This window comes from Agelaius phoeniceus, chromosome 14 (assembly GCF_051311805.1).
Source record: "Agelaius phoeniceus isolate bAgePho1 chromosome 14, bAgePho1.hap1, whole genome shotgun sequence".
Taxonomy (NCBI): domain Eukaryota; kingdom Metazoa; phylum Chordata; class Aves; order Passeriformes; family Icteridae; genus Agelaius; species Agelaius phoeniceus.
Genome location: NC_135278.1, coordinates 19,446,059 through 19,518,147, shown reverse-complemented (window position 1 = coordinate 19,518,147; position 72,089 = coordinate 19,446,059). Strand labels below are relative to the sequence as shown.

Genomic DNA, 72,089 nt, shown 5'->3' with positions numbered 1-72,089 from the left:
TCCAGACCCAGAGAAACCCAGGACTGGGAGCCCCACACACACAGGCTGAGATTAGCAGGGCTAAACCAGCCATGAATTCACATGCAGCTGTCACATTTACAGCTCTACCTCACAGTTTGGGAAGAGCCAGAATGGTTTCCACCTACTACACCAGAAAAGTAATTCAATCGACTTCAATCCTTTTTACAAATTAGCCTTCAGCTGACAATTTTCACTGCAAAGCTATTTAACAATTTTCTAACTGATTCAGTTCAAGTAATAGCTATTCAATAACATTTTCCAAGGAAGAAGCACTCAGATTTGTCAGTTTGCATGTCTAGAAAGGTCTTTACAGGCTATTATTGTATTCCTTACTCTGTGTATGGATTGTGTGCCACAAAAAAAAAAAAAAAATCCACTTGCTTCGTTTGTTGAATCACAAACCACCATACACTGACAGCCAAAAACCTCCCCACAGCACCCAGAACTGAGGAAATATTGAGTCCCTAAAGAAGCACTCACCTCTCATTGGGAAAGAGGTAGACAGGATTTAAAACCAACTCTGGTGAAAGAAGGGTTAACCCCCAGTTCCCAAGTACAATAAAAGCCTTGAATGTTCCTCCTTTGACCAAAAGGACAAATCAGTCTTCTCACCCAAAAATATGCCAGCAATTCAGTGAGATCTGGTCATAAAGACAAATTATTGCAGGTTATTGCTTTGATATTTAATATAGGATAGAAAAACAGACCCAAACCAACCTGCTTCACCCTCTGTAATAATGAAATCACTCTCTCAGAGCCCTACAGAAAAGCCATAAATCTGCATGGAACCACAATTTACTAAAGATGCAAAATAAGAGTTAAACTGGAAAGCAAGAGAGTTCCAGTCCACTTAGGGAGCTGTGGACGCTCAGTGGCAGCTGCCCCTCCTCACTGGCTGCTCTGGTTGGCTCTAACAGAGAAGGATTTGGGGAAAAAAATCAAGGGAGTGGTAATTTCCATTCAGAATACATTAATCAATTTTTTTTTTTGTGCAATACAGGAGACCTAGATACTTCTTTCCTGTATTTTTGTGGTTGCTGTACAGCTTTGGTCTTCTTGTTAAAAGAAAATAGTTATAATGACTTAAGGGCATGAAACTTCTTGGTTCTCCTTTTATTAAAAACTTCTCGTCTATCATGAGAATTCTGCTCACATTCTCCTAATGTGCCTGAAACTTTTTTTTTTTTTTATTGGGTTCTTATTCCAGAGGTCTTGACTTGTTCTGGTAATTTGCAAATGCTGCCAATCCCTGGCAACGACTTTGTTGTAAAGTTGTGTATTTCTTTTATCACCAAGTTACATTACAGAAATTTAAAATACCACTCAGAACACGTGTTCAATACCTTTCAAAGGTACAACACTAACAATGGAGCTATGATTTTTTTAAATTCTTTTTTTAAATTTTAGCTGGTTAGAAAAAGTACACAAAACATTATCTAATTTGACAATGGCCATTTATCACTGACTTTATTTGAGAGCAGAAATAATGAATTTGTTATGTATTATACTAATTATTATTTTCTGTAAAAAAGGAAAAAGTAAAATATTTCTGTGAATTAAAGTACAGAACAGTGAAGCAATGTGATCAACAGCTCCAACTCCAAGAAATATGAATTAACAATTATCTAAAAATTTCTTAAGTAGCTGATCCAAAAAATCAGTTCCCAAGAGTTTCAGTTAAAAAATTCTCTGATTTCCAAATTAGATATATGTTCCATTAGGGGTTGCACTAAGCTCCCACAGCTTTTGGCTCTGCACATTTCACTGTAATGTAGAATAGAATAAATTATGTAGCAACCTGTTAGGAGCCAATGGTGGTAGAACTGTATTAAAAAAATAGATTAAGAAAAAGATTACTGTACAAGGGTTTGGCATAAAAGGAAGGAAAAAGCCAATGGCAATTACACAGATTGAAAAAGCTTCGAAAGGATGTGATTTTGTAGCAAAAGCCTTCTCCTGCTCTGAGGGGCTGTTTGGGGGTGGAGAAGGGGAGGGTTTGCTTTGAGGTTTGGGGGTTTTCGTTCTCTCCAGCCACAGGGGTGACCACAAATCAATGTGCAATGGAAACTGCGAATCCCCAGAAACAGCCAGAGCAATTCCCTCGAGCTGCAAGGCCCTTTTCTGTCATAAATAACAGATCTGTGGAGGCAGAGCTGGGAGCTGAGCTCAGGGACCCCTCTCCTGCTCACACCTGGGCAGGTGACACCAAGCAGGTGACAGGGAAGGCTCTGGCACGTGGCTCCTTTTCCCCTGGGCCTCTCCTGCCCTCAGCACGGGCAGAGCCAGGGCAGGAGCTGCTGCTCAGCCCTGGGCTCCCTTCAAACCCTGAAGCTGAAATTCTGTTTGTCAGGGGGACATCCACAAAATGCACCCTGAAGTTCATCCCCTTCCCCCAGCTCCTCAAAACTCTGCCTCACCAGCTTCCAGAGATTGTTTTGCTGCTCCTGCATAGCAAGGCAAATAGAACAGTCTAAAGGTCTTTTGAAGAACGGGGAAAGAAAGCCTTTTGAATATCTCTGCAGATAGCAGGAGATCTTTCTCTTCCCAAGAAAGTGCTGAATGTACAATTAAATGCTAAACAGCGCTACAGACATTGTTATATTCAGAACTGTTCCATAGAGAAAAATCATCTCTTTCACAGGTCTGACAACTCTAAAAACTCTACTTTTATACAAGAGCTCAACATCTTTGTTAATCAAAAGGACAGACTTGTAAGACACACATATTTATAAGTCTGAGTGAAACAGATCATGTTCCTATTCAGAGACCTTGGTACTACTGGCCCATGATACACCACAATTCCAAATGTGCCAATAAAGCACATGTTAAATGTGTTACATCAGCTGTGTTCCCTGATTTTCTGGTTTGTCTGGGTTGGAGTTGATCACAGAGTTCTCAGGTTCTGTCAGAAAAACCAAAACAGTTTGAGTGAGGCCAGTGCTGCCAGTGAATCTGATGTGGCAGCCCAGCTTCTGTTTTGTCCAAGAAGTCAGAGACAAGGAATCATAGGATGCATTGTGATTTTAGTTACTAATTTATTTTATAATTGGAAGTGGATGCAAGCCCTTTTCCCTTTCAAATTTTTTAAAATTGATTATTATTTTTTTTTAAACCAGATACATACAAGCACTTTAACTTGTAAGAACAGGAAACAAGGTCAAACCAAAGATCCCTCCAGTCCAATACTCCAGCAGATGCCTGAGGAAGCTTTGAGAACATGACAAGTACCAGGGACAGAGTGTACACAACATTCTGTGAGAATGTTCTACAATCCAAAGATTCAGGGGTCAAGAACCTCTTGAAGAGAAGCAATTTTTTTTTTAATACACAAAGCCTTAGTAATTTGAATTTGTTGCCTACATGTCCTATTGCTTTTGAACCCACACAGATTTTTATTATCTACACACAATGCATTGGATCAACAACTTCCACAGCTTAACTTCACGCTGTGTGAGGAACTGTTTGCTTTAATCATACTGAGCCAACCACTTGCTGAGCTTGATAGCTCTTAATTCTCATATGGAAGAGACAACTCCCTCCTGTTCTCTTTCTCCAGCTAATTCATACTTCCTCTCTGTTTTCTTTTCTCAGCTTCAAAGCTCCTATCATGGGTTACTCAAAAACAACAGTTCCATTCTGCTGATAATTGTGCAGCATTCTTTCCTAGATCTTCTGCAGTTTCACTGCACCCCGAGACAAAGATCAAACCCACAGACAACATGAAGGAGATAATCATGCCCTTTATTTTTCACTCTCCATCAATTTCCTAACATTCTGTCTGTCTTTCTGGATTTTAACCACTGCCATCCAATATTTCCATAAAACATGAGAAATATCAAGACCTTGTATCAGAAGCTGTGGTTTTGTTTTTAAATCTGGGGCTGTCCAGGATACCTGGAATGAAGGTGGGGGACACATTTTACTCAGCCACACACTTTTTACATCATTATCTATCAGACTTCAGACGTGCTCTGCCAGTGCATCTGCCAGCATTTCACAGCAAATACATTCTTCATACTTGGTCCTCCTGGAAGAGCAGCCCTGCTCTGGATGAAGCACAGGACTAACCAACAAGAGCAGCTTTGCCTCACTCCTGGTTTTACACCTGTGTGAGAATGGCTCCCCAGGCAGCAGAGCCAGCGCTGACCTGCACAAGATGAGAGAGGCAAAATCAGAGAGTGCTGCTGGCAGGGGCTGCACTGCAGCCTCTCCTCTGTGGGATCAGGCTGTCCCTCCCTAATGCACAGCCCCATTCCATAATAGACATGGATGCTTTGAATGCATGGCAAGTTGCTTAATCTTGAAAAGAAAATCAATAAAATAATGTCTAAGTTTTCTAAATTCAATCATTTGCAGTTTTGGACAGTCTTGAAGTCTTCCAAAACTTGCTTGAACCTTGGCAAGGTGGCTCTGCAGGGTTAATGACAGGCAATAAAATGAACTGTATTTTATATGCTGCATTATTGAAATGTACACTAATATTTAACATATAAAATAGATGTTGAAACATATTCGGGCCAATAACTGTATCAACCTCAATAGAATCCAATGCCAAATTTGATTGGCATCAGTTAACAATCCCCTGCTTTTCGGACAGAGAAAATGTCAACACATGCAAATGCTTTATTTTACTTTCACCCCATAAAAAGTCATTTTGTAGTGTCTATTAAGCATTAAAAGTAAACACAGTCACAACTCTGGAATTTCCAGAAACATGTAGAACTCATTTAGGCAGCTCCTGAGCAGAAAAAGTGCCATATTACTAAGCAGTTTACATTTTTATGTATTCTTTTGGGAATTTTCTGTACAGGCTTCTGATATCAGAGTGGCAATTCCCATCTTTTGTTTTGCCTCTAACAACCTGCCAGGATAATTAAACTCACAACTCAGCACGTCTCAGTGCCTGCAGAATCTTCTGGACAGACATCAGAAGACTGGCATGGAAGCAACTCGTGTCTCCCTAACGAGGAGGAGAAAATCTCCAGCAGCAGATGTCCAGTTAATCCAGCCTCAAAGGCAGGAACAAACGCCAGCCACAAAAAAATGAACCGAAGCTGAAAAGAGCACATGTCCCCCTGCCCCAGCAAAGGAGGAGGTCTGCTGAGCAGATCCATCTATTCTGTTTGACCTGACCCGGTGCCAAGTGCAAATCCTCCACAAAAATGCCAAACAAAGTCTCTGCAGCCTTCGCTCCAAGCCCCTTGCGCCTCCCAGGAGTGACCCCAGCTCGGGACAGAGATGCCCAGGCGGCCACACAGCTCCTGCAGATCTCCACTGCTACTTCACCACATTCCTACTGTCCCTCCCAACACAGCCCCTGCACAAACTCCAGAGCCTGAACCTCAAACCACCCTGGGCACTGGAACCTCCCACCAGCAGGGCCAGGTAACCATGAGCAGAACAGGATTCTCTGTCCCTTGAGGAGTCTCACAACCTCTCATCTGGCCTAAGCCCCGCTGTGCTCCCAGGCACAGGAGAACTCTTAAACCGTGGCTTCCTCCCTTGCAAGGCCCATTTTGTCAAATATTCTCAGAAAATGAAATTTTGGCTGGAGAAATGGAGTTTTATATAGATAATCAGCACAAGAGGAAGGAAACATTTGGGAGCTGTTTGGCCAGCATGTGTCTCTGTCTGTTCCACAGCCCCTTGAAGACACTCAGCAAAGAGGGGATCTATTTTCACTTCTTCTATCAGACTCATTTAAGGACGTGTTTTGACTCAGTTCTTTCACACTTAGGTCATTCTCTAGGAATAAATTGACTGGATTTTCAAGCTTTTTCTTGAAGAGACTTGCTCAAACTGCTTTGTTCTGCACAATTGCCCAGAGTCATCAGCTAAGAGTTGTCCCAGCTGACCCCCTGAGCTTCCCTTGGCACTGCAGAGTGCCTATTTCAGGTAGCTCCCACTCAGATTATATTGGCTTTCACAAATTACAAATGTGGAACTCAATATTTACTAGATATTTTATAGAAATACTGTTTCTTAATTCAAGACCAGGTATCCTTCTGGCACTAACCAATGGCACTACAACAATCAGGCAGATTTGTCATTCACTGCTAAAAACCAAGGACAGTGCAAAAAGATACTCAGGACATTTATGTTAAAAAGGTCCATTATAAGGGGAACAAACTTTAAAGCCAGAGAACTCACCCTTGTTACAGAGTCTGAACTAGATATTATGGAATTAAACAGAACACTATGGAGACTTTTTTGTGCATTTGGTTCTTCTTTGTTCAAACAGAAAAAGACTAAAGCCACGAAGAAGTTTGAGCAGCTAGATATTGATCAAAACTCTCATGCACGGTGATGAGAAAGTCTGTAAGATTATAATTTCCCATATTACTGCTGGAAACTTAAAAATACCTAACACATATGCTCGCTAGAACTCATGGAAGAAGGAGTGCTGGTGGAAATAGAAGGTCTGTTCAGGACAATCTCCTACTGCTTGACATTGCCCAGGACCATCAAAAAGTAGGCATAAATGAAGTTATTAAAAGCTCCATTTGCATCTGCTTCATTCTGGTATCCAAACATCCCACTAGAAACCACAGAATGTAAGTGGCTGTAAGATTCTTTCCAAACCAGGCATATCAGTTTGAATGGAACAGTAAAAATCAGTTCTGGGGCCCAGCTGGGGCATCCAGGCTGATCAAGAATGGGAATACCAGGGTGGGTCCCAGATATCCTCAATTAGTGCCTAATGACTTCTTCTGTAATGGACACGAGGAAGTCCCAGCGTCCTCAACAATTTCAGGAATGTTTTCCTCAAGAGGAAAAAAGGACTGCAGATTTTACACCCAGAAAAGGGGATGTGGCTCTTTTCTCTGAACTTCTACCAGGAGTGTGCCAGGAGATTCCTACTAAAAAGTTTTAAAAGCCAACAGATTCCTTATTTCAGTATTTCCAGCAAGGCATCATTATTCCTACTGTTCTCCAGGGTAAACCTCACTTAAGCTTGGCCCATTTAATATAATAGAAGAATAACCAGAAATCAAATAGAATTTTGTCTGTGACTTTCTCTACGGTGTTAAAGTGACTCAAGAAGTTTGAGTGCTTTGGTGGCAAATTGCCATCTGCCCTAAGCGTGTCCCAAAGGCTCTGGGAAGTGATTTGAACGCTGATTTTTCAGTGTTCTGAGCTCCTTTTAAAAGTCATTCATCCCTTATTTCACAAACAGTAGTGGGAGTCTGGAAAAGTCTCTTGCAAACAGTCAGAGCACCTGCATGTGTCACACATTGCCAGCACCTCCTCAGCCAGAACAGGACAAAAAGGAAATAAAATAACACGGAACCAACCCTCACTCCCAACAGGATGAAAGCTTCAGGGCAGGAGAAGGCCAATCCTGATTTCAAGGACTACAAACTAACTACACCTAAAATAAAAGTTAAACTAAAGTTCTCTTACAGTGCCCATTAAAGATACATGGGTCAGCATTTGTACAATTGTATTTTTAAAAATATTTCATGCTAAAATAATGACAATTTTTTTTTCCGCTTATCTTGAAGAGGTCTTTTGGAAGATCAAAGGATATGAAGTTAATTAATTTTGATAATCAGCTATGTTTGGTATTTTGCCAATTCAAACAAAATATTTTCCAAAAAACCCCCTCAGATTTTTATATAGGCAAGTATAAGAAAAGCAACATAAAAGGTGTTTTGGTTATGAAAAAAACAGAGGATAGGAAAAGTTTGGTTTTTTTGAGGGGCATTTCATTTTAAATATGGCCTTAAATTATTTAAATTTAAATAATTTCAGGGAAAGAGCTGTTCTTGAACACAAAGACTTCCCCTCATCTCTTAAAGCAGCCAGGAGACATTTCCTGAACACCTGGCAGGAATTGCTGCGGTTGCCCATTTGAAATCCTGCAGGTTTCTGCTGCACCCTTGCACAGGGACAATTCTGCAGCTCTAATTAGAACAAAGATGGCCTTGATTGAGTGGAGTGCTGAAGCCACCAAGTGATCATATTGTTAGATTTAACCTTTCCCACGAGATGCATCTTCTGGCAGCAAAACAGAAATGTAGCAGCATTTGTTATGTTCTATTCATTACTCAAACATACAGCACAAGAGTTTAGTTGATAAAACAGCAGAGGGGATAAAAAACCATCTTCAGCATCAGTCCCTTCATTAGTGCACAGCTCCATGCACTGCAGCAGCGAGGCATTGATGCCTCTCCTTTGGGTACAAAACCAACCAAAGGAGCTTTTTTCACACCAAAATATCCCACACTGAGCATGGGGGCAGCCCACAGTGTGGAGCTGCTACACACCAGCAGTTTAGGGAAAAAAACCAGTAAATAAGGACTTGCTGAAGCCAGTCTCAAGCACAGAACATCACTGCTTTACAAACATCCCTGCATTTCAGAATTCTAGAAGCCAAGTGTATTTACCAAACCCATCCATGAGTGTGTTCTCTTGCTGCCTCCTAACAGATTGGGCATTTTCATGTGCAGGGATTATTAACAGGAGCCTTCACCTGCAGAATACCTTGTACCAGACTGTGAGTGATATCCACTGCTGATAAAAATAATGGAGAATCATGTCCTGTTTGGCATTTTAATCTTGATTGAGTCTGAACAGTTCTGAAAACTCCACACATTGAAAAAAAAAATATAAAATTACTAGAAATTGCAGTGAAAGGTGAGTTCAGCTTTCTGAAAGCCAAACCCCTTGGCTTTGTCAGGATGTGCCACATTTGCTGCATTTTCAGCCATTCTCTCCCATCAAACACTGTAGCAGCACCCAAAGGGTTATTCTGTGATGGAATCCACAGCAAGTATCCCAACCCCACTTTTCTGATGAAGCAAATCTATTGAGATTGAATGCTCAGCACCAGACTGAACCAAAACCAGCAGCCACATTCCAGGCTGGTTCTTAATTTGCTCTCAGCTGGACTCTTCATCCAGAGCTATTTGACAGAACTGGGTGCCTTTCAAATGCATTCTTGCATCTTTGGAAATGTTTGGAAATGTTGAGTTTTGTGATGTTTGCCTGCATGCTTGTTCAGTGAGTATAATGACCATGGAGCTGCCTCTTGTACACTTTAAAGTCTGACTTTGCTTTCCAAAACAATTTGTAACTGTTGTCTCCATTGAAAGTTTTTAGGAGAGGAACACTCCACTACATAAGATCAGCTATCATTAATTTTGTTCTTTTGCATTTAGTTATTTTCATTTTTATTATCTTCAAAAAGCCAGATGATACAGCTTCACAGGCATTCCCATCCCAAAATGCCCATCTTATTTTCTCCAGCAATGCTACTTTCAGCTAACAAGTAAAGTGTAAATGAGATGAGCTCACAAACAAATGAAAAAAAGTTACTGCTGTGCTCAAAATATAAAAAACTTTATAGAAGGCAATAAAGGTCCTGCCAAAGCAAAAATATGCAATTCTGATAAATTTATTTGCAGAAAGTATCTCTCATATATATATATGTATATACACACACACAAAGATCTTGCCTTATATATATATATATATATATATATATATATAAGAAGCCACTTATATCCATTGTTAATTACAAAACTTACAGTGGAAAGCAAGGAATGGTATCTGGCTCATAAAAGTGCTTAGTAATTGTTAAGAATTAAGAAAAGGACTCATCTAATTTAAGATACATATCTCTCAATTAGTGTTGTGTTCTTTTTGTGCATTATGTTTACTGTGCAGAATTTCTCCACGAGGAATCAGATAACAGACATCAAGTTATCATTTTGCTTTGCTACATGTATGTGACAGAGTTACATTATGAAGGAACAAATAGATCCTTGCAGCTCCAGGGGAAAACAAGAACAATCAATTAAAAATAAAAATAAAGCAGGACAACATCAATTCAAAGAAGTCAATCTTTCTACTCCATTTTGACCTCATTCACAGGGATTTTGGTTTTGCTATCAAAAGTCCATAATTTCAACACAGCCCAAAACAAAAATAAAGTCAGGTACTTGTCATAAACTCATTTTTAACGTGGTCGTTAATGGTTGGATGAAACCTCAGTGAAGCTTGGGCTTCTGCAAATAGATAAAATCTGGTGTACAAACAGAACAATTATGAATTGCAGGATTCTAGCTCTTCAGTCACTTCTGTGAACTTGCACAGAAGATTTTCAGCTTTTATTAACAAGTAAAATTCCACAGCCATCTCCCCACTCTGCAGTGAGAGAGTAACATTTATATTCCCTTTCTGAAATCACAGCAGGTGAGCCACATAAAACAAGGTGAAGGCCAGTGAGAACTATTAACTGCCTGTGATTCAGGAAGTTAACTCACACTGGTAAGTGGATTAATGGAAAACAGCTCCAACATTTTCACCCTCAGCTGCCCACACTGCCCCTCTCCAGGATTATCCACCAGGAACAACAAACAAGGCCAGCTGGAGCACTCAGTTAATCCAACACATCACCATGAACCGAAGCTAGCACAGGCTGGCACTAACAGCCATGAACTATGCCCCAAATCCATTTACTTTCAAAACACTTCTTCAGAGAAGATTTCAAGAAGGAAACAAACATTGCAGCAACTCCCAACAGCCAAAGGACCAAACCAACTGCAGATCAGAGCACTTGCAGCCCCCCAGAAACCCACCCGGGACCCCTCAGGACGCAGCACCTCTAATCCCAGCTCCCAGGCTGGGCTGGGCTCCCCAGCAGGACCCTCCCTCCTCACCTGCACTGCAGCCAGGGTGCAGCAGCCCAGGGGCTCTGACACAGCCAGGGCAGGAGGCAGGAACTGGGAATGGGATGAAACCCTGAGCACAGAGTGCCTGGGCTGGGCTGGGCTGGGTTGGGTTGGGTTGGATTGGATGGGATGGGATTGGATTGGATTGGGCTGGATTGGGTTGGATGGGATTGAATTGGATTGGATTGGATTGAATTGGGCTGGGTTGGATTGGATTGGGCTGGATTGGATTGGATTGGACTGGATTGGATTGGGCTGGATTGGATTGGACTGGGTTGGATTGGACTGGATGGGATTGGATTGGGCTGGATTGGATTGGACTGGGTTGGATTGGACTGGATGGGATTGGATTGGGCTGGATTGGATTGGATTGGATTGGGCTGCATTGGATTGGATTGGGCTGGGCTGGATTGGGCTGGGTTGGATTGGATTGGGCTGGGCTGGATTGGATTGGACTGGATTGGATTGGGCTGGGTTGGATTGGATTGGGCTGGGTTGGATTGGTCTGGATGGGATTGGATTGGACTGGATTGGATTGGGCTGGATTGGATTGGACTGGATTGGATTGGGCTGGATTGGATTGGATTGGATTGGGCTGGGTTGGATTGGATTGGGCTGGGCTGGATTGGATTGGACTGGATTGGATTGGACTGGATTGGATTGGGCTGGATTGGATTGGACTGGATTGGATTGGGCTGGATTGGATTGGATTGGATTGGGCTGGGTTGGATTGGATTGGGCTGGGCTGGATTGGATTGGACTGGATTGGATTGGGCTGGATTGGATTGGACTGGATTGGATTGGGCTGGATTGGATTGGATTGGATTGGGCTGCGTTGGATTGGGCTGGATTGGGATAGGTTGGATTGGATTGGATTGAATTGGATTGGATTGAATTGGATGGGATTGGATGGGATTGGATTGGATTGGGCTGGATTGGATTGGATTGGATTGGGCAGCGTTGGATTGGGCTGGATTGGGATAGGTTGGATTGGATTGGATGGGATTGGATGGGATTGGATTGGATTGGATTGGGCTGGATTGAATTGGATGGGATTGGATTGGACTGGGCTGGATTGGGCTGGATTGGATTGGGTTGGATTGGATTGGGTTGGATTGGATTGGATTGGGCTGGATTGGATTGGATTGGGCTGGATTGGATTGGACTGGGCTGGATTGGATTGGATTGGGTTGGATTGGATTGGATGGGATTGGATTGGATTGGGCTGGATTGGATTGGGTTGGATTGGATTGGATGGGATGGGATTGGATTGGATTGGATTGGGCTGGATTGAATTGGATGGGATTGGATTGGATTGGGTTGGATTGGGTTGGATTGGATTGGACTGGGCTGGATTGGGCTGGGTTGGGTGGGGCAGGGATGCCAGTGCCCCCCTGGGGCAGGTCAGGGCTGCCAGCACTCACCAGGCTTTCACACCCTCAGAGGGATCCTTCATTCCCCATTTCATGCCCCAGTGCCCCTCAGCTCACACCCAGTCCCTGAGCAGCCCCGGTGCCACAGCAGCACACAACTGGCACAGCACTGCTGGAGGTTTGCCTTTGGTGGTGCCTGCAGCAAAACCCACCCTGGGAGGACAGGATTAGAGACCAAAATACACAATCCTTGTCAGAGCAGATAAAATAAAATAAAAATAATACTCTGTGGTCATGTCACAGCATTGAAAGCCAGGTGGAGATAAACATTACCAAGAAATTACAAAATGAGTCAGAAAATAGAAGCTGGAAAAGGGATTGATATTAGCCCTGGCATTCAATTAATTGGCTCTTCCCCCACCCACCAATAATATCCAGGTTGTACAGAATCAATTTACTCTCCTCAACGACCAATCTCAACCACATTTCTTAATAACAAAAGTAAGGGAAGGAGAAGAGGGAAGGAAGTAAAACCAAAATGATGCTACTTAAAAACAAGCAGTATGATTTTTTTTTTAATAATTCAGAATTAGAATTCCCTGTCTTAAAACTTAAGTTAAACCAAGAAATAAGGACAGTTCAAAAAAATAATTAGATGTTTCAAAGAATGAGACTATCTCCATAATTACATAATTTTTTTCCTTTATCTTAAAGAGGAGTGAGGATTGTATTACAAGGTATAGGTCAACAACTAATGAACAAGATGAAGGATAAATGTTTTTAGAGAGACTCGGGCAGCCATGTGCAGGAGGAGAAGAAAGGAAATGGCAAACCTCTTAACCTTTGCTGTTTTAGCTCACAATTAATCTGGTAGGAGATAAGAGGCCCATAATCCTTTTATGAGTTTTATCAGAAATAATAAGCCAACAAATTTACAAAATGCATATGCAAACCAGGGTATCCTAAGCTTATTAAGGATGAAGCAATCCCACAAAAGAAGGTCATAACTGCAACATCCTGTAACAGATGCTTAGAGAAAGGATGTGAGAAACAGGGCAAGTAAAGAACAGCCCCCTCCTTGTTCATCCCTCCCAGGCACAATCCATAATTTCAGAACTCCTGTGCTAGAGGTTGCATTCACAAAATTATTTTCAGCTGCTCCCTCTGGACCATTCTTCCATAAGGGCTCTGTATAATCCTTTTTTGAACCCATTTATAATTTGGCTTCTGCAATGCCCAGTGTGAAGTCCTCCATCATTTATTTGCACATTGTATGAAAAAAAAAAATACTTGTGTTTTCTTAAGCTTCCACATGACAGATTTATTGAGGTAGAGATTAGCTCTTAAAACAGAGGATAGTTTAAATGGCAAAAGTGCTAGGGACAAGAATACTTAGGAATAATCAATACCACCTGTGCCAAAAGAATAATTGAATTGCAGTAGTTTGCCTAAAGACAGAAAAATGAGACAACATTATAGCAGTCATCAGGAAAATAAAAGGCTGTTGCAAAGAGGAATGGAATTATCTGTTCCTCGTGGCCACAGTGAATAAGCAGTAGGTTTAAATGGCATAAGGAAGCTCAGAGCTGGATATTAGAGAAAAAACATCATCCTCATAATAGCAGGGCTAATGCAAAGGACTGCTCTGATAGTTTCTGTGGTGGCAAACTGGAGGAGAACCCTTCTGGCAGCACACAGATGTGTTCAGCTGGATTCACAGCAGAGCACCCAGGGAGCTCCTGTGGCCCTTCCAGGGCTGTTCTGCACATCCAGGGAGGGAACTCCCCACCCACCTGGCTCAGAGCTCGCTGCTCTCCCTCTCATTGTGCTCAGCTGCTGACTTTACCTAAATCACAATGAATTCTCGATTTTCAGAGCCACTCACACACACCCAGCACTGGGGGTACCTGAAACAAGCAGAATACAGCCAGGGGGGTGCCAGAATCCATGGTGGGCATTGCAGAGTTACATTATTTATTTGTTATCCATTCTGGAAGTGTTGCCTCTGCTTTTACACACAACTACTCCCTCTGTACTCTCTGAATTCCAAAGTTGAGTTTGAGAGCAGGAACCTGGCTTTCTGCAGCTGGGATACCTTTTCCTTCTGGACAGCATCCCACTGGTCATGATAAAAGCTACAGTTCTCAGGGGGAAAAACCATCTAAAACTGAAGACCCAGTGGCCATCTAAATCAAAATTCCACATTTTCCTGCAAGGAAAGGAGATTGCTGAAACCATGTCTGTTTAACAGAACATGCAGTAGGAATGGAGCTTTGGGGTTTAGCCTTTGTAGCTACACACAGTGAGGAGAATCAGATAATTCTGTGTAAAACAGTCTTCTGTTTAAATGGATAAATATAGGTAAAGCTGTTTGCTCCTAATAAAAGAATATGTTTAATCCAAACCCTTTGTTTTGTTGTTCATTCCTGACAATATTTCACATCGAGGTATCTCAGAGGGTAAAATTATTTACAGAGTTAGTTAACTGTAAATATCTTACCTTGTTGGTATAAATCAGGGATATAATGAAACATCAGCTGCTACTTAAAGTGCTTGGCAGGACAGTTCATCTCATATTTATGTGCAAGCATAAACTTTGTGTGTCCTGATATATAATTGCAGTAACAATTCTATTGAATTTATCACTGCAAAGCTGCAGGTAGAAGTGTGCAGCAAATCTCATCGTTTTCATCATAAATGTTTTATATGTTTTTCCAAATTGTTAGTATTTTGCAAAATCTTCCAAGCTTGGAAAATACATTTAAAAAATTATTATAAGAATCTTGAAGGGATTGTAATACAAGACGAAGAACTCAGAATAATCTGATTAACAAACCTTTAAATATAGACAGGACAGCTTGAGAACAGTTTTTCTTACCTGAGAGAGAGGAAAGAGATGCTCAGAGGCTGGAGCACCTCTGCTGTGACGAGAGGCTGAGAGGGGAGGTTGTGCTGCTGGGGAAGAGAAAAGCCCAGGGAGGGCTCAGAGCCCCTTGCAGTGCCCAGAGGAGCTCCAGGACAGCTGGGGAGGGACTGGGGACAGGGCAGGGGTGACAGCACACAGGGAATGGCTTCAGGCTGGAAAGGGGCAGGGTTAGACAGGGTCTGGGAGGAAAACCTTGGCTCTGGAGGCTGTGGGAGGCACTGGTGGCCCTGAGAGAGGAGCTGGGGTGTCTGAGATGGAGGGCACTGGGTAAGCTCAGAGAAGAGACGAAAGAGAGCTTGGAAAGGACAGTGAGGCCAGTTTCTAAAGCTGCTTCATGGTGCCTGTGCCAGAAACAATCCCACCTTGTCAGAGTGAGCTGCCTGTCCCTGCCCTGTCCCAGCCCTGTCCCAGCCCTGTCCCAGCCCTGTCCCTGCCAACAAGAATCGATGGGACATTCCCCTCCTGCCCAGTCCTGCACCAGGGAACAAATCCAGCTCAAAGGTGTCCCAAAAACCCCCATGCCTCCCTCCTGTCCCAGAAAAGCAGAGACTGATGCTCCTCAGAGCCATCCAGCCTGGCCCCCAGCAGGGCACAGGGAGAGAGAACAGCCCAGCCTGCACCAGGGAGAGAGATCCTGCAGAAATCATCCTTGTGCACCCCTAGAAACCTGAAACACACACACAGGGTGAGAACAACCCTGAAATCATCCTTGTGCACCCCAGAAACCTGAAATACACACACAGGGTTAGAATAACCAGGGAGAGAGATCCTGCAGAAATCATCCTTGTGCACCCCAGAAACCTGAAACACACACACACAGGGTGAGAACAACCCTGAAATCATCCTTGTGCACCCTCAGAAACCTGACACACACACATGGTGAGGACAGCCAGGGAGATCCTGCAGAAATGATCTTTGTGCACCCCCAGAAACCTGAAACACACCCAGGGTGAGAATAACCAGGGAGATCCTGCAGAAATCATCCTTGTGCACCCTCAGAAACCTGAAATACACACACAGGGTGAGAACAGCCAGGGAGATCCTGCAGAAATCATCCTTGTGCACCCTCAGAAACCTGACACACGCACACAGGGTGAGAATAACCAGGGAGATCCTGCAGAAATCATCCTTGTGCACCCTCAGAAACCTGACACACACGCACACAGGGTGAGGACAGCCCACCCTGCACCAGGGAGATCCTGGCAGACAGAAATTGTCCTTTGCACCCTCAGAAACCTCAAGTGCTGGCCCTGGGCACGGCTGCTGCACAAACAGCACCTCTGGGGCAATGGGTGTCCCTTCACTTCTGCAATGTCCTCAATATCTCCTTGTCTACCAGCTGGGTGTTTATTCATTCCACATTGCTTCATTTGTAATTTTCCTTTATTCCATTTCCTATTTCGGTCTCCTCATTAATTTTTATGCACTTTTATTTTCATTTGTATACTTTTCATCACTTCAATATCCTAATATTTCAGCAGTCCAATTAGCTGCTTCCATATCTTAATCACACCGAGACTCCTTATTCAGCTATAAATATAATTTTATTACTGCTGCTTTAATGACTAAGTGTTATAATAACTATTCTATATAAAACAATTTCTCTTAAAACTTTCCCCATTTCCTTCACTTGTCTATAATTCATTTCATCTCTCATCATGCTTTCCATTTTCCTCAGCAGATCCTATATCATCCCCAGATATTTCCTGTATTGGAAGCTCATTACCTGGGGAGCTGGTAAACTTTCACTGCTTCACCACAAACATAAGAGCAAACACTGAAACATTTCCCCACACTTATCAGGCTGTCCCAAAGCTGCTGAAGGAACCCAAGCCTGCAGACAGAGAGCATCTCCACATTAAGGGGAATTGTCTTTTAATTAACATGCAAGCACAGCCCAGATGGGCATGATGAATATAATCCGCAGCTCTGTTCTGAATATCAACATCATTAATAAAAAATGTCGTAGTGGTATATGAAGCCATCACTTCTGAAGTGAAAACCCAGCATTATTCTCAGCTTAATTTTCAGATAGACCATAAACTTGCAGTGAAATAGTTAATATTTATTATATTTATTAATTTAGTAACATTCCATCTTCTAAAATCCCCATTATTTCAGGCAGGTCATTAACTTCTGAGATGCTGATGCTTCTAACTATCAAATAAACCTCAATGAAAGTCTCCAAGTCAAACCATAAACATTTCTTCCATTCTAATTGTCCTCATTGTGTGAGCTGCAGGATTTGTCTGTGCCATGAATGTGCAGGGGAGAGCAAGGTCTGCAGGAAACACAACAGGAATGTTCATCCACGTCATCCTGGAGATGGAAACAAAGGGGATTTAGGTCATTTCAGAAGCAAAATCACCATTATTCAGTGTCAGTTTCTCCTGAACTGCTACACTTTGTGACTTTAATTGGGTTTTATGAGGGAAGAATTAAAAGCATTAAAGGAAGTACAAAGTTAGGCAGTTTTAAACAGTCTGCATCCAAGTAGCCACATTTATAAATAAAGCCCCATCCCACTGAACTCCTCCACAGGGGATTGCAGCACCTTTTTGTAATTTTTTAAAAATTTACATTGAAATTTAAATTTAAATTTATATTTAGATTCATTCCCTTCCCAGTCCACTGGTCCTGTGAGGTGGCTGTGGTTGGTCAGTGTCACACTTTCAGCAGTGTCACACTTTTATTCCCTGCAAGAGGTGGAACCCAAGCCCTTGTGGCTTCTGCACTGGTGCAACCTCCTGTCTCTGCTTATGAAACAAATCTTCCTGTGCAGGTCACTTCAGCTCCTCTTGACATTTTGTCATCTTTCATCAATAGCTCATCAATAGAGGCCTATTTTTGTAGGGGATGGTATTTTTACACATCTTATTGCCCAAAATGGAGATCTGTTATTGTAAAATACTATAATGCAATATTATTAATAATTATATAGCATTATAAAATTAATACATTAGTATGTTATTAATATAATAGAATTATAGAATGTATTATAATAAATATAATATACATTATTATTATTGTTTTATTATTATTACTATTATTATTTTTAAGACAAATTATTATTATTATTATTATTATTATTATTATTATTATTATTATTATTATTATTATTATTATTATTATTATTATTATTATTATTATTATTTTAAGACAAATACTATTATTATTATTATTATTATTTTTAAGACAGGCCAGGTGGACATTAGGCTTACTGATGCATTTTAGACCTGGAAGCATAACCTCTCAATAAACCAGGTGGAATTGTATTAATATCACTGTCAGTTTCTATCAGCTGAACATTTGATTTGTGTTTTACAAACCCAAAATTCAGTTGCCATCCCCAAAGGATCCCAGAAAAATGCTCTTGTCAAGTGTATGTTTCCTACAATCAAATTCAGTAAATCCTATCCCAGATTTAAGATTTAATTTGATAATGTAATAATCTCTATCTGATAGCTTGTGCAATAGATCACCTGCAGGTCTGTAGCCATGGAACTGTTCCCTTTCAGTGGCACAGGAAGTAACTGTGCCCACTGCTGAGACACTTTGATTCAATTTCACAGAAAAACACAAGCTCCTGCTTGTTTACACCATGTTAATTGGCATTTCCAATCACTACTGATGTCTACTTTTAAAAATGCTGAAGTGTACCATTAAATGTTTTCATTTAGAAATTCATGGTATGCAGGGTTTGCTGCCTATTGCAGCAAAATTTAGCACTAATACCAAGATATGATGCTCAAAAGTTGCTCAAATCTGTTTCAATAATAATTTTTAAAACAGCTGTTAGAAAGTGAGAGATGCTTTATTTTACAGATTTTTGCTTCACTTTGGTGGTCTTCCCATCCATCAGAAAAAAGTCTCCTCCTCCAGCCTTATTATAAAACTTTACTGTCTTAACCTAACTTATTATCAGCACAATAACATTTGTCTTGATTTGATACCTTCCATTTCTCTTGCATGTTTGGATAGGTCCTGTTTTTTAGCAATACACAATCCATTTCCTTCTGACTATCATCACTCTTCCTGTGTGCTCTAGAGACTTCTCTCATGTTTCAAATTCAAGTAGCTGGCAAGATGCTGTCAAAAACTGGATGTTTCAGTACTTTCTCAAAACCTTTTGAGACATAAAGATATGATTTTTTCATGCTGTTTTGAACTGTCGAGTATTACAAGTCAAAATTTAAAATTTCCTGAGTGAAATGTTTGTTCTGTTAATCGAAGTTTCTCTGGTTCAGTGTGGTCTCCTCATTTCAGAGTGCAAAAGGCAGAGCAGAGGGCAGCTGAGAAGAGAAACCTCTACCAAAAGGTCATCAAAGCCATTCAATAGGAGAATAAATTAACATTTTACAGTAGGTCACATCCACATTTGACATGCCAGGGTAGGAGACCATGTCCAGGAACATCTGAATGGCTGAAAGGCCTAATGCACCTCTGAAAAACCCCCAAAAAGGAACAATTTCAGTGGAGCTAAGTGATATTTTGGAATACTTTTCCTTCTTTTCCTGGAAACTCTGCAATTATTTACCCTTCAGATACATCTCACAAGGAAATTCCAACAGATATTCTGACCACACTCGTCAAACTGACTGATCACTGTTCCCCCACAAGGAGGGAGTGCCTGTGCCTGCATTTTGTCTCTGTTTCATGATTAGAGCTGTGCAATAATTGGTTGTACTTCCCTCCACACAGAGTTAGAACAATTATAATTATTTTGTTTTATAAATGGAGTTGGAAGAGGCTGCTCACTGCTTACAGAGCACCTTTGTCCCTCTGCACACGTTCCTCAGAGGATAATGAGGTTTAGGAGCTGAAAGCGTGTTTGTATTCCTGGGTCAACAGGAGCACAATGGGAACCTGAAGGAGTGGAAATGCATTAACCCTGATTCAGGATGAAACACTGGCAGTGCTGAGATATTCACTGAGGAAGGCAACGAGATGTTGGCAGCAATGAAAATTGATGCAAGTTTGCTGTAATTCCAAAGGCAATGAGCTTCACCTGCCCCCTAAATCTGCCACTCCACCAAACCCAAACACCTCCACATTTAGGATAACACAAGCAATGACAAAGACCATTCTTCTCATGCTCTCTATTATTTTTTTTTGCCATGGATTCCCTAAAGAACATCCCTGACTCTGCTCGTGGAGTGGGTGCCAGGCTCCAGACTGCAGGGCTGGCTCCTCTCAGCAGGAAACACTTGTCACAAACAATGAGAACAGAAAATACTCACAGCACTCCTGCTCCAGCAGGATCTTATTTCAGACTGCACAGAGTCATTTTCTCCACGAGATTGTCTTGCAGTGTTTACAAGATAACAGCCAATAACTGTTCAGTGCTGCTTAGGTGGAAAGAAAAGGGTTATAGAAATTTCAAGGCCAAGTCTAGGTAAATATGATCCTTGTATTTCCACTACAGACATCTAGACACTTCCAGCTGTTGAAAGTATTGCTAAATATATTTACAGTCTTTGTACAATAAAAAGCTTTATTACTTTTACTACAGGCAGAAGAAAAAAGCTTTAAATCTTTAGTTCTGAAGCAATATCTCCTGTCTTAAAGGCAATGAAGCCTTTCAAGGGGAAAAACCAGCAGACTTTAAAAAAGGTGGTTTATGATGTTGTATCTTTGTTGCAATTTTGGTTCATATATTTTTATTAAGTGTAACCTTTATATGTAAATGAAATGATTATCCAACACAAAGTATGTTTTCATAAAGTAAGAATAGGTTTTATGTCCTCAAAGATAAAGCAGCATAAAGCAGTCAGGCAGCTCAGCATGTACTTGATGGCTGTGAAATGAACTATTTGATTTCCCATTACAGCCTGCACTGTACCACAGCCCCAAACCCACACCATCAGCCAGCCAGCCTTTCATCAGGGAGCCCAGCAATATAAATCTGTATTTCTAATAGGCAGAACTCCTCATTTAAAAAGGCTTGGAAATAAACCCTACCTTGTGAAGTGCAGGGAGAGGGAAATGAGAGCCATGTCCTAAAACCCCAGGGAGAGATGAATGTCCTCAGCACAAACAAAAGGGCTCAGACCCTCTGTGCTCTTAATGTGCTGGAGTTTTTGTTCTCTCCGTTTCCAGCTGCAGCAGGGCCCCTGTGGCAGTGGGAGGAACCTTCAGCCCCTCTCCCAGCAGAGAAGCAGCCAGGGCTGTGCTGGCAGACGCACCTGGGACACCTCACCTGTGCTCCAGCACCCAGCACAGGGCTCCTGCACCCTCTCACTGTCCCTGGGAAGGCTGCAGGGCATCAAGGGAAGTACAGGGGTCAAGCTGCACATGTCAGCTCTGTGTACAGCTCATGTGCAGGGAAGAGCCAAAGCCATCAGTTCCACAGGGGCTCAAGCTGCACGTGTCAGCTCTGTGTACAGCTCATGTGCAGGGAAGGGAAGAGCCAAAGCCATCAGTTCCATCAGCAGCATTTCATTATTTTGAAGGAGAGAACAGGGTGGTTTTTAAGATCAATGTTTTCACCATAACAGAAAGCACAGCAAGCTTGGCCTGAGCCTTCCCCACTTCAATTGAGTTCAGGATAAAGGGTAAAGGCCACCAAGGAATGCTGGATGTCCAACCTGCTCTGGACAGGAACCTCACCAGCACTGGATTTACTGAGAGCTAGATACGAAGTTATAAGATCACAGATCTAACATCGTGCATGTCTTTATTTTTCTCTAAAATAAAACTCCTCTTTGGTTCAGAGGATAAAGTCAAACTCACCGTGGGATCACCTGGAAAGCCCAAGGATATGTCTCCTTTTAACAGGAGTGAAAGTGGCTAAAAGCCAAAGAATTCAGGGCACTCCAGTCCCAGATGGCAAATTAAACCCGTCACTGAACAGCTTTTTGGGTAAGCAGCTGTCATAAAAATATTTATTAATAAATTGATGAATAAAACTGTTCTGCTCCTAAGCAAGGTTGTTTATTCCTGAATCAACAACTCCACAAAGAGTTGCTACTTGTTACATAAATCTGGATCTTCACAGCCCATCTATTTATTAGCTCTTTATTTCCTTGTTCAGCAGGTGCACAGTGCTGAGCACAATGACTCCTCATTAGATCCTGTAAATGCTACAAGAACAAAAAAATAAAACTGCCACGCTGTTTAAAAACACCCTACTGGGTCAGTCCCAGCATTTTTTCTGATTTTACATTTTTGGGGTCTTGGGCATTCCTTCAATCTATCATCACAAGAGAATCTGTCAATAGAGAGAGTTATGAAAATAAGATAGGATTGGAGAAAAAAAAATAGATTTTTTTTACTTTGGGTGATTAAATTCTCACTGACATTAACATATGACAACCTGTTAGAACGATTTGTGAGTCTTCACAGTTTTATAAATAGCTTTATCTCTCCATTCCACACGAGGAAAAAGAGAAATATTATTTATTGTACCTTTCTACCTCCACAGCACGGAACGTTTCAAAGACTCATTTTAAGTTTTGTGGAAGTCTCTTGATATTAAGGGGCTGCAGATAGAAGATGATGAAACCTCCTTTCTCTCTGCTGGCCCCCCATTGCTCCTCAGTGCTCTGGGAGAGAACATTTCCCTTCCACTGGGGAGCAGCTGGAAAGCCAAAGCAAACCATCCCTATCCCATGGAATCCTGCTGAATTCCTCAGAAATGCTGAGGATGACTGGAAAAATGCAATGTTTGCTTTACAGATGGACGGAATATTTATAATATTTAGTTTACGTGGGGTTTTTTTTTTCCTCTTAGAGAATGGTTTTGTTCTCTTAGTGGAGCACATGGCAAATTATATTAATTAGTCTATTTACATGATTTCCTAACTTGGAGCAATGAAAGTTGCCTTTAGCTAGCAAATAATTGAAATTACAATTGCTGAAGATATCACAAGTTTGGGGTTTTTTAAATTATATCAAGCCCTATCAGCTCTGATAGGACATTAATAGCTTCTTCCCTTCCCTGCTGTTGTTTTTTGTCCCTACTAAGCCATTCCAGTGTACTCAACACCATAAAACAGAAATACATGACAAGAAACAGTAATCTTCCAATTTTATTCCCCAGATTCAGGTTTACTGGTACATCCCTCTGGGAACATAATGACAGAGCTTGGCTTTCATAAAGACACTGGAAATTGATTGCAGTCTAAAAGTTCTCATAAGATTTTGGGGAAGCAACCAGTTCTGTTAGAAACAAAAGAGAAGCACGAAAAAATACAGAAAAGCCAGCACAGCAGAAATATATTTTAGTACTGTAGGAAATTCTTGCCAACATGAATATTGTTCTTTTCTTTGCTTTTGGAAATCAGAGGGGAGGAAGAAGCTCATTAATTCAACATCTGATTTCTGAAATAGAGGGAAAACTCAAACACATCATAAGAGAACTGTAGAATATCTCTTATCAGGCAGACACAATCTGGGCTTCTATCAGGCTGGGCTTTAATTAAGTAATAGGCATTACAGATGTTTAATAAAGCTGAGAATAACATTCCTTCCTCCCAGTCCAACAGTGTTACTCCAAGAAGTTCAGACAAAGGACTCAGGAGCACCTTGCAGAGCTTTGGAGGGAGAACATGAACCTGGTTCAAATGGAACTTTATTTTCTCACTTCAGACTTAGCACACAAGGTCCCACCTTGACCCCATTTTTATTTTTCTTTTTGCACTGGCTGTAGATGAGGAGAGAGCACAGAAGAATAGCTGTGATGTCTGCATTTAAAAAGAGAGGCAGAGTTCAGCATTTTTTTCAGAGTGGATTGGGTTTTTTCCAACAAAATATTGTCAAGAAACTTCCCAAAACAACATTCAGCGGGTGTCTGTGAACAGTCTTTGAAACTCCCCAGATCCTGATGAATGCAGAGTTCCTGCTGAATGTTCAGGAGTTTTCTATCTCTCAGATGCCTGGCAGCTGTTTAAAACTTGACATCGGGCTGAACTAGTTCAGAAAATCCATGAAACATGAGAAAATCTGAGCAAAACTCCAGTAAACATTTTAAGGACTTCTGTTTGGTGAACTGAAAATTCAGTTAACCTCTCAGGAGTTAGTGTGCCAAATTTGGAGATTAAAGTCACTTAGAGAGCGAAATGGGCGTTTTTATTTCTGCTTGGAGTGCAAGATGCAGCACATTGCTGAAAATGAAGCTGTTTCCAAAGCCTCCATTCCAGTTTCAAGGAGAGAAATTATGGCTGAACTTTTGTGTGCTTGATGCCCATCAATAACGAGAGTGGCTCAGAATGAGGTGACAGAACAGGGCCCTGGGTATGGGGCAGGTCACCAAGCAAGAGGAGACACAGAGCCAGACACGTGAATGCACAGCAGCAAAACTCACTTTAGCCTCTCGAGCCCACAGTAAATCCATACCTGTCCATTTAGACACAATAAATCCCTCCTAAAGAGCAGAGCTTCATTTTCAACAACAGCCTATACAAATGGGAGTGCTCCAAACAGACACCGGGAGTGACTTTTTTTTCTGCTCCAGTAACACCAATGTTCTTTTTTCTCCCTGTGCTTTGACTCTTCTGCTCTGTGTCTCTGTCACTGTGCTGAGGAAAAGCAAAAGAGAGACTAAAAGGGAGTCCTGGAAGGCAGCTGACACCACAATCTTGAGCTGCAGAAGCGCTGCTGAGTGTGAGTGCAAATGCACAATTGAAGTTCCAGAAGGTCAATCCGTGGAGAGAGGGCTCTTCAGGCACTTTGCTGTAGACACCAGACATTTCTTATCATTCTGAGTTCATCAGCAATTGCTTTGTTTTTAAGGACTGCAGACACTGATTAACACAAGCCTCTGGATTTTCTCCAGCAGCCTGCCTGCAGAGCCACGAGAGCCTTAGCACAGAAATGTTTCTGTGGGACAGCATCACTGTCCCACAAGTGCAGCCTCACCAAGGCCAGAGCCCAGGAGGTGGGCCCAGCTTCCCACAAGTGGGGAAGCAGAAAATGCAGGGAAACGAGGCCTGAGCTCCTTGTTTCCAGCACAAAACAGGACTGTACACTACTGCTTACCTCTTCATCAAGAAAAGGAATTCTTTTTAAAGGTATTCTACATTATTGTATTATTTTATATTCTTTCAACTGGGAAATCAAAACTGAAAATGATACTTCTTCACTCATCTGCATGTTTCACCCTCATTAAGTGAACTCTGCTGTATTCTCTGCATTAATCCTGCATAAATTAGAGTATGAGCAGCTATGACCTTTGTTTCTCTTATCCTTGGGAGGAAAATCAATGTGCTTTCTGCCTGCATGCACACATGCATACATGCAAAGAAGTTCAGCACTGGGTGTTCTGATTTAGTCATTCCACCAGGAGCTGAAGGACTTGAATCAAGAGACCAATAATTTTGATAAATAAAATTGAGTGAAGAAATAAAGAAAACCCACATTCAATAAACAATTCAACGCCCATTGTAGGATATAAACACACAGAAGTCAGCAAAACACTCAGCATTTTTGTGAGGGTGACATTCCAGTTTGAAAATTTTACCCTGAACAAGCTGACTTAACAGCATGAAAAATTTAGAGACATGTAGCAGGAAACTTTTTGGACTCATTTCAGTAAAAACACCATCAACAAAGTAGAGGCAGAACTGAGCCCCAGGTAAGGGAATAACCAAGAACTATATTTGAATGATACTGGCCAAAAAAAAAAAAGAAAGTGTTTCAGTGGGGGCAGCAGTAAAAAAACCCAGAGTTTATAGGAGGGAAAAATACCTGAAACCTTCCCAATCTTACTGAAGAGTCTGCAGAAACTTGCAGGCACCACATTTCTGTGTGCCCCAAACCACATCTGGAAAACAAACACAGCCCTTCACAACCACAGGAAGGGAGCAGGTGGTGAATAAATGGTTCCAGCTTTAGGGGGACAGAAGAATAAGGAATGAACGAGCCAAAAGAGGGGAAAAAACCCCCAAACTCTGACTAGAAGTCGTAAGTATAACAATTTATAGCATGAGTAGGCAATAAAACATAGAGAGAAGGGATATATTAAATAAGGAGAGAAAGTTTATTTTGACTGGCATGTTCCTCTGCTCTAAGAAATAAATCTGGTTTCGTGAGGACTAATCCTGCTATCCTGTATTTTTTACCTCTACTGCCAGCCTGATGTTCCTTCCCTGATATAATTAAAGAGGTGTCACAGGACCTGCTTGCTTTCATACTGGGAATAAGGAATAACTGCTGATACAAGCTAACAGCTGGAAGCATGTAAAATAAACATAAGCTAAGCTGCTGAAATCACGGATCCTTTTCAAGAAAAATATCTGTCTGCCAATCACAATTTAAACTCACACACCACAGAGCCCTAAAATAGCACTTAGGAGGAATAATCAGGGCTCTAAGTTATTTTGGGAAGGTAATGGATTAGAAAGATGCATTGTTTTAAATCAGTCATCAGCTGAAGGAGTGGCAAATCTTTAATAATGCCAAGATTGGTTTTGTAAGTGAATAAACCAGCAAAAAGCTGGCTGGGTGCTAGTAATCTTCAAAGCTTGATTGCTTTTTCTGATAGCTTTAGAAAATTAGTGGATGAAAGCATGTGTAATATATCTGGTCTGAGTAAAACACTTGATGTAGTGTCTTACAAAATCTCTGCTCGCAAAATTAATTCAAATTGGCTTGGACATGGAGGACTGTCACTTGGATTTAAAAATGGCTGGCTGAGTGCAAATAAAGGGTAATGAAAAATGGCAATGTATCAAGCTGGTGGGAGGTGTCTGGTGGAGCTCTGCAGGGATCACTGTTTGGTCCTGTTTATTTAACATCTTCATTAACAGTCTGGAAGGGGGAGTGAAACAGCATGTTAATTAAAGTGACACATAATAATAAATCAGGAATTGCTCCTAATGCCAGCACTAATACTTCACAAAAGCACAGAGCACTGCCAGGGTTTCTGGGGAGGTGAAATGTGGCCGTGCAGAGGCTCAGCTAAGATGCTCTAATTGCACTCCACCTTTTAAAGAGAGTGGTCCAAAACACGCTCCAAGTGGGAGCCAGAGCCTGCTGGCAGGCCAGGAATTCAGAGCATGATTGCCCAGTGTATCCAAACTCAGGTAACTGGCAGGCCAGGAATTCAGAGCACGATTGCCATTGTACCCAAACTCAGGTAACTGGCAGGCCAGGCATTCAGAGCATGATTGCCCAGTGTACCCAAACTCGGGTAACTGGCAGGCCAGGAATTCAGAGCATGATTGCCCAGCATACCCAAACTCAGGTAACTGGCAGGCCAGGAATTCAGAGCATGATTGCCCAGTGTACCCAAACTCAGGTAACTGGCAGGCCAGGAATTCAGAGCACGATTGCCATTGTATCCAAACTCAGGTAACTGGCAGGCCAGGCATTCAGAGCATGATTGCCATTGTATCCAAACTCAGGTAACTGGCAGGCCAGGAATTCAGAGCACGATTGCCATTGTATCCAAACTCAGGTAACTGGCAGGCCAGGCATTCAGAGCATGATTGCCCAGAGTACCCAAACTCAGGTAACTGGCAGGCCAGGCATTCAGAGCATGATTGCCATTGTATCCAAACTCAGGTAACTGGCAGGCCAGGAATTCAGAGCATGATTGCCCAGCATACCCAAACTCAGGTAACTGGCAGGCCAGGCATTCAGAGCATGATTGCCCAGTGTACCCAAACTCAGGTAACTGGCAGGCCAGGCATTCAGAGCATGATTGCCCAGTGTACCCAAACTCAGGTAACTGGCAGGCCAGGCATTCAGAGCATGATTGCCCAGCATACCCAAACTCAGGTAACTGGCAGGCCAGGAATTCAGAGCATGATTGCCATTGTATCCAAACTCAGGTAACTGGCAGGCCAGGCATTCAGAGCATGATTGCCCAGCATACCCAAACTCAGGTAACTGGCAGGCCAGGAATTCAGAGCATGATTGCCCAGTGTACCCAAACTCAGGTAACTGGCAGGCCAGGAATTCAGAGCATGATTGCCCAGTGTACCCAAACTCAGGTAACTGGCAGGCCAGGAATTCAGAGCATGATTGCCCAGTGTACCCAAACTCAGGTAACTGGCAGGCCAGGAATTCAGAGCATGATTGCCCAGTGTACCCAAACTCAGGTAAACTGGCAGGCCAGGCATTCAGAGCATGATTGCCCAGCATACCCAAACTCAGGTAACTGGCAGGCCAGGAATTCAGAGCATGATTGCCCAGTGTACCCAAACTCAGGTAACTGGCAGGCCAGGCATTCAGAGCATGATTGCCCAGCGTACACAAACTCAGGGAACTGGAAACTTCCATGGGCAGACACGAGTTCCCTTCCCCCTGACACCTGCAGTGCATCACATTCAGTGGGAGAGATTAAACCAGTTCAGGTCACTCAGCTGAGGGAAAACCAGAGCTTGGGGGGAGTTGTAACATCAGCTTCCAGTTGTTTCTGTTTCATATTTTGCATGGCTGCTAAATATAATGTAATAGAGGAAAGAGAGGGACAAGGAGGAACTGGTGGCACGACTGCATCTTTTTGTGTCAGTTAAATTGGACCAGTTATAACATAAACCACCCCTTTATGCACATATTTATAGTTTCAGAAGACAAAATTCAGCATTTTAAAGTAGTGTTTCCACAATGGCAAATTCCACTAGTCTATTGCTCCAACATACTAGATTTACTTTAATTATAAATACTTTAAAAAAACCTCAGATAAGCAAACATGAAGTTGTTCACTGAACACCGGTAAAAACTGATCAAAGACTACATAAGTCACAGAAAAGACTTCCCAAAATAGGCTGGGATATTGGTGCTCCATCAGAGACACCTATTTCTGTTTTATAAACATACATAATATAAACCTGGATCTTAAATAGGAGTGTTATTATCTCCCTGCTATGAATGATTTATAGCAGCTTATCTGGGCTGGGCCTCGGGCTGCTGCACAGCACTGAATCATAAATGCAGACTCATTTTGAAAGGACAGTTTGATGCCACTTCCTAAAAGGTAAGAAAAAGGAAGGGGACTTTTAAGGCCTCCTTTACCACACTGAGTTTAAATTGCTCTGGGAACTTGTGAAGTCCCCAGAAAACACAGGAGCAGTTTAAAGCTGTGAGAGTCTCCCAGCCATGAAGAGAGCTCCTGCATCAGCAGGGAGGGACTGTGGAGCAATGACGGGAAGGAGAGGGAAGCTCTGCAGTCCCCACACTGAGTACTCTGTCCCTCAGCCTGTCGGTGCAGCAGAGCCCTGCAGGCAGGCAGGGATGGTGGGAGCCAAGCTCACTGTGCCCCCAGCTCTGCTGCTCTGGGGAGCTCTGGGAAACTCCTTGGATCCATCAGGCTTCTCCTTTAGAACAGCACAAACAGAGCTTTGGGGACAGCCAGAGCTGCTGCCCTGCTTTGGTGCCACATTCACTGGGTAACTTCTGTCCATGACTCTCAGTTTTCTGTGCTGAGATGACCCCCAGGTATTAAAAGTCTCCTTTTTCCCAGCCCCGCGACTGAAGAAGAAGTGGAGATTCCTTGGCTCTGCTTCTCAAGGTTGTTTATCTTCTCTTACCTGTTCCATTCTCTCTCTGGCCTGCTGAGGTCTGTCCAGCAGGTTGGGCTGTGGCACAGTCCCTGCCCTTGGGGTGGTGTTGGGTTTTTATACCATGAGCTACCTGTGCTTTATTTACAATAATTTTCCAATACCTATCCCCTATGTCAGACACTCTGTCTCTACTCTAAACCAATCCAGAAGTGTCACCATCACAGCAGAAGATGGAGGACAAGAAGAAGAAGGACAGGACATGCCCGGATTCCTCCATCTTGCCTCTTGAACCCCCATTCTAAATCCCCAAAATTCTACTTTTCCACCCTGTAAAAAATTCACCATCATTCTACTCAAACTCTTGTGGCTTGTAAATCCTCACACAAAGTTGGGAATTGTTTCCATGGGCTAAAATCCAAGGCACAGGTGGTTTTGACTCCATGGCAGGGTCTCAAATCACCCAGGGCAGCCAGAGCAATGTCCTGGGTACCCACACATGAGCTGAGCACTGCCCTGGTCCATGCAGAGGGTAAAGCCTGAACTGGCTGCACTCAGAGGTTCCAGAGAATCCCAAATCCATGGGTCAATATGGAATAAAATATAATGCAATATAAAGGCATTCAGTAGATGGGAACTCTCCTGGCAGCTGTTATGTAACACCCCCAAAGCCTCTTGTGAAAAACCACAGGGACATTAAGGCTTATTTGGGTGTCAGCTATTGTATTACACTTTTCTCCACTAATTTGACCTGATGGCACTAGGCTTGTTTAGTTTTATTCTTAATCCTCTCTTTTAAAAATCTCTTTTCTCTTGTTGTTTGGCTGGGTGTTGGTTTTTTTTTTAATTATTCCCTTATTTTTTGAACTCCAGTAATTTGTGAAGCAGCTGCATTGGTCATGAACTGCTTGCATTTTATTACACCTACAATGACTTTTAAACAGAAAGAATCTGCTCATGGGAACACTAATCCTTCCATTGTGGAAATAATTAAGCTCTTTTATTTGCAAGATGAAAATCTTTAGGGAACATATGAAAACTAGCAAAGAGCAATTTTTTTTTCTTTTTCTAAAGAGAAAAAAATGATGATACAAACAGACCTGCTAGTGTCTGTTAAACTGTGGCATATGGAAAGGCACACAAACTCTTAGAGAAATCTTTCTCAGTAATTCTTCCACTTGGCTCAGGAATAAAGGATATTCTACAGAACTTTCTGTACAAAACCACTACAGCACATTTTCAGGAGGTATTTTCCAAGGCTTTTCAATGGTGATCTGCTCCTGTTCTTTTATGATAAATGCAAACCTAAATATTGTTATTATTTTTCTATAATTATCTTTGGACTCTTCTGGTTTGCAAAACATACTCTTCCTAAGCAAAGAAAGCTATTTATATTAGATTTTTAGTTATTTATTTTAGGTTTTTTGCCGTGGTGCATTTGGCAGGGGCAGTTCCTGTTCCAACCCTCCTGTGTTATTTGGTGCTATATCCTGCACTGCATTTACACATTCAGGATTAGCACATTGCCACTCGAATATTTTTGCAAACTTACTGACGTAGAGCTGGCGTCCAATCAGCAGATTCTGGCTCAGAGAAGGAGACAAGAAATGAAGCAAGTCCAGATAAGATGATCAGAGAAGAAGAGAAGATTTTGTGATTAATAACACCATGCCAAAGGGCTTGGAAAACCTTGCTGAAGGTTTCTAAATAAAGTTGTTTGGGGTTCTAGGTTAACTTTTACTGTGGAGGAGGTTTGTACTGGGTCCTGTATTCAGAAAAAAATGGAAATAAAACTTTACTGAGTTACCAAATTTTCTGTTTCTCATCTAATGATGTTAATAAAATGAGATTTTATTGCAAGTTTGAGAAAGTGGCAATAAAATGTCAGCTACAATGTGATGTTGATAGACATAAAAACAATGCACAATGAGGGGGAAAAAAAAAATCTTAATTTGCATTTACAATGCTGGGCTCTGACCAAGCTGCATAGAAATATGTTGCTGGAATTATGATAGACAATTCTACAAAAACATCAGCTCAAAGGCAAACAGAAAGCAATTGAATTTTTAGAAAATGGAAAGAGAAGAAAATCGAAAACATCCTTGCTTTAGGACAGAAATCCATTCTGTGCTTTTCAATCCTTTGTGCATTACAGGTTATTCATATAGGAAAAGTAAAATAGTGATACAGAACAAGCAACAGTAGCATAGAAAAGTAAAAACGTGTGGAGTTATTTCCTTACAGCTAAACTTGAGAAGTTTTTATTTCTGGTGGGCACAAAATCCAGCAGGTTTTTATCAAAGCCTGTAAGCCATGAGTGGCATGGCCTCCATGACAGGGAGCGACAAAAATTGATAATTCTTCATTTGGCACCTGGCCCTCAACAAAACACAAACTTTAACAATGAAACTTGTTGCTTCCAGACTCGGGAATGTTAATATAGGGGGAGTTTCAGCACAGATTAGAGGAACCAGTCAAAATAAATCCACCAGCACAGTGAAACAGAGCCCTTCCTTTGCTTAGAGGATGGTAGAGCATCACTGCATTGCTAATAAATTTATTTATCCTCATACTTGCTACTGGCCTCGAAGCTAAGCACACCTTTGTTTTCAGGTGGGGTAGAGAGCCCCAATTCCTCTTGTTTCTATTTTTACAGAAGGAGAGGAAAATGGCATCCTTTGTTTTGGGGTTTTTTAAAAAAAGATAGAATGTGATGGAATAAAGTTCTTGTAATGAAATATTAATCTGTGTATGCTTCACTGGGGAAGTGTTTTAAGCTGTTAAATACCTAAAATGCAAAAAGGAAAAAAAAATTCTTTGGTAAACAAGAGCAACAACACTGGAAGTTTCATTGACAGCGTTTTCTGACAGCATATCTGATGCATTTTCTTGTCATGGTTAAAAACCAGAGAAGAGCAAAGATTAATCAAACTGATACCTGCTTTTTAGAAAGCTCTGGTTAAATTTGGGCTTAATTTTGCTCAGGGGCTGAGCGGCAGAGCTGCGGCTGGGAGGGTGCAGTTCGTGCTCAATCCTGCCATTGTTCTCTCCAGGGTTTGTTTGTGCTCTCACCACAGAGCCTCCAACACCTCGTTTCACTCGTGCTTATTAAACCCAATTATCTTCTGTCTGTTTAAGTCAGGCTTGCATGCAAACGTTGCTTTGGTCGCTGGAAACCAGGTTAAACTCCAGCATCCAGCTGAGCTCTCAGCTGGGAGTGAATGGGGTGGGACTCCACAGAAAGTGACCCAACAGCTCCTAATTCCTGGCCAGGAAGAGCCCCTGCTTCTGCTCCTGCAATTCCATCTACAGGCTGAGAAAAAAGTTAAAGAAAGGGAAAAAAAAAAAAAAAGGAATGAGAAAAAACCTTTCTGAAATCGCACTTTGAGGATATCATTTAGATCGACATTGAAATAGCTCATGGGTCAAATGAGCCTTTGACAGCCCATGCAGAGATTCCAGGCAGCCTCAGGGGTGCAGGGGTTCCATCCCTCACTCTGGAGTGCCCAAGGAGCACAAATTGATTTCAGTAGAGACCCAGAGCTGGCAGAGACCTGAGGAGCACCAGGAGCAGCACCCAGGGCCAGCAGGAGCCAGGGCCAGCAGCACCCAGGGCCAGCAGCACCCAGGGCCAGCAGCACCCAGGGCCAGCAGCACCCAGGGCCAGCAGGGGCCAGGGCCAGCAGGGGCCAGGGCCAGCAGGGGCCAGGGCCAGCAGCACCCAGGGCCAGCAGCACCCAGGGCCAGCAGGAGCCAGGGCCAGCAGCACCCAGGGCCAGCAGGAGCCAGGGCCAGCAGCACCCAGGGCCAGCAGGACCCAGGGCTGTGGTCTCGGGTGCTTCCTCAGCCAGAGGTGACTCCATCTCACCTGAGCTCCTGGGGCTCTGCAGGGCTCCCTCTCCTTACACAGCTTTGGCATTTTTGGGGGTTTTTAATTGGATTGACAACTTTGTCAGACACACATTGGACCACACCCCATATTTCACTCAAGCTATCATCCAACAAAAGTTCTACAACATCCCTGATTCCCACACCCATGAAGAAACCCAAAGTCCACAAACCTGCCATGAAGAAACCCAAAGTCCACAGTGTTCTGTGGGTGAAGCACGAGGGTTGGAATCTCTGTGCAGTCCACATCTGTGTGTCTTCTCTGCTTGTGGAGCAATCAGCATTTTGATGGAGTTTCACATTCTGCATTAAAGCCCACCTGGACTTTGTACCTGTTAAAACACAAACAATTCCAGGTCCCCGCAGGGACTGGAGGATTTTCTCAAAATCCTGGAGGTGAAGAACAGGTCCTGATGTGAAAATAAAACATTGATCAGTTCTGTTTTGCAAAATTGCATAGAGAAATATAAGATATCAACATAAGTTGCTATTTCTTACATTCTTTGGTTTTATGAGCAGGAGAAAACACCAAGAGCAAAGCAATGCATGTAGTGAAGAAGGAACTAACAGCAATTAGGCAATAACAGCATGGTGATGAGCACAGGCAGGATGCACACAAACCCTGCAGCCCTGTCTGGGGTGGATCTGGGGCTCACAAACACGGGGGTTTCTGATTGCTCAGCCTGCCAGAGCAGCTCCCAGTGAACAAGCAGGGATCACACCAGATCAGCGATTTTGCAGCAGGATTTTCTGTGCCTTAACTGACTTCCAGCACACAAAGATGATTTTATCAGACTTGAAATGCAGATGAGAGTTTCAAAGGGATCTCCAGAGAAGGGATAGAGCTGCTGTATTTCCATCAAGAGCTTAACACTGTCCTGGCTGTTTTAAAGAGCTCTTCCACATCCTGACACCACTCAAGAAGCAGAAACAAAAAATCCTGGAATTCCTTCCTTTCCTTCAATATTCAGCGATCTCCCTGCAGTTCTTGAGAAGAATTAACAGAGGAAATTAAAAACAATGACAACAATGGAACTATTTGGAAGGTGTGTACCGTTGTGGCTTTCGATGTGAGGATCGTTACACGTGCACATGAATGGATCCTCAAATGTTTCTCCTGATTCTTAAACATCATTTGAATTCTAAAGATTTTGCAGGTATATGTAGTTGTTCATCACATGCTGGTGGTTTCTTAATGAGCACCCATTGTCCAGCAGCCTCTGTCCTACTCCAGGAGGTTTTTATTCCATCCCTTGCTCAGAAATGTCAGATTAGCATGCATATCCTAACATTTGGAGGAGCAGCACAATTTATCTTTTAACTTTTGTGCCCTGCAAACTCCCCAGATAATATTTTTAAATGATTGCAAGCCTGAGCAGCTATTTCAGGAACCAGAGAAGACAGTATTTCCACACCACTTTGTGAGAGAAAGGTATTAAAGCCCTTTTAATCTTGCCATAAAAAGGTCTAAAGTAATATCAGTGTCACAATTTTAAGGATTATACATTGCTATCATGGGCCTGTCTGAAAATTCTGGAATTGCTTCTTTTAGCTAAATAACTGTGATGGAATTACAATAGAAGTTCAGCTCAACTATTGAGTTTTTAAATGGCTGAGAGCTACTCTGGGAAAAAAAATGCATCTGCAACTGCCTTGGCTGCTCAACAATCTGTGAGTTTATTACTTTGGGCTAAGAAATATTGCAGACTACTTGGACAAATTAATCATTTGATAATTAAAGAAAGGACAATATATCCCCTAACCTTTATAAATATTATTTAAGGAGAAAAACAGCAAATGAAAGCACAGAATTTATTTTTCCCCTCTTAAAATCGTGAATTGAAATATTTTTCTGGGAAAAAAATCTGCATTTGGACTCATCATAATGCTTTTCCAACAGAACTACGGCAAATGCTCTTAGGCAGCAGCTAAAAAATAAAAATCAGATTGCAAATGTGATTTCAGTTGTGTTTAAAGGGAATTGATTACTACTCAATTCCTGAGACTGAAAAAATCATTGGTTTGCAATTCCAGTCTCCTTTGCCTTTTGCTTATCTGAACCATGGACTGGAATGCCTTTTAAAGTATTGAGCAGCCTTTATATCAAAGTCTCTGGAAAGTCACTATCTTTATTCATTCTCTGATATAATTCAAATTAGGAGGCTAAATTTTCAAAAATGATAGGTTTGATTCTTATTTTCTTTTTCCCCTCAAGCTTGTTTTAATCAGCTTTAATATATTTGAGTGATAGAGTACCTTCCGGTTCAAGTAGGAATTCAGGCTCTTAGTATTTTTTTAAAAATAAAATTTAACATCAGTAGAAACAGAAAGTATTTTGATTCTTATCAAGGAAATGAACTGGAGTGAAAAAAAAAAAATCCAGGTAACTAAAGGCCTGAGGTTCAATAAAATTAGTGTTTTTGAAACAGCCACAAAATCAGAAAAGGCAAATTCTGTGCTTATGGGCTTAATTAAAATGAGACATTTATACAAATAGCAAGATGGAATGAGGGAATAACAGCATTCCAGAGATCCAGAGGGATGCAAAGAGCGGGAATAATTCTCATTTATTCTGAAAATCTCTGGCAGTGGGAAAGGGCCACTTTTCTGCTTTAACCTGTGCACTTGGAGATTGCTTCATTTTGTCTGAGGGGATAAAGTTAAGGAGCTGAGGATGAAAATGTAACCTTCACAAAATTTTATTTTGATAAACACCTCAGTTTATCTTTCTATGGCAGGCTGATAAGGAAAATTAACATAGTTCAGCAGAGTGCAGGTCAGTGAATGAGCTCATGCAGTGAAAAATGAAAGAGTTTCCTCACAAAGTCTCTGCTTTCCCAGGGCTAGTGCCAAGAATAAAAATAATAATAAATTCTTCAGTCTGAGAATTTAATTAAGGAAAAAGGTTACATTTATCTGGAAAGCACCTAGGTAAAGAAAAAGCATAAAAACTTTTGTATTAATAGCAAAGGAACAGGGGGGCATCGTGGCCAGCAGAATATGCAACAGTAACTTGGATTTGGGATGGAGAGTTTCCAGAAGGAAGTTAATAATTGTATTAATATTGGAACAGTAAATTCAATTTCAGGCATTCTGAAGCAGCAATGAATTTATGCTACATTTAATATTAATAAAAGCAATAGGCAAGAAAGAGGACAAATATAACTCCAAAAGAAAATACTGGAAACATTTTAGCTCCACAGCTGAAGGCGGCAGACATTAGGTCACAGAGAAAAGGAAGAGTCCATCCAGTGACATCACATCTGGAGAAATATGGGAATTCAGGCGATTGTCCAGACAAAAAACCTGCATTACTCCCAGCAGAGAGATAATTTCATTTGTTTGGTTCCCAAGATGCAGCAGAAAATGTTCAAAGCAACAGAAGTCTGTTATGTTTGTAAAATACCCAAATTCTGCCGTGCAGCCAAACCCAACCGGGCTCCACATCCTCTGAGAAAATTCTGGATTCCACAGCAAATTGTGAATATTCACAGACTGTGAATATCACACAAAATTCTGAAAATAACTTCAGTTTCTTACCTGATTTTTCTGTCCTCTCACGCACAAAGGAGGAAGATCAAATATTGCATTTATTTTCATCAGGACTGGAGTATCTTTTGAGATCCATTTACAGGAATTTAAATGGTTCTGAGGGAAGATATGCTGCATTTCCTGATTAAAAATAGTGGCCAAATTCTGCTGGCTGGTGGAATTCCATTGGAATTCCATTGTACTTCAGGATCTTACCCAGATTTTCTGTCTAGAAGAAGAGATTTTGACCAAACCTTGCACAGCAGCCATAAAAAGGCCCTTACAAGTCTCTCTTCAACTTTTGTACCACTGAGAAACCCAAACAAACAAAAATCCCCAAACATTCCCCCTCCAAAAGAGAAAGGAACCAACAAAACAAAAGCAACCACAACCAAACCAAACCCTCTGAAGTTTTATACTTGCAACTGTGCTTGTGCTGGGGAATTCCTGTGGATGGTACAGACAGAAGATTAAAAAAATGCAATTAATGACATGAAGGTGCACTAACATTTCAGCTGACATTTCATACATGATTTATGCTCTGCCTACTGCTCAGATGATGGATCAGTCAAACTACCTTAGCCTGAAGCATAAAAAAGTGAAAATGCTGTATGTCCTCTGGCTTAGAGCTTTCCCTGGGGTGGCTTTGAAAGTGTTTTCTGCACTTGGAAAAAAAAAGTTAAAAGTGGGGAAAAAAAGTAGCTTATATAAAGACAGAATTAAAAAAAACCAACCAACTAAACAAACAAACAAAACAAAAACCCAACAACAATAACAAAAAAAAGCCCCACAAAAAAACCCAAAAAAACCAAAAAAACCCCACTCCAAAACAAAAAAACAACACCCCAAAAAAACCAAAATAAAACCCAAACCCACAAAGCAGGAGCATTTTATTTTTTTGTAAATGTTGTGTAAACTTATTGAAAGAATCGTATTTGAAATAAAGGCCCCTGAACTCCAAGTCAAGGTAAGCAGCAGTTTTATCTCTAAACATGAACACAAGTCTATTGTGGTGGGATTGTTTAAATGCCATGGGTTTGATCTTGCTTAACTATTTTTCAGACTTTAGGGTATTGATTTGAAAATAGAAGAAAAACCAGCTTATTTTTGGTAGGGAAATGTATTGATCCAAGTCAGAGACCAGCAAACCTCAGCTTGACCTGCTGAAATTATCAGACAGAAAAAGGACTTGGGAAAAACAGAAAAAGAGGATGCAGAGAGAAAGATGGGAAAAGCCATATTAGCAAAAAGCTTTTTCTGGTCCTTCTGGGAATAAAGTTTTCTAAACTTCCATGGTGCCAAGCAGCAGCAATACCAGGTGAGGCCATTTTTGGGGTTAGACAAAGCTTTCATCCTCCCAAGGCACTGCCCCAACAGGGCCTGCAGTGAAAAACCCGGGGTTTTTTTAGTTCCAGGTAAAAAGAAAAACTCACTGGGCTGAGGAGGCTTCTACCAACTCATCCAAGCCAAAACTCTGACTTGTTAAAGCAAGAGAGTGGGAAATGTCTGCATTTACTGCTGGAAGGAATGCTGGGGAGAGCCCTTCTGCACGTCCAGTGGATCTCACAGTTTGTGGAGAAGATCTGGGTCAGGCAGAGACTTTTCCCAGTTAGATCAAAGGTAAAAACAGCAGAAAAAAGAGGGGAGGAAAGGAAAGAAGAAGAAGGAAAAACAAACCCTGAAGCAATGGACAACATGCCAACAGAACTGCTGAATGCATCAGGTAAAAATCAGTCACTTTTTACCTCAGAATCTCCAAGAGTCTGGGTCCATTCAGCAAAGCATTGGTATAATGCAATTTAATGCAATTTTTGGGGCAAAGATATGTTACAGTCCCTTGGTATAAAAGGCTTCTATGGCATCTGTGACAGCAAAAAATGCAGAGGGAGGAATTCTGCAATTCTGTGCAGTGAACTTTGTGTCTTGTGAGCAAACAAGGAAGAGATCTTCGTTACCAGATGAGTTATTTCTATTCATTTCTATGTGGTGTAACTTTAATTAGAACAAGAGGTTTCTTAATGAATTTAAAGATTGACTGGGCAGCAGCAGGATATTTTTTTTACTTTTATCAAATGCAGATGTGGGGTTTTTTTAGTTTGTTTGGGGGTTTGGTGTGGTTTTCTTCTTTTGGTTTGGTTTTTTTGCTGTTGTTTGTTTGGTGTGGTTTTGGAGTTTTAGTTTTTTTTGTTTGTTTTGTTTGGCTTTGGGGTCCTTTTTTTGTCTGTTTGGTTTGATTTGCTGTTGTTGTTTGTTAGAGGTTTTTTCATTTCAGCTTAGAAAGAAAATATAGGGGAATAAACACATTCCTATCAAAGGAAGCCATATATTAGCCTCCATTACGACCATCACAAAGGGCTCTTGACCCTAATTTCTAGAGAAATTCGGAAAGAATAAAGGAAAAAAAAATTACTCTCTATTTCTCTGCATTCCTATAGATATATGTGTCACCAATGAAGACTTACATTCACAGTAGGCAACTGGGTAGAAAATAATGATCACTGGAACATCAACTGCTCACTTGGCTTGTGCAGATCCTGTTATTTCAAATCAGCTGAGCAATTTTACACATGCACTGAAAATAATTTACATTTGTGCAAACAGGCAAGACATTTCCTCCCAAGCCATGGACTAAATGCAAGACAATGACAAAAGAAAGGATTTAATGGAGTGTTTTAGGGAAAACCTGACTTCTCTGTTAGTTGTGTAAGTACAGTGTTGCTCTCAGGATTATCTGAGATCTGAGCAAATATGACAAAGGGAGTTGTGCAATCATTGCTCTCCAGCACTATTTACCCAATTTTAAGGCTCAGTTTTGCTCGTTTGGCTGAGCAGTCACATCCTGGGGAATGACTGCATTATCCCCTCTCCAGAAGCCATCACCTATCAAACAACTGCATTAATAAATTATAGAGATCCTGGATAACAATTCCAAATCAAAGCCCATTGATCTGAGCCACCTCCATGGCGAATTCAACAAAGCAATTTCCTTTGCAACCATGGGCAAGGTGTTCTGTGCCAGTGCTGTGGATAATCACTCATTAATGATGGCTCTCCTCTGCTGGAATGGAAACAGGCTGGGATGGTAGCACAGAGATGGCTTTGGTTTGTTTGGTTTGCTTTTTTAAAATATAAATGCTGGAATTATTCCAAATTACATAGCTGGAGAAATGCCAGCAAAAGGAATGCCTGGGAATGGGCCTGCTTGTCCCATTTCCCCCTCTATATTCATATAATGGTGAAATTTTGAACTCTGATTTGTAAATTTGGGGTTTTTTTCCTTCATATGTAAAGCAGAACAGGCTCCCCTCTGGTCTGAAGACAATCTAATATTTTACAAAACCACTTTTAGCCCAATCCCCATATCAATTGTTACGATCTATAAAAACAAGAATACCTCCTTACCTTTGGAAGAGTTTAATTAGGAGGAAATGTTACATTTAAAAAAGATAATATATAATTAATAACTTCAGCAAAGGTGGACAAAGAAGAAAGAGATTGCAGGCTTTTCACATCCTCAAAAGCATTTAATTCTCTATTCATCTAAAATTAACAATCAAACTGTGTAGCAGAAAAGAGTTAGAAAAGCTCAAATTATATCACTGACTGTATTTTTTTCTCTCATTCTTCAATGAAAAATTGTTCCACTGGCTGTCTCTGGCTTCTTGCTGCCTGAATTATATTTTTAATTAAGAGCTGCACTGTCATGCCTAAGAAATTTGTTTGTCAAGGAATCTTTTCTAAGCATGTTGACAAAGAACAAGTTATTAATGCATACAAAATTTATAAATTTGAGATTTGGGAAAGTATTTAGAGGGGAAAAAACATGAACAAAGAATTGTTTTCCCTCAAATAAACACTCCAAAAGTTCAGGTTGTAGACTTAGAAAATATTCTGTAGAACCACAGATGTCTTTTGGGATCCCAACAGGTGACAGGGGAGGATTCACAGTGAGGACAAAACCCAGGCATTGTGGTGATTTCTCAGCTTTCCTGTCTAGCAGACCTTGCATATAATTGTGGCAATGTCTCAGCAGCAATTCTCTTGGTTTTTGAGCTAATTTGCTGGAGGAATAAATATGCAAGCAGAGTTTCTTCACACTGTTCTGAGCAAAGACCCTGAAGGTGTTTGTTCTTGGTACAGATTGAGTGAATCTAACCAGGAAAAATAAATGAAACAGAGAAATTATGGCTGAGCCTGGTGTTTAAAGTGACATCCAGGTTGTGGAGCCCTGAAAAGAGCAAATCTGCTTCTCTCACTCGTGATCCAAGGCTGGCAGGAGCTGTGGCTGCAGAGAACAGAGAGATCATCTGGAACAGAACCTGCATTGTGTTACTGCCACACTGCCAGCCTGAGATCAGGCAAGTTCCTCCTGGCTCCTTGTGGAGGCCAAGCTGAAGGCAAGCTTAGCCAAAACTTTATGATTTGATAAGTTTAAAGAATGATTGGATTTTTTTTGAGACTTTTTAAAGCAATCTTCCTCACAGGAAATCAGCAGTTCTGTGATGATGGGTTTTCCCCCAGTACCCGGACTTTTTTCTGTTCTGGAAATTCAGAGCATTGATTTGAAGGCAAAAAATTCCAGTTTTCTGAAAATAGTGAAAGCTTTTGTCCTCAGTGTCTTTGGTTTCTTACTTTCTTATCTGTGGAATGGAAATAGTAGCCCTCCATCTCCAAGGAGCAGGATGAGAGGGTATAAATCAAATGAATGTTTGAGAGCCACCCTGCATTGTGTTGAGGAGAGCCTCTCACAGACAATGCAGTGATGAACAGCTCCTTCCCCACACCAGAGCCCTGGGGGACCCAGCAAGCCAGGCAGACAAACAGCAATTAACAGTAAGAATTAAATGAAATATTGAACCTCTGCTCATTGGGTGAATTACATTATCTTGGTGTCCAAGACAAAGCCCAGGTTCTGAGTTAAAAAATTGCAGGCGTGTGTGCAATGCATGGGGGAAGAATCCACTCACACAAGGGAGCCCAAACAAGGCTCTACTGGAAACATTCATTTTGCTGGGTAATAACTTTTAAGTGTATGCCTTTGCCACCTTTAATTATATATTGCTCTTTTCTTTTTTCCTTTTTTTTTTTTTTTCCTGGGCATATTTAATCCAAAATTACAATTACCTTTGGTGATCACACATAATAATTTTTTTGTCTGGAGTTTAAGCAGTACCGGGTGCTGCCCGACACCCGAGATCATCTCGCATTTGTTTCATTCTTATTCTCCCTCAGAACAACACCAGCAGTAAACAATTCCAGCTTAATTACCCAAAATGTGTTTGCACTGCAAATAGACTCCTCTGCACTCCCATTTTTCCTGTGCTGCCACCAGCCCTGAGCAGGGAGCAGCAGAAACAATTGATGGGAGTGGGGATGGCTCCAACCGGAGACAATGGGTGTCACCGTGATATTTTCTGAAAAATCCCTTTGCCAGGATTTCTTCCCCTGGGAAGATGAGAAGCCTCAGCTTCTCCCTGTTTTGCTGCTCTGGAACGTGATCTGGAGAATTGTTTACCCAGCATGTGAATTGTTTTTAATTAATGACCAATCACAGTCCAGCTGTGTCAGACTCTGGTCAGTCACGGGTTTTTATTATAATTCTATTATCATTCATGTGGCCTTCTGGGGTCTCCTTTCTCTTTCTGTAGTATAGTTTTAGAATAGAATATAATATATATTATATATATATTATAGGTATATCTCATATCTTATATAATAGATAATAGATAATATTATTATATATTATCTATCATATATAATATGTACATAACATATATTATAATATATAATATATAATATATAATACGTAATATATTATACGTAATATATTATATATTATATATTATATATTATATATTATATATTATATATTATATATTATATATTATATATTATATATAATGTAATGTATTATATAATGTATAATAAATCTTCCTTCTGAGAACTTGGAGTCAAATTCTCATCTCTCACCTCATCCTGGGGACCCAACACCACAACAAATGGGCAGAGACCCTGCCATTTGTGGGAGATGCTGCTCTCTCCAACAAAGGCAATTTATGCTGCCCCAGAACTGGAATAAAGCTGGGAATGAACTGGGATAAATAGAACTGGGATAAAGTAATGATGTAATAGTAATAATGTAAATAATAGAACTGGAATAAAGCTGGGAATCTCCTTGGAAGATGCACCCTGGGAGGTTCTGGAGAGCCTCTCACACAGCACAGCAGCACATGGTTCTGCACAGACAAACTGAGCCCACAATGTTTAACACCACTTAAATCCTCACCTCACCTCAGATGCCCAGAGTTTATGCTGGAAGCTCAGCTCATCTCTCACCTCACTCTTGCAGAGTGGAATTAATCTTCCACGAAATCAAAGCAGGGATAGAAACTTTGCAGTGACGTTTGCAGTCCTTCAGAGCTGTGTGGGCACTGCCAGCTCTGCCAGTGCTGGAATCTGGAATGCAGAGAGCTCTCAGAACTTTGGGCCCAGAATTAAACCCAGGATTTGATCGGAAACCTTGGAAAAGGCTCCCAAACTTAGGAGCTAGAAAAGAGAATGTGGATCTATGGTTTATAGCAGAGACACATAAGCGAAGGAAAGGAAAGTTTAGAGTTTTAGAGTTTAAGATATAGAAAAAATAAAAGTAGTTACAAAGGTAACAAGAAGTTTAGGATGCAGTGCTGCAGGTTTGTGTGCCATAACATGATTGGCTAAAAACCTTCCCCTGTAACATGGGTCCATAAGACAAAATATTGAAGGATTGGGTCAAAAGCATAAATATCCTTGTTGGGAGTGTTTTATTGGTCAATAACTCCTTAAAAGGTCTTGTAACTGAGGGTCTTGTGACCTTCTGAGCCATGCAGTGAAGATGTGAGCCTAACTCACCCTTCCTGCCTTAAGAAAAATAAATCCCATCATCAAAACCAATGCAGAGGCCCCATCTCAAATTCCTTCAAAACCCTCCCAGCCAGCAGGACCTGGTGGGGTTTCCTCGGGGCTGTTTTGCTGTGGGAGGCTCTGGCCAAACCCAAGCACTCCAATCACATCCCCCTTGCCCTCAGCCTGCCTGCAGCCCTGGCTAAGGAAGGGAATTCCAGGGAGGCAGGAAAGCTGAGCCAGAGGAGCACGGGGGGATTTTGCAGTGTTGGGCAGCTCGGGGTGGTTGGTGTGCTTGTCCTCCTCAACGTTTCAGCTCAAGTGTTTATTCTGAGATAAAATAAAATATAGTTATTATTTTAATTTCTCTGACAAGCATAAAGATTTTAATCATAACATTAGATAATATTATGAAAGCATAGGAGGAATCTTTTTTAATGAATGCCCTAAAGTGCAGTTCATTCTTCTGTAGCACATCACAGGGAGAGCTTGTTATTTCAGCATGGAGCTTGTGAGGAAGAAAACCCTGCCTGGTGTCAGCCCAGCTAACCCAGGCAGGGTCTGACAACACTTTTTCCTCTGGTCCATACAGGTTACAAACGGCCTACATTAAGTGAAATGCAATTAAATGAAATAATTTCACAATGAAATAAATGAACAGGAATAAATAAACAATGAAATCAATAAACAGAAGGGGTGGTGTGTGGAGGTGGATGGCTGATTCAGAGTTTTCCACACAAACCCAGCTAAAGCAAAGCTCCTGGCACTGCTAAGCTCAGAGTCAGCCCAGGACAGAGGCAGGAATTGCACAGCAGAGGTGTGGAAGGGACTGCTGCATCCACAGGGAAATTGTCATCCAGGAGCTGTAAATAAGGAACATTTCACCTCAGCAGCAAAGTCAGATATTGATCCTGCTTAGTCAGCACGACAATTTAAATATTCACCAATAAAACGACAGGGGTATAAATAAAACACATTCCAAAGCTGGAAGGGAATTTAGCATTAAGGAAAAAATCCAGATAGTATCCTTGGGAGGGGTGAAATTTAACTTACTGGAAACAGATGTACCAGTAAAGGAGTTTGGTTTTTAATTGTAAAACTTATAATGGCATGTTTCAGGAACTTCAAATAATTATTGACATTTCCCATCTTTGACACCTGCTGTTTTTTTAGTATTTGAAATTTATCCATTGAAATATGTGCAAACTGTTACCCACAGTAATTCTTACTCCAACTCACCAACTGATCTGCTGCTGACCAAAAGCCAGTTTAATCCATGCAGGGATAATCTGTGGGCTCTCTTAAAGGGAGCAGCCCTGAGAGGCCCAGGTGAGCTCCTGGCCATGGGGAAGAGCCAAGGTGGCACTGGCAGCAGGTACAGCAGTGATCCTCAGTCACAACCTGGAGGGGGAAAGCAGATTAACTTCTGCAGAATGTGGTGGATCTCAGATCTGCAAAGCGAAGACATTCCTATATACAATTTCAGGATGGTTTGCTGTCACGAATTTAAGTAGTGTGGCTTGATGGTGTAAATTAGTTAAAATCCGTGTCCTGGAAATGTCAGATTATGTACACTCTACACCCTGCAAATCTTGTCACTGCCTGCTTTTCCTCCATCTGATGCAAAGCCTTAAAAATATGGATATGCTGAAAGGCACAGACACATCTTAAAACCTCCACAGAACTTCTACCAAACAAGGGTCCCAGAGTCTGGAAGGAAAAACCGGGGCAGGTTTTCTTAATCTGTTTTGATGTTTCTGTATCAACCCAATTAATTCACAAAGGAGGGGCTCACACAGCTCATGTAAGCAACCTGCTCTCTAAACTTCTCCCCCAGAAGGAGCTGCCTCAGGACTGCTTTGGAAGCAGCAATTTTAAGACACTTTGGGTTTTTTTTACAAATTATATAAGAACATGGGACCATAAATAAGCTCTAGTAAATACTATTTGGAGATTTATTAAATATAATGAGTAAGCTGCTTAAGAATTATTTTTTGTCTCCCAGCTGAGTTGAAATGTAGTGATTCTTTCTGACTTCTGCTTTCTTGTGAAGAGCAGCAAAGCAAAGAGGAGCAATTAATACTGTGAGGAGCAGAAATGACAAAAGCTGGCCTTTTGTGAGTTTATGCATCACTCCTGATTTATTCTGCTCCCTCCCATCTACAACCCATCCCTTTTTAATTCCTCGAGCTCCAGCTGCCTCGTTCCCCCTCTCTCCTTTTTCCTGCACTCCCATCCTGTTCCACGTGTGCAAACAATTTGGTTTTCTCCTGCTGAGTGGCATCTGCTCTGCTTTAGTTTGCAGCCTCACACACAGGGAGGGTTCAGCTGGCTGCTGCTCCATGGCTCAGGAGGGGCACCAGGATATTTCTGAACAATCCCTTCGCCAGGATTTTTCTCCTGAGAAGCCTCAGAAAAGAAATGTAAACAATAATTATCTGATTGCTTGGAATGTGTCCTGGAGGGTGCTCACCAACAGGTGCATCTTTGACTGGTTCCATGTGAATTGTTTTTAATTAATGGCCAATCCCAGTCCAGCTGTGTCAGACTCTCTGGTCAGTCATGGGGTTTTTATGATCGTTCTTGTCCAGCCTTCTGATGTCTCCTTGCTCTATCTTTAGTGTAGTTTTAGAATATAATAAATAGAACAAACTAAAATATATAATATAATAAATATAATAAATATAATATAATAAATATAATAAATATAATATAATAAATGCAATATAATAAATGTAATATAATATATATAATATAATATAATATAATATAATATAATATAATATAATATAATATAATATAATATAATATAATATAATATAATATAATATAATATAATATAATATAATATCAGCCTTCTAAGAACTTGGAGTCAGATTCTCATCTCTCACCTCATCCTGGGGACCTCACAACAGCGCAGCACAGGAGAGGCAGCAGCTCCAGACCAGTGGCCAGCAGCACCAACAGCCTTGGGGTCACCTCGTGGCTGGGCCAGGCACCCAGCCAGGACCCACACCCCAGACCTGGATCTCCTCAAATCTGGCTGAAATTGGCCAACAAACATCAAAGTTTGTGGATTAAAAGGGATGAGGAACAAATACCAGTGATTAGGAAGCTCTAGAAAAGGTTGTAATATATGTAGGAAAAATCAAGATAAAATGCTGATTCTCTTTTAGACAGCACACCTCTAGTGACCGACTCACAGTGACATAAACCCACTCAGGCATGTGCTAAAAGAGGATGAAAAGCAAAGCACTCCTTGCTTTTTGCTTTCCTGTATTCATTTTCTCCATGATTCTCCACACTTCCCAGTCACTGAATGGAAAGGAAGCTCCCCCTCCTGCTTCCATCTCAAGGCTGCTTTCAGCCAAGTATTTGAATCTACCATCAATTCCCTTCCTGTGATACTCACTTGAGTCACACAAGCAGGACTGGAGCACTCACTGAAAGGTACATTTCCAGCTAAAATAGGGCATTCTCCAAGTCAGGATGACATTTCCAGTGGTTCCCTGGGTTGATACTTTGGTCAGAGAGTAGAAACCCTGAAGCCCAATAAAATAAAATATCAGCCCTGAAATAAAAGTAATGAGGTATTTGAAATCTGCAGAACATTTTCCATTGACTTGTAGGTAGCTCAGTGTTTACAAATTCACATTGAGTTGTGTTTTCAGAGAGAATTATAGAGATAATCCATTTTTCTTCATGCTTATATTCTTGATAGGGGTTTTCAACCAAAGTTACAATCAAATCCAATAGACTACCTACCTTATAAAAGCCACTTATTTTCCACATTTTCAGAACTAGGAATTCTGTCTGAATACCAGATGCAAAATCAGTAGAAATGCCTCTTTAATGATTGCCAATTGAGACGTGTTCAAAGTGGTTTCAATCTCTCATCTGCAGCCTGGCTGCTCATTCTGTTTGATACTAGCACTGCATGACTAAAATTTACAGCAGGTTGCTATTCAGTGGAATTCTAGCAGCATTTTATTGCTCTTGAACTCTATCAGAATTAACACCCACTTGTGCTATTAAACTTCAGAGATAGAAACATTATCTTGCCTTAAAGTCAGTGAGAATTAAATAATACACAAACAAACAACCTGTCATTTGAATACTGGAATAACATTTGAATATTTTCCTGCTGGTGAGCAGAGCTAGAAGGATTGTGCTTGGGTTAAAAGCATTTTGGTGCATGCAGGGGGTGACAAGGACTCATTTTCGTGCTGGTCCTCTCTCACTGACTGGGGGCAGGACAGAGAGGTGGAAATTATCCCAGATTTGCTGGGGCTGCCCCTGGATCCCTGGCAGTGTCCCAGGCCAGGCTGGCCAGGGCTGGGAGCAGCCTGGGACAGTGGGAGGTGTCCCTGCCATGGCAGGGCTGGCACTGATGTGGTTATTTTAGACTGATGGATTTTCTGCTTCTTTTTATTCTTAGTTCTTGCTTGCTGCACATCCTTAGCAGAGGCACTTTAGGGTAAATGTTCTACAAAGATTGCTACATTTATACACTCTTGTGAAATGATGTCTTACAGTTTTCCCATTTGTAAAATATGTGATAAAACTGCTCATATTTTGGAACCTTATTGTTTGAAAGCATTTGTTAATCTTTAGAGGAGCCTTTCTTCCCATCACAGATAACAGATGTAAGGGACAGGAGGCCTTGGTGCTGATCTGGTTTATCTGCAGTGAGCCTCTTTTAAAATTCACTTTTGAGGCTTTAAGGTCTCTCCCATTCCAGGATTCCCTGAAATTTAACTTTTCCTGAATACAAGACACACTTCTCCATTCCACCCAAGGGCAGAGCAGCCAAATTCAGGTGGCCAAGTCCCCCAGAGCATCAGGACTGTCCCAGCAGGGCTGTCCCAGCAGGGCAGCAATCCCCCAGCAGCAGATTCCCAGATTTCTCCCTCCTGCTTTGGTTTCCCACGCCCACCTCCTCTGCCCAGGGATATCACAACAGAAGCAATCACATATGTGCTCCTCAAAAGTGAATTTTGAAAGAGGCTCACTGCAGATAAACCAGATCAGCACCAAGGCCTCCTGTCCCTCACATCTGTTATCTGTGATGGGAAGAAAGGCTCCTCTAAAGATTAACAAATGCTTTCAAACAATAAGGTTCCAAAATACTTATATGAGCAGTTTTATCACATATTTTACAAATGGGAAAACTGTAAGACATCATTTCACAAGAGTGTATAAATGTAGCAATCTTTGTAGAACATTTACCCTAAAGTGCCTCTGCTAAGGATGTGCAGCAAGCAAGAACTAAGAATGAAAAGAAGCAGAAAATCCATCAGGTGAAAATAACCACACCAAAGAAAAAATTTATATTAGTCCCCACCAAGTTTCAATTTCTGGAAAAATTGGAACCATCAAACTGAAATAATTGACATTGGTTCAAAAATGTTACTGGAAGGAAAAGCAACAACAACAACAAAAGTGGTTTAGAACTGCCCAAGCATCCAAATTATCTGGGTTCTTTTCCTGTTAGGAAACCTTAAAAATTCTGTTCATTTCCTTTAATTGGTAGTGTCCTCCACAATAAGCAGTAACTGAGATGCTAAAATTGTATAACCTGAATTCCAAAGCCTGTGGAGGGAAGGCACAGGAAGAATATTACCATGGAGTTCTGCTGGGACCCGTGCTCTGTGAACAAATATCCAACAAATCTTTTCTAAATTATTTCCTGCTCCAATGGAAGGCTGTTTCCTGAACCAACATTCCTCATTTCACTACATTCAAGTGGCAATGCCAGAATTCTCCTTTTCTGCAGCAAAAACTACTCCCTTCAAAGGAATAAAATAGGGAAAACAGCAAAGGATTTCCTTTAGCAGAAATTTTTAATGCAAGTGCTAAAAAACACAACCTGTACATCAACACTTCAGCATTAATAGTGGAAACACTTTCTTAATCTGACCTTGAGAATACTCCATTTCTTCAAAGTTAATCAGAAGCAAATGATATTTTGGGAGTTTCTGTAACTTGTGAAAGTTTTTGTACTCAGCCCTTTAAGTAAAATTTAAAAAAAATAAAGACACAGTAACAGAAGAAAACACCTGAAAATATCTCTCAGTGCTTTGCTAAGAACTGTTCTACAGTAAACGAACTGACTGTTTTCTATGTATTTAACAGCTTCCAATTCGATCTGTATCAGTTTTCTCTGTTCTCCAAAGGCAGATTGCTGGGTGGTGTAGAAGGGAGTTAATGAGCTATAAATGCCAAACAGCACCCAGATAAAAGGGATCATTATTAACTCTCAGTGAACAGCTGGGCCATTTGATAAATTCCTTTTGTTTCCAACAGTGCTCCCATCCATTCCCCAGGTTGGAGAAGGCTTTTCTCTTTACAGTTGTCCCTGAAATCTGAACCTGTCCTGCACAGAGGGGCCAGCAGAGGAAATGAGCTGTAATTCTGTAAGGATGGATAAAGTTTGTGTTAGATTGCATCAATAATAATTTATTCACTAACAACAGCACAAGTACTAACAGAGGTGAAAGAGTTAGTGTAGGAATTATTAGGTTGTGATGGAGCTAAAATTGTGCTGGGTGATTTTTTATTATCATCATCATCATCATCATCATCATCATCATCACAATTTAAAAAATATTACTTTATTTACCTTACTGACTAAATTTAGAGCTACAGAAAAATAGAAGAGAAGTGTCTGCAGAGAGTAAAACTCTCATACTTCTGTTGAGGTGTGTTAATCTTGAAATAGAAGAGATTGTAGGAAAAAGGAATGCTTGAGGATTGAGTTTTCCAAGAATACCACACAGCAGTCTACCCTTCATTTTCACAAGTGATTGATCATGTAGAAATCTGATGCTGACCTAAAATTATTAAAAAACAAACTGTCCCATCAATAAAAAGTGGAAGCTTAAATCAACATAAAGGAAGTTATCAGAGTTTTAATTTCCTATGCTCACTGATACCCATCGTGGATGTTTTATGAATGAGATCCAGCACACACTTCTGAAATTGCTCTCCAAATCCAGATGTTGCATAGGAAATCACATTAGAAGTTATTTTAAAATACACAGAAGTCACAGATCCAATTAACTGCCAGATGTTCTGAGCCATCACCACCATCAGAACTTATTAAAGATTAATTTAATTCTTATTTGATAAACTGATGGAAGACTGGCTTCTCCTGGCTTGGGCATCAGACTGACTGAGGGGGGGATTTCAGATCATCTCCCCCAACCAGGAGCAGATTTTTCAATTCTTTCCTGGCCTGAGCTGTGGAACTGAGCTGCAGGAACCTCTGTGCTGTGGAGCCAAATTTCCATCACACCCAGTCACAATGTTTGCTGTCCTCGGTGCCAAATTGACTCTGTGCATTTGGCAGAGGGAGCTCTGAATAAAGGGTTGTTAACTTAATTCCAAGCTACAGTTTCAGCAGAGAATACAATGATTTACCTGGATTACTCGGGGAATGTGAGCAATGTGGACACACAGGGCACTCCCCTCACACAGAATCCCTGATGTGCACAGCAAAGCTTCCCCAAGGCCCAGGAAAGCAGATCCTGCAAGGCTGTTGCCAGGTGGGCTTAAACCACAACAAAAATTCAAGCAGAATAAAAAGTCACCATATTCCCTTGGACTTCAGCTGTCACAACACTTCCTAAATCTGGAATTTGTTCATATGGAACTTTTCTATGTCTTTTGTAACAGACTGAGCATTTTCAAGCTACAGGAACTCTTTTCAGACACAGAAAGCCCTTGTTGCTGGATTTGTTCTCAGCAAAAATTGGCATTTAAAAGTCTCCTCCATTCATATAAATACAACAGTGAAAATTAGAGCCTCTTCTGCCTTGTGTCCCTGTGGTATTTGTAGTAAGCATGGATGTGAATATGAGGAGAGAATGTCAGGGTAATAGAGATCTCACTTACCAGTGAAATGCACCAAATACAAGGAGCTGTCACAAGGAGACTTTTGATGGAGTTCCTATTGGCAGAGGGAAGATTCCATCCCTCCATTGGTATTCCCAGTTTATGCCCTCAGCTCTCCCATGTGCCACTGAAGGAATTCACCCCCAAAAGGGACAAGGTCGAGGTAAACACAGCCACGTGTGGGGATTTACTGTGATGCCCCTCCAAAAACCCCCTGTGCCGGTCCCCCCAGCCAACCAGGACCTGCAAACAGCGCCCTGAGTTGTCCTTCCTGCAAAAAAAACCCCATACAGGTACTGGAGGGGAGAAAAGAGGGGGAAATATCCCAAAACAATCCATTTTAAGGAATCACATCAGATTTTCAAACCCTTAAACTGTGCCACTGTAGAGTGAAACACACTGCAGCAATCCAGAGGATATAATATTTTAAAATTGCTCTCTTCTTTTTGGTACCCTCAAGATTTTCGTAATGAAGATGCAATTTTCATCCCATATTGTTCCCATTTTTATATCTTATCTGGATGCAATATTGCAATTGTAGGACATGGCATTTATTTCCCTTTATCAACATCAACATTTTTCTAGACACTCCAACCTGTAGACAAAGCCTATGGAGATGACTAAGTGTGATTACACTCACTCCTGAAATCACTTCACATACAATTGGAAATGGTAGTTTTCATTCCAGAAATGAGCTATAAAATTATCCTTTTCTTAGGTTGGCATTTGATTTTTGAAACCTAACAGAAGAAAAAAAAAAAAGAGCTTGCTAATAAATGACCTTTCTCTTTCAAACAATCTGCAAAACCTGAACAGATTCAGCCTACGGTGTGAGGTTCACCTTTTAATTCACATGTTTAATTACTCATTATATTATTACTCAACTTTCAGAGCTGCAGACTTGAAATATAATCCTACAGAGGTTTAATCAAGCTGTAGCTCTTTCCTTGCAGCTCCAGTGAAAGGTGCTGGAGTTTGGATTTGGGAATGATTTCAGGATTCCAGTCCCTGCCCAAGCTGCTCATCAGGGGTCACTGGGAAAACCCCAAACAGGTGGGGGTGCTTTAATTCCTTGAGCCCCCCAACTCGCTTTATTCTTTGGAGTTCTCTCAGCACAGTATATTAACCAGAAACTAAGCAAAAAAATTTTTTGCCTGAGGCAAAAAGAATTTGAAAGCTCAGAAAGCGAAAGGAAAATCAAATTTTTCTGCCTCCCTTGTCGTAATTATTGGGTAAAGATAGAGTTGGGTAACAAAAGAAATAAAATGTGTCTGCTGGTGGGGCACAGCATCAAAATCCATCCTGTTTCCTCCAGGTCACAGAGCATCAGCTTAAAGTCAGTTTTTCAGTCCAACCCACTCCCCTGATATACCCAAAGTAACTCTCCATCTACTGGCATTTCAGAATAAACCAATGTCCTTTGAAATCTAAAGCTAAACAAATAAACTTAGAGTGGTTGTACTCAGTTAATTGTGAAAGAAAACCTGCACACCCCACATCTATTCCCTTTACACCTTTACATCTATTCACATCTTTATATCTATTTACATCTTTATATCTATTTATACCTTTACATCTTTTCCCTTTTTGGAACAGGACTGACTTTGTTGCTCAAAATTTGTGCTGTCTGAAATGTGTTCTCTCTGAACACAGAGTGGGGCCAGAGCAAAAGTGTCGCCCTGATTTTTTAAGATTTTCTAAACTTTCTGATGTTTACATTCTTATAACAAAGTTTTTTTCACACACTTTCTGTAAATAACTCATTGTTTTGCATTCTTTTGTGGAGGAGGAGAAATTTGATGGGTTATTGGTTTGTCCAGTGTCATCGGAGAGGTGGCACTGTCACTTTTGGAAATCTATAAATGTTGGAGTCAGAAAACAAACTTCCCTTTTTTACCCTGAAAACAGCAGTGTGTGTGTGGTGTTATTTCGTGCCCTATAGTGGCACAGAACTCCTGCAGAAATAAAAAAGCCCCCAAAAAGAAACAACCACAAAGGACAGGAACACCTGAGAATTGATGCTCCCTCCTCCACAGCCCTTCCAGCACTGAAGGGAACAGGTTTATGGCATCTCCTTGCCAGTCTCTTTATCTTCCCCTCACTAATTCAGTGATTAATTTGAAACCATTAGCTCATTATATGTTTTATGTTGCAGCAGCCCCTTGCAGACTCTGCACAATCGTGTTTTGTTCTGTGTCATTATAAAAATGTCTATACAATTATCAATAACTTAGCAGCAAATGGCACGTCAAGGATTTAATAGATAAAGTGGCACTTAGATAAGAAAGCAAGCACAAAAATCTATTACATTTATTTGCTTTAAAAAATGCCACCTTGAAGTGGAAGCTCCATCTTTCTATGAAATTAAAGTTATTTATTATGTCTAAATGTGTAAATGTTCAGACATTGCAGTAGTAAATGCATTAAGAAAAATATAAGGAAAATGTATTTGATGTTGCCATTATCTGTTCTTCGGTTGGTACAGAGGGAATTTGGAGAACAATTTTTAAAAGTTCTACTCCCTTTGCATTATGGTTCATTATTAGCAGGTAAAAATGTTACATAGCCTTTTAATTGACACAGAACAATGTTTTATTTACTATTTCTTTATCATAATAATGCCCAATTTGCCTGATTTTCCAACTCTAAATTAAGTAATACATCAAAAATGATTTCAATTAATCCCTAATTTGAAGTCTCCAGGTAGCACTATTACGAGATTAATGTGATTAATTTAAAATTTCCCTGTTGTTAAAAATCCTCCTTTCCACAAGAAACAAAGATTTTGTGTTTCTCCTTGTGGACTCTGCAGGTTTAGGCTGTTCCTGAGACCTCTGGAGATTCCCTCCCACCCAAATTCTCCTCCGGCTTCGTGTTAAATGTGACAATGAGAGGTGTCTGGGAAAATGCCACAAATATATTAAATTCAGAGTCAGCAAACAGAAGGATGCAAGGAGAAATGGGAACTCCAGGAGGGCTGAAATTCAGGCAGGTGGAAAACCCAAAGAGTGGAGTGTGTAAGAATGGCAGAATTATGAGATGACACAAACTTAAGCTGTTCACATTTCTATAAAGCTCTGTGTGCATTTTGCAAATCTGACATTTACAAAGTGATAAGGAACTGGAGGCAGGCTAAACTAAATTACAGAAAGAAATGTCAGACCTTGGAAAAGGAAACCCCCAAAGAATCCAAGCAGCTCTGCCTCTTTACAAATGTACCCTTAAGGAGTTGAGGAAGGGTTAAATTGGCAGGGTTGGGTGGCAAAAAGGAATAATTCTCTCTTACTGGAATGATACAAGGCTGACCATTTTTAATAACACTCTATGAAATAAAATGGATATAAAATTTATAGCAATATGGGGGAAATCTCCCTGTTCATGGAGAGTTGTGTTCGTTCCTTTTGAGATTGTCATAAGAACGAGGGAAATTCAGGTGGATCTCAAAAGCCACTTCAGAGCAAATGTTCAGGTTCTTCTGGAAACATCAACCATGTTCAGAATGCAATGCAATGCAGGAGAAATGCATTAGAAAATACATTAGAAAACCTCTAATGATTAAACAAATAAGAGGAAAAGACAGGTTATCACAAGGACAGATGCTTTGATATATTCCCCTTCAAAGAATCAGCATTTCTGTGTGGAACATTACAAGACTTCAAACTTTTGGTCTTTTAAGGGTTTCCTTCTGGATTTTTTTTTTTTTTAATATTAGTATTACTTTTACTAAAATATTTCTTTTTGGTATTTTAATAAAACCCTTAAAACTGGTGCTTGAGTAGTTTTTTGTTCCATGAGGAATATCCTGAAATTCCTTCAAATAACTTTACAGCTTAAGAAACTGATGGCATATATGTCCATTTTTTTATAAAATAATGCTTTTAGGAAAAATCGAATTGCACAGACAAAAAATAAGGCCATCCTCCAGTGAAATGAAAAAACCATAAATTAAAATCTTTTTACAAGTCATTCTCTTCATATTTTATTTCTCATTCAGTAAATCAGCAACCCATGGATTTTCACCTTTAAAATACTGCTGCAGGAAATTGCTCAATATGAATTATAAAGAGAACAGTTTAGTTAATTAAAAGTTTGAGTAAGTAACAAGTTACTTAGACAACTAAATCCCAATTTGAAGATAATTTATCCACTTTGCCTGTCTCATGAAAAATTAATGGAAAAAGACTCATGCAGACTTTAAATCACTTCTGCAGATATGGTTTGGGTGGGTTGAAATGTGCTTTACCAAAAATCCATTTTTAAAACTGAATAACGCTGTACCCAAGTGCTTTTCTGATGTCACCATATCCTGAACTGCTGCATTCTGTGGCAGGAGGCAGCAGCCTAATGACAGCAGCTAATTAATGCTGCAGTGCCCAGAATCCTGTCAAACACCAGCACAAGCCTGCATTTCTGGTATTATGGACTTAATAGCAATTACCTCTTTCATGGCAATTACTTATTTAATAGCAATTATCTGTTTCATGACAATTACCTATTTAATAACAATTATTTTTTTCGTAACAATTACCTATTGAATAACAATTATCTATTTCATAACAATTCCTGTTTAATAAAAATTATGTTTAATAACAATTCCCTATTTAATAACAATTCTCTTTTCATAGCAATTCCCTATTTAATAATGATTCTCTTTTCATAACAATTCCCTATTTAATAACAATTCTCTTTTCATAACAATTCCCTATTCCATATCCAGCAGCAGTTTCTCTCTGAGCTCTGGCAGAGCAGGACAAGAGTGCTGAGGACAAGAGTGCTGAGAGCATGGCACAGACCCTTTGAAATGCCAAAAAAAGTATCCCACAATGAGATAAATAATACCCAGGGTGCTGCTGTGGAATTGAAATAGCTCCAGCCCTTCTCTAGGTGGGGTTTTTGCGGCCCAGGTTGGCTTCTCTGTGCTCAGAATGTGCTGGGCAAGGTCTGAGAGCTCTGGGATTTCCCCACACACCTCGGCAGGAGTCGATGCCAGTGGCACAGGAATGGCACAGAATTCCCTTGGCCGCTCATTATTCCCCCCTGGAGCCATCCCAGGCTCAGGCTCAGCAGATTTTTTAAGTTCCCCGCTGTTTTTTAAGTTCTCCCTCTCTGTTTTTATCCTGAGATGTTTCGTCCAGTTCGTTCCTCCGCGCCGCTCGGCGCTCTCAAGCCTTGAGGAGGAGCAGCATTATTGGCTTGCTGCCCTTGCCTGGACTGGGAACTGCCAAGCTGAGCTTGGGGCCAGCCCTTGGCTGCTGGAAGGCGCCCACGGCTCGGGGTGGAAACGCCTCCGTGCAAACCTTCCCCAGTCGTTCTTCACCGCTCCTGGAAGGTTCCCTGCTCTGCTGCGCTCCCAAAGCGCCTTTCAGGCTGCTCTTCTGGCATGTGGGAGCTTTCAGCTGCCTTCTGGAATCAGTCACAAACAAAAACCTCCACCACACACAGGAAAAGTCAGGTTTCCCACGTAGCAGAGGTGAAGAGAACAAATATTATTTGAAAACTGTAAGTGCTGATAATTGTATATGAGTATTTGTAAAGCAGACACAGAGCCAAGGAAATTGTCATCTATACAGAAGTGATTGGAACAAATTGGTTTTCTAAAATTAACTTTTAAAGGACTTCCATTATGACCTTACAAAGTGTGGGGTTTTTCTGAAACAGTCATTGGAATGGTACTAGAAATTCAAATTGCATTATTACAGAGACAGGGCAAAAAGAGAAGCCAGAAAAACAGGACAGAAAGATGAAAAAAGACATAAAATTAAGCCAGAGGAAATAGCAAAATGCTATGGAATCTTAAAAATACGCAATGGATGTGTTCAATTCCTCCAGTAGGAGGGTTTTTTGGTTTTTTGGTGACATTCAGGGAAATTTAGCATTTTGTTATGTGAAAAAATAAAGCTTAAACTATTGAGTTGTTCCATATCTGGGCAATGGTACCATAAAAAGAAATTATCTCCATGGTGTCCCAGTTTAACTCATTTGTAGCAACCTGAGCTTCACCAGGTTTCATGAGGAGAGCACTAAAACAAGGAAAAACAGCACAAATGTTTCGAAAACAAAAACAAACCCAGGTTTTACTGTGCTCCACATGACCCTGGGGCTGTGCTGAGACTCAAACAGAGCCAGGGCTCCCAAAGATGGGGCACAAAGGAGCAAATGTCCAGAAATTCTACATGGAAATTCTGAGGCTTTTCGTATTTTTTTCCTTAGAAGTCTAAAATGGTCATAAAGAAAGCATTTCTGCATAGGAAACCTCTCCAAGCAGGAAAAGCTTCACAATTTGCAGGTCAGCCTTAAAACTGAGAGGAGCTCATGGAGGGAAGAGGCAAAGCAATCACAGCAGATCTGCACTAGCACCAAAATCCCAAGGTAATCCCATCACTCATAACTCCTCACTCCACCCTTTATGAAATCCTGCATGCCAAGGCCAGAAATACAATTAAACTCAGATTCCATCCCTTGGCTGTCTCCTGACTATTTAAAAGCTCACCATTGTCATGGGCTGTGAGAACACAATCAAAATCTTGAGCTGGCTCTTTGCTGAAAACCTGAGTTTTCTTTGCCCTGCACTGAAATCAAGGAAAGAGTGCCAAGAATCATCAAAACAAGTTTCTGTGAACACGGGCATAAATTGAGACGAAGCCCCTTTGTTTCAGGAATGTCCTGGATATAATAACAGCATTTGTGCTGCAATTGCAGTTCACGAGGACATAAATAATATCTCAGCCACAATTAACTGTTCACCTTTAACAGGTGAAAGGCACTGGCATAAAACCAACCTTTCTGCTCCAGTTTTGTGTTTTGTTAAAACATCCTGAAGCCAGGGAGCACAGCAGAAAGTCCCCTCTCATCCCCCAGTGCCATAGATGATCACTGGGAAGAACAGAATTCCAAACCCTTCCTCATTTTTCACACTGTGCACTGATACCAACAGAAACCCAACATGCTGATCAGCATACAGGATTGCTGAGAAGGCACAATCTTCTTTGCCAAATTAGACTCCAAGTATTAAAGTTCAAAACTAGAGAGTCAGAAATAACCAAATATCCAAATATGCTGCTAAAAAGATATGATTAATATTCCTTGTACAAAGTTATTTATTTAAATGCATTTATTTAAAATATTTAACCAGGAAATTACCATCAAGATTAAAAGAATTACACTTAGCCTACAGCAACAATATGCTAACGTTGCCAGCACTTAAAGGCTAATAATTTCCATGAGGGACACATCTGAGCACAGCAGATATTAGCAAGGATGTGTATTGGGGATGTCAGGAGGAGAATTCACCCAGTGAGATGGAGGTGGGTAGGGAGGACAATTCATCTGCAGGAGCAAAGGCACTGATGGGGAATTCTCCACACAGTGAAACCCACAGGGAGCACTGCCCACGGCAGGGGCTGGAACTGGCCGAGGTTTGAGGGCCCTCCCAGCCCAAACCGCTCTGGGATTCTGGGATTCCACGAATGCAGATCCTTCTGGAGAGTGCCAAATGCCTCTGGAGGGGAAGGTGACACAGGGTGCAGCATCCTGGCTGGGCATGTGGGACTTCATCCAATTCTGCCTTGGAAAAAGGGCAACTTCCAGCTTGGGAAAACAGGCAATTTCCAGCTTGGAAAAAGGGCAACTTCCAGCTTGGGAAAAAGGGCAATTTCCAGCTTGGGAAAAGGGCAACTTCCAGCTTGGGAAAAAGGGGCAACTTCCAGCTTGGGAAAAGGGAACTTCCAGCTGGGAAAAAGGGCAACTTCCAGCTTGGGAAAAAGGGCAACTTCCAGCTTGGAAAAAAGGGGCAACTTCCAGCTTGGAAAAAAGGGGCAACTTCCAGCTTGGGAAAAGGGAACTTCCAGCTGGGAAAAAGGGCAACTTCCAGCTTGGAAAAAGGGCAACTTCCGGCTTGGAAAAAGGGGCAACTTCCAGCTTGGAAAAAGGGGCAACTTCCAGCTTGGAGAAAAGGGCAATTTCCAGCTTGGGAAAAGGGCAACTTCCAGCTTGGGAAAAGGGCAACTTCCAGCTTGGGAAAAAGGGGCAACTTCCAGCTTGGGAAAAAGGGGCAACTTCCAGCTTGGAAAAAGGGGCAACTTCCAGCTTGGGAAAAAGGGCAACTTCCAGCTTGGAAAAAGGGGCAACTTCCAGCTGGGAAAAAGGGGCAACTTCCAGTTTGGGAAAAGGGCAACTTCCAGCTGGGAAAAAGGGCAATTTCCAGCTTGGGAAAAAGGGCAACTTCCAGCTTGGGAAAAAGGGGCAACTTCCAGCTTGGAAAAAGTCTTTCCTCATGGCAGTGTGTGCCCTCAGTGCCACTCCAGGCTGGTCCCAGCAGGCAGGGGAGCACAGCAAACCCTTGGAAAGGAGGGGAATGGAATTCTGAGGGAGGGTTTGGAATTCTGTTCTCAGCGATCACATATAGCACTGGGGGATGAGAGGGGACTTTCTGCTGTGCTCTCTGGTTCCAGGATGTTTTAACACACAAAGCTGGCAGGAGCTGTGATCCCCTGGAAGGGCAGTGGGGCTCAGCCTGGGGCTGACTCAGTGCCCAGGGCAAAGCCAGGGCTGTTCTCTGCAGAAACCCTTCACTCCCACACTGGCTGAAGGGTGAATCCATCACCTTGTCCAGCTCCTGAGTGCTGGAAGGGTTTGCTTACTTCTCACTTGGGAGGAGATGAGGAAAATTCAGTGTAGGTGTCCTTAGATCAAGAGAAAGAAAGTCAATAGCCTTTGCTGAGGCCCTGAATTATTTCTTTCCAGACACATCTGCACTTGTCTGTCCCTGGCCTTGCTGACACATCCTGAATCAGGAATTCCCTCCTTTTTCCCACACACTGTCACTGTTTACCCTGGGAATGGCATCCTTCCCTTCCAGGCACTGCTATCAGACAAAACACGATTTAAATAAAAATGTGGGGGAGTTCTCATCACAGCCCCTCTATTCACCTCTGTCCTTAAACCAATATCCTGTTAACTGTAACATTCTGCAATTTCATGTACAGACTGTGTCCTCTGGAAGATGAAATGTGTGCTCTGCCATTGAATGCTGGTCAAAATCCTTCAGTGACAATTCCTGTGCATTAATATCAAAAGAGTGTCCATGCAGGGAAGTAAATATTTAAATTTAAACATATTTTCTTCACCCAGAAATTTGATTACAATTATCTGTTTCATAACAATTTTTATAACATATTTTTATATTTTATGACACATTTATATTTTATAACATATAACCTTTTTTTCACCCAGCAATTTACCAAAGCTCAGCTCTGGCTCAGGAAAGGCCTCAAGAACTGAAGGCTGGAGATTTGGAAAATGCTCACAGGGACCCCCCCACTGGCTGTGGTCCTGTCATTGTCCCCACCTTTTCACTGCTGTCCCCACAGCAGTGTCCTCTACACAATAATATACAACACTGCAGCCACAATAAATGGTGAAGTCTTTGATAAGAAATAGTTCAGCCTCAATTGGATCTCCACAGGATTCATATTTTGAAATGGTGTTTTTCCCAAGTGGGAATTTTAGTCAATGAGAAGAGGGTGAAGGTTGTATGAGGCAGAGGAGAGAAAGGAATCCATTAATTTGTGTTACCAAATGCAAGAAAGTGATTTATGGACAGCAGGTAATGAAGGACTCTGAAGTCCTGTGAGCAAGAGAATACTGATAACTCAAAACTTAAAAAATACAATTCCCCTGGGATACTCCCTATAAACACTCCCATTTTCATACAAGCATTATGCTCCTGTACCAAACACGTTTTTCTGCCAGTCTTTAATGTTTGCACTTGACTTTCCAGCCACCAGCCAAGTTTTCACTTCTCTGGGTGCAATTGGGATTCTCAGAATAGAAAGGTGGAACCTGGACTCTTTCTGCACTGTTTTCCTTTAAAAAATCATTTCAGGAGAAGGTAATAAATTTGACTTATCTCACTATTGAGAAGATCTCTGCTCCATTAAAGTTAAGCTGTGGAAGTGCCATTTGGCAGAGTTTTTCATAACCTCAATTGTGCCCTGAGTCATTTCATCCCTCCCACCCTGGGGCATGATGAGCACGCAACACAGCAGACAAATCCCAACTTAAACAGAGATAAATTATTAAATAGCATTTCTACAGGAGGCCATTTTCTGAGAGTGCTTCCAAATGATATAAATCACTTATTCTAACAGCACTTTCCCCTCCTGCCAATTCTGGTTCCTCTGCATGTGTTCATGTGGCCATAACACAATGCTGCATTCAGATGGGTTCAAAAATCCCATTTTTCAGCTCCTACAACAGGTAACACTAATTATGAAAAGAATTGATTTGGCATCTACATTTAACACATCTCTAAGCATAAAACTTAATTATCTTATCTGGGGATACTTGGCATTTATTAATAAATGCAATACAATTTATAATACATCATTCAGGACATGTTTCAGTCTACCTTTAAGAAAAATTTACCTATCTCAGTCTTGTAAATTCTGCTTTATCTCCCAATGTCACCCAGCAGAACTGAGAGAGTAGTAAGAAATGGAGTAGGGAGCTCATAAGAACAAATTGGATTTCTAATTTAAAACTGGAATCAAACCCATTATTCAGTGCTATATTATTTTATTCTTTTGGAGAAGGGCAAAACCTTTCAGCTTCTAAGTTATATATAGTTTTCTACTTCCCCTCCCTACTGACAAATAGATTGGTTGAGGCAATTTCTCTCCATTAAAGGTTTTGCACCTGACACTGTAATGCAGCCACTGCTCAGTTACCCTTCAGGGGAGCCCTTTTCAATCCAAGGTAACAGAAGGATTTGCCTTTGTCACCTCAGCTGGGCACAGCCTTCATTGCTCCCTTCCCTTGTCCCACCTGATCCTGCTCAGCCAAGTAAACAAAACTTGTTTTGGTTAGTAAAAGATATTTTACAAATTTATGCAAAAAAAAATATTACAAGAGCTTTTGAGGTAGAAATAAAAACGAAGAAAAATATTTACTTTGAGGACAAATTAAGGAAAATTCAAATTATGTCATAATGATAGAGTAAGGGGCATGAAATATGGACAGCTAAGCAGGAAAGAGGGGCAATCCATTTACTTTGCCCCAAAAGATCTGACTAAACCTCTTCTAGTTTCTCCACAAAGAGACATATCCAAAGGTTCTCCAGATTCTTTTAAAGGGCAGGCCACGTTAAGAACTGAAAAATGCTTTTGTCTCTCACTGAAATCCAAACTCCAAATTCTCACTGCCCACAGAGCTGGCTCCTGGTTCTGTCTCTGCCAGGGGAATCTCATTCCCCTTGACATGGAGCTATATATTCAATAACCATGTCAAGTTTGAATTCTACCTTTGCATTAAATTTGATTTTGTGTGATATTTATTAAATCACTGGATAAATTGCCCACACAGTACAATAACCAGGATTATGCCCTTCGTCTCTCAAACCAAACAGATTACAGTATTGATTTAGATGAAGTAATGAGGGGAACAAGTTTTGCACCCCCTAAAATGACTTGTGTGGGAGTGCAGTTATTGTAGGAGGTGTCACACCTGTCCCACACTGCTCTGTTGTTTACCAGTGCTACTGTGAGAGAAGGAAAAGCAGGTATAAAAGGCATTGTAGGAGAAAAAAAATGCAAATCTGTTACAGTAATTTCATCTACATGGCAGAAAGAAAATACACATTTAAAACACTTGAAGCTTTTCTGGTATGTGCAAGGAACTGGGACGGGAACAAGAAAATTTCTTAGAAGAAAATTGCACACTCAGTTATTTTCTAATCATATTAATAGCTCTGCTTTGTACCTATTGCAGCTTGAAGTGGTTTCTTTTAAAAGATCACAATCAGGATGGTGAATAAAAGTTCAGCTGAGTTCATCACAATGTAGATAATGAATTTACAGTGGCAGTATTATCCTGATACCAAACACATCGTGGTATTTAATGCCGAGTTGCAAAATATCAAATTTTTTGACGATGAAGGCACAGGACAACCCAATGGCAGATAAAGGGCACAAAAACTGTAATTATTCACTGTTGCATCACCAACTTCCAGTGCAGTGACTGGGAACTGGGGTCCTGGGCAGGGCTGAGATGTGCACAGCCCTTTAGAGAGCACAAAGATCCACACTCAGAGCAGGATTAAAAACCTCAGAGCATTGGAATTGCAGTCCTGGGCAGGGCAGCCCTTCAGAGGGCACAAAGATCTACTCAGAGCAGGATTAAAACCCCAGAGCATTGGAATTGCGGTCCTGGGCAGGACTGAGATGTGCACAGCCCTTTAGAGAGCACAAAGATCTGCTCAGAGCAGGATTAAAAATCTCAGAGCAGGATTAAAAACCCCAGAGCATTGGAATTGCAGTCCTGGGCAGGGCAGCCCTTCAGAGGGCACAAAGATCCCTTTAGAGCAGGATTAAAAACCTCAGAGCATTGGAATTGCGGTCCTGGGCAGGGCTGAGATGTGCACAGCCCTTCAGAGGGCACAAAGATCTGCTCAGAGCAGGATTAAAAACCTCAGAGCATTGGAATTGCGGTCCTGGGCAGGGCTGAGAGGTGCACAGCCCTTCAGAGGGCACAAAGATCCCTTCAGAGCAGGATTAAAAACCCCAGAGCTGTGGAATTGCGGTTCTGGGCAGGGCTGAGATGTGCACAGCCCTTCAGAGGGCACAAAGATCTACTCAGAGCAGGATTAAAAACCCCAGAGCATTGGAATTGTGGTTCTGGGAAGGGCTGAGAGGTGCACAGCCCTTCAGAGGGCACAAAGATCCCTTTAGAGCAGGATTAAAAACCCCCAGCACTGGCTGCAGCCACAGCTGGATCAGCCCCAGGAGGTGGAACCTCAGATGGGCTTGAGGTAGAAATGCACAATTGTGCCAGAGAGGAGCTTTGGAGAAATGAGCTAACAGGACACAGATCCAGGGAAATTCTGGCAGAAGCTGTGCAGTTATGGGGGTTAGAGGCAGTTTTAAACACTCAAAGGCCTAATTTTGAGCTCTGCCTTGCTGAAAAAGGTCCAAACCTTTCCATCCCACCTCCCAGGAGAGGCCACTCTCTCCCTCTCACTGACACAAAGCAAACAGAAGATACATTTAGACAAAATAAAAAGCAGGGAAATTTAAGCTCTGCACCCTATGAGCTCTGTGTTTAATTCTTTGCTACCAAGACTTGGTTGAAATCCCAAGGTGCAGTTTAAACCCTTTATTCTCATCCTCCTGTGTTGGCCATCTCAGCTACAAATGGGGTACAACTCAGTGGAAGTCCTGGGTCAGGGAGACTTAATTCTATTAATTGACAGCATCACAACTGAGTAAGAAGGGATTTCCAGCTGCTTTGAGTCAATGGGGTTCTCTTTAGTCAATGAAACTTTAAATGCTAAATATTAATAGTAGGAGTAATATATATTTTTTTTAATATTATAATGTAAAACGGAAGGTACACCTTGGACATCTTAAATAAGATTTGCAGCCTCAAGAAGAGCAAAACAGGAGAGCTCCAGTAAGTTATTAGTGATTAGATCTTTCATTGAAAGGCACTCCTAGCAGGGAACAATCCATGGAAACAGCCCAGTCAAAGGTCAGCCAGACCCTCTGTGCTGAGGGACACCCATATTGTGATGGGATAACTGCAGCCTTTCATTATGGAACATTCATTCAGCCTTCTCCAAACCTCTCCCAGTTTAGATTATCCCCATGTGAAAATAAAATCTTTTATATCAATAGCAACAAGCCACAAGTCTTGATAATGATGACAGTCAGACAGACATCAAGCCATAAATACTGAAAACAGCAAAACATTTTAGGAACACCAGAGAAAACAAACAAGCCTCAAAGCCCAGATTTTTCCAGGAACTGACCCAGAATCCCCAGGCAATCAACAGCAGCACAATGAACAGGATGGGTGATGAGCTCATGGCTGAAGATAACATTTCATTTATTCAAGCACACTGCAGTGGTTTCCTTTCTCCCCATTTCCCTCTGTCCAAGGCTGCTCTGATTTTGCTGCGGGAGGGTGAAATCCTTGTGCAGAGCTCAGGAGGACCAAAGGACTGGCAGTGAAAATAGAGGGGCCTTGGGAGGGGCTGTGCCTCAAACCATGGGGAGCTGCACCAGCTGCCAGGGCTGACCCAAACCCTGGGACAAAACCCCTGGCACCTCATTGTAAGCAAATTGAGCAAAATGAAATATTGCCACCAAACACTAAGAGGTAGACACTAATAGATAACTCCATGAGTCAATTACAAAAGAAACGCCTCCAAGGAAATTTCATCCGCAAAGATTTCTGAGGAACAAATAAGATCATTTCCAAGTGATAAACTTCACCGTTGTTATATTCTTTTGCTAATTGCTTTTGCTTTCTTTTAAATTGTTTTGATTTTTCAGTTTCAATTAGTAGCCTCGGCAAGGTGTGAACTCAGACAACCTTGCTATTCTGTTTTTCTGCTCCAGCAAGAACATTTCCACATTTTTATTTTGAGAATGCTACTCAAATTAATTACTGGATTATTTATCTGGAAGGCTGATTGAAGTGATGTTTTTTTCCCCATATTGACACTGTGAAGTGGTGTAAGTCCATTGAAATGGAAGGAGTGGAGCCTATTTGTACCAACTGAGAATCTATCTGTGGGAAGCAAAGCAAAATTTTCCCTCTGGGCTCTATCTTTATTGGTAACTCAAACGAGTATCTAAAATCTATACTGTAAGAGAAATATTCCCTAGGAATTTTTCATTGAAAAGATCTGTTCCTTCTGCTTCAAGATTCTTCTCCTTATGCCCATCCCAGTTAATGCCACCAAACCACACTCAGCTCGATCAATCTCAGAAAATAAATGTAGCATATCTAGGCATTAATGGTATGGATCAATAGAAGAAGCACATTATAAATCCAAGAAGAAAATAGAAATAAAGCTTAAATACCATTAAAATCCATAATGCCTTTCTTTTACAAGCCATTTATCAGGAACAGCTATAACAGGTGTTATAGCCCACATGTCAAATTCTACATGGGAAATTTTACAACACAGTGTGCACAACTTCAGGAAATCAAAGAAAAAAAATTAAAAATTAAGTTTAAACATCAACTAGAATTTGAATTATTTTAACTAGAATTTTAATTAATTACCACTGTTTAATCTATGAAGATTTGTAAGCAAGTTGAATGGATTTGGAGAGGCAGAAATATTAACAACTCCTGAATTCTCCTACTGAAAGACACGACAACTGTGAGAGCAAATTCTCAACCCTTATCTTCAATGAACTGCCTTTAATGGTACCAGGTAATTTCAACTTTGATCAAAAAAATCAAACCCCTGTGCTGACAAGAACAATTTTTAGCTGTAATAGTGACGAGGGCAGACCACAGCTCTTGGTTTGCAGATGAGTTAAACAACGACTGAGCAGGAGCTTTGCAGCAATCCAGCTTCTGCTCACCTTCCAGTTTTACAGCAAATCCTTTCAACCCCCAAATGAAAAAACTTCCACCTTTCTGTAGAAATGCAGGGAAGCACAGTGCTCTGTACTGATCCCTCCTGAACCCTTTTTGATTTTGATATACTGATTTATATTTTAATACCCACTGTGATACGGGGTTGGTCTCAGGTATTGAGTAGCAGTTTCTGAAACACACTCAAAAGTGACACCTCAAACAAGTAAACAATCCACTTTTCATACCCAGACATTTCATCCTGTAAACAAGAGAAGACACTTTCACCAAAACAATCTGCAATTTGCATCGAGAACACACAAGATCAAAAGGGTACTTACATGAGATTTTGCTGAGGCCAAGGCAAGAGAGAGCGAGTTCCTCCAGTCAAACTGCACTTCTTGATTTATCTAGAAAACTCTGGCCTGGAAGCTGAGGACAAGATGGAACAATTTTAGCTCTGATAGCATTCTTCCTGTGACCTGTGGCTTCAGCTAAGTAATTACAGTGGCCTTGGCAAATATGAGTTAAGCAGTGTTGCCATGCCAACACACGTCCTTCTCCTTTCAAATATTTTACTGCTCCAGACACTCTGGGCTTGGAACACACTTCCCACCAGGGACTCCTACAGGAGTCTGTTTTGGACTTCTTCTATTATAGATTTCTGTTCTATTAATTAATTCTATTAATAGACTGGAAATCTATAATAGAAGAAGTCTAATATGGACTCCTATGGAATAGAAATCCATAATATTCTATTATAGATTTCTATTCTATAAATCTTCTTTTATAAATTTCTATTATAAATTCTATAAATCTACTCTATAAATCTTCTATTATCGATTTCTTTCTATAGAAGAAATTCTGACCTCAAAATGATGTTAAATGCTATGGATTTCACTTCACAGGATCGAGTATAAGCATTAATCATCAATGGATTTCCACTTCTCATAAAACTTTTTCCTGAGGAAGAAGAGCATGAAGTAGCAGTCATGATCAGCATTGCTGGTATTCAGCAAAATAAAACATCCTTGTGTACTGATATTCCAGCTGGACAAAGGTCTTTCATTTTTCTGGTCAAAACATATCGATATTGCATAACTGACACAAAAGGAGTTTGTACTCACATATCTTTTTCCAGATGAAAAACGAAAAACATGTGGAGGTTTTAAATTCTGGATTAAATTTTGCCAGAGTAGCCTTGTAGCCAGGTTTAGGAACAAGAAAGAGGAAAACAGCAAGAGTCCAATGCACATAACCCAAACCTTGTGTAGCAGCTTTGGATGTAAAGTGGAATTCCACACCAAGGAATACCAAGTTTTAGAGCATTTTAATATATGGAAAATGGACCAATGCAGAATTTACCATACCAAAGAGGAAAGTATCAATATCCTAATTGTCCCAGGGCACTGTTGATGTTCTGTACCCTGTGCTCGTGCCACAGGTGAAGCTGTTGACCTCAGCACCTAGAGGGGTCCTGGAGGTACTGGACTATTTTAACTGTATACAATTTGCACAATCATCATCACACAATTAGTGATATTTTTAGAGAGGTAAGACTTCAGTTGAGATAATAATAAAATTTCAGCTTCAAGCATGAATTGTGCTTCCTTTTTTTTTATTCCATTACAGGATTCTGCCTGTGAAATTGATGGAGGATCCCTGCAACACATTCCATAGCGTGGATGCAACAAATTGATAGCGCCAGCAAAGGCTATTGATTATTAAAAACCCTCTTAGATAAGCAGAAACTTCAAGCACATATTTTACACAATATGTAGTATAATGTGAGCCTGATCTGCATTTTTAGTCCTTTCCTGTTTTTTATTTATTTATTTATAAAATACCAGCAGGATAGAATTACAGCAGCATAACCAGCGTGAGCTGTTGTTTTGGGAAAATGCTACTTCCTGCAGCTGCATTTGCAGTGCTTTTACCAGCACCACCAATCATGAAAGGACAACTTTGAAAACAGTTTTTGCAGTCTAAAAATAGATCCTTCTGGATTAGTATTCACCTATACATGTAAATAAGTCAGTCTGATTTTCCGGCAGGCTTTAAGGGAAATGAGATTAACATAATATGAAAATAATTCAATTATTCACAAGAAGATGCAATTATCATACAATCAGTGCTTGGGAATCCAAATAAATCAGCATCTTCATATTTATATTTAAACAAAGAGATCCATCTGCCAATGATAGAAGATTCAAAGACAATTAATTTATTATAGAACAAAAGACATTGTTCTGACGATTTGAAAGTCAGGTACAAGGAAAGCAACAGAACTGATAATGACTCTAATGCATGCTTTGATTGCTGGAGATGGAAATCGCAGGAGAGAAGCCAAACAGAGCTAAGTGACAGGTTGTTCTACATGCTGGGGGCCCACGGGGAGCCAGGCTTGTGTCTGCTGGGATTGTTTGATCTCTGGTGGGTTCTGAATTAACCCTTTCTGCACAGGGCAGGGCTCTGGCAGCTCTCAGCAGCTCTGCCCTGTGGAGATCTCTGCTTGAAACCACAGATTTCTGTTACCTGCAGGGAAAACAGCATCTCTGTCCTCTACCCAGCTGCTGCTCACTAAACCTGTAGGAATCTGATAGACTTAGGGCTGTCGACACTTTTGAGATGTTCATCTGGGGACTAAAATGTGAGGGGTGGTTGCAGAAATACACATGGGTGCCACAGAAACCCCAAAACCAACCAACCAATGAATCAACCAACTAACTAACCAACCAACGAATCAACCAACCAAGGAATCGATCAACCAACCAACCAACCAACCAAGGAATCAACCAACCAACCAACCAACGAATCAACCAACCAACCAACCAACCAACGAATCAACCAACCAACCAACCAACGAATCAAACAACCAACCAACGAATCAACCAACCAAGGAACCATTCAAAACCAACTCACCAAGGAACCATTCAAAACCAACTAACCAAGGAACCAACCAACCAACCATTTCAACCAACCAACCAAGGAATCGATCAACCAACCAACCAACCAAGGAATCAACCAACTAACCAACCAAGGAATCAACCAACTAACCAACCAAGGAATCAACCAACCAACTAACCAAGGAATCAACCAACCAACCAACCAAGGAATCAACCAACCAACCAACCAACCAAGGAATCAACCAACCAACCAACGAATCAACCAACTAACCAACCAAGGAATCAACAACCAACCAACCAAGGAATCAACCAACCAACCAACCAAAGAATCAACCAACCAATGAATCAACCATTCAAAACCCACTAACCAAGCAACCATTCAAAACCAACCAACCAACCAACAAAGGAATCAACCAACCAACCAACCCACCCACCCACCCAGTCAAACCAATTTTTGGTGGAATGAGTAGGTTAAAATGTAACCAGTTACAGCTTTTGGATGCATTAATCAGATGTGGTAACTGTGAATAAGACAGCGTTTGTTCTCCAGGCCTATCCATAGACACTGAATATTTATGAATTATTGAAAGGCAGATGAAGACATCAGAGGAGTGACAGTTTGGGGCCTGGAGGTTTTACAGGCAGCCAAGTATGTAATGTACATTATTCCATTGTGAAGTATGGCCAGTGCCATCTCCACGTCACTGAACTGACTGGATTAACACCCCAACAATTCCAACCACGTTCGTTAGATGCAATTCTCACCACCCATGAAAGCTGCACATCTACCAGTCAAAGCAGTAGATCAGGTTAATCCAATTAAAAAAAATTAAACTAGATTAGTCCACCATGAGTTTTTCTCTGATTTTTTGAATTAGACTTTCTCTTAACTCTCAGCAGTACCAGTCACCAAGAAAAAGTTACAAAATTGTGCACGCATTTGCAAGACCAGGGCCCACAGAAGCCATCTAGCAATCAGACAGGCCAAGTTTTTCCCTTCTTATTTTAAATTTGAAATGCTAATGTTAATTTTTAGTCCATATTTTCTGTATCATTTCAATGAAGGCTTAAAATATTTGTTGTTCCAATAATAAAACAGAAATTATGGCAACTACCATAGTTTTTCATGGTGTTCTTTAGAAAATACTTAGCATTTTTTGGTCTCCAACAGTCTGATATTTCCAATGGTAATTTTCCTGACATCTCTGCATTTCTTTGGGACTGATGTTTGCCCTGAATATTATTAAAACACTTATTAATCAATCCGAAATGCTGAACTAATTCCAGTTAGTGCAAGACAGATGAAAAAAGGCATTTTGCAGGCAACTGGGAGCCAACTCGGGGCACGCAGCTTTTTCAGCCAGCTGAGTCTGACACCAGGGTATTTCACTGGATTCTCCTGAGAGAAAGAGACCCAGCTGTGCTTCTCCTACTGCACATCCTGCCAGATGATCCAAAGGCCTGGCAATTCCAGGGAGACTGGAGCCTTCCCCTTGCCTTGACTGTGCAGCGCTAAAACGATGCCAAGCCTGTTCCAGCACAAGGTGTACCTTGTTATTGCCACTTATTTATTATTTAATGTTAGGAAACAATTGAAAAGCAATTAGGAATCAGAACATTCCCAAGATTTTGTTTGGTTTTCTCTTCTTTCCTCTGTTCTAAAGGATGATTAGAAATGAAAAAGAGGCAGGGAGTTCTACTGGCTTCACCATCACAGTATTGCTCAACAGAAGGAACAGATTCCATTCCTCCTCCCTAAAAATTTTCTTATTAAACCCACCAGACACAAAGAACACAGAGTCTTTGGTAATCAGGACAATGCCCATCCAAATTTTCAGCCTTCACTTGCTGTCCCTAAAAATAGGTGAGCTTGAGGCCATTCTTTCCAAAGGGTAAACTGATTTTATGCTCCTGTTTCACAGATAAACCCGAGGGGCAACAAATGTTCAGATAAAGTCAAATAAGGAAAAAAAAATCCCGTCAAAAGAGGATTTTAAATGAAAACAAATTAAATCAATTCAAACTTTCCATCAGAACCTAAATGAAAAAGCAGCTTTGGAGCACCTGTTTGAAAAGAAATCCCCGTTTCTTATCAAAGGTTGATCAAAGTGCTGTTGATGGCAGAGTTTCCCGTCCCCTCAGCCCACAGCTGATCCTGCAGGCAGTGAAGGGGGCAG

The 72,089-nt window shown here is 41.1% G+C and overlaps 2 long non-coding RNA genes across 5 annotated transcripts; both read right to left on the bottom strand.

The window, feature by feature from the left end:
* Positions 1-22,965: 22,965 nt before the first annotated feature.
* LOC143695213 (uncharacterized) lies at positions 22,966-33,627 on the bottom strand. The gene is made up of 3 exons (XR_013184268.1): positions 33,505-33,627; positions 30,996-32,756; positions 22,966-24,671 (listed from the first exon to the last, which is right to left on the bottom strand). It is a non-coding gene; the product is annotated as an uncharacterized LOC143695213 (long non-coding RNA).
* LOC143695212 (uncharacterized) lies at positions 33,617-67,579 on the bottom strand. Of its 4 annotated transcripts, XR_013184265.1 has the most exons (6): positions 67,348-67,579; positions 47,154-47,283; positions 46,633-46,784; positions 46,215-46,356; positions 44,981-45,142; positions 42,803-43,318 (listed from the first exon to the last, which is right to left on the bottom strand). It is a non-coding gene; the product is annotated as an uncharacterized LOC143695212 (long non-coding RNA). The 4 variants fall into 4 exon arrangements; XR_013184266.1 differs by lacking the exon at positions 42,803-43,318 and adding an exon at positions 33,617-33,663 and having other exon boundaries at positions 44,981-46,356; XR_013184264.1 differs by having other exon boundaries at positions 44,981-46,356.
* Between the last annotated feature and the right edge of the window lie 4,510 nt (positions 67,580-72,089).